The sequence below is a fragment of the Musca domestica genome, unplaced genomic scaffold (assembly GCF_030504385.1).
Source record: "Musca domestica strain aabys unplaced genomic scaffold, Musca_domestica.polishedcontigs.V.1.1 167, whole genome shotgun sequence".
In the NCBI taxonomy this organism is placed as follows: Eukaryota; Metazoa; Arthropoda; class Insecta; order Diptera; family Muscidae; genus Musca; species Musca domestica.
The window spans coordinates 299,317-364,044 of NW_026712229.1; the positions used below are offsets into that span (position 1 = coordinate 299,317).

At 35.2% G+C, this 64,728-nt stretch overlaps 2 protein-coding genes across 2 annotated transcripts in view; both read right to left on the reverse strand.

The window, feature by feature from the left end:
• LOC131801554 (uncharacterized) overlaps positions 1–2,882 on the reverse strand; it is a 19,865-nt gene extending 16,983 nt beyond the window's left edge. Inside the window, exons 1-2 of the mRNA XM_059120324.1 lie at positions 2,773–2,882; positions 2,559–2,717 (exon numbers count right to left, since the gene is read on the reverse strand). Coding sequence (XP_058976307.1) covers positions 2,559–2,717; positions 2,773–2,826 — 213 coding nt within the window. The 5' untranslated portion in view covers positions 2,827–2,882. The remainder of the gene's footprint in view (positions 1–2,558; positions 2,718–2,772) is intronic.
• Positions 2,883–10,313: 7,431 nt separating this feature from the next.
• Positions 10,314–37,670, reverse strand: LOC131801537 (protein Skeletor, isoforms B/C-like). Its single transcript, XM_059120306.1, has 9 exons — positions 36,866–37,670; positions 18,909–18,988; positions 18,692–18,840; positions 18,269–18,616; positions 17,655–18,208; positions 17,366–17,588; positions 17,234–17,301; positions 11,156–11,244; positions 10,314–11,095 (listed from the first exon to the last, which is right to left on the reverse strand). The coding sequence occupies exons 1-9, from the start codon at positions 36,984–36,986 to the stop codon at positions 10,616–10,618; spliced, it is 2,112 nt and encodes a 703-aa protein (XP_058976289.1). The 5' UTR covers positions 36,987–37,670; the 3' UTR covers positions 10,314–10,615.
• Positions 37,671–64,728: the final 27,058 nt, after the last annotated feature.

The window sequence follows — 64,728 nt, forward strand, 5'->3', positions numbered from 1 at the left end:
AATCACCTGAATTTTCGTACATAAGACCGAATTCAGTCTAGAAGCTAATACGTAAAATTTGGAGAAACCCGGTTCAGAGATAGCTATAGAATTAGATAGAATTAGATAGATTTTGATTTTGTACCAAATATCTCATAGAGCTCTGAAATGCCCTGTATAAACCTTTTTACGAGAGCTCTACTAAATATGCATAGTGGTGTAGGGTATCATACAGTCGGCCCCGCCCGACTTTTGAGCTTTCCTTACTGGTTTTTGTATACCCTCATCCATTTGGCTAGAGAGGGTATATATTACTTGATACGGCCAAATCGGTCTCATCGAAATAACAGTTTTAGACCCTAGGTCTATTTGAACCAAATCCGTTTCAGGACATTTGGAGTCGATCTAGCGATGTCCGTTCGTCTGTCTGGTTTGATGGTGCGAACGATAACTCTCAAAGGGAGTATCCGTTATCAGAGATGGGCATAATGCACTGTATTTTTAGTGCACTAATAATTTCACTATCACTGTTCATTTAGTGGTAGTGCAATTTTTAATTCCACTACCACTAAAAGGTTAGTGGTAGTGAAAAATAAATTGCACTACCACTAACCCTTTAGTGATATTTAAAAAAAAATTGCACTACCACTAAATTTTAGTGGTAGTGAAATTTCAATAGCACTACCACTAAATTTAGTGGTATTTGAAAAAACTTGCACTAAATTAGTGGTATTTCATAAAAAATAGCACTAAATTAGTGCTATTTAGAAAAGTAATCAAATTTTATGAATATGTACTATATATTCTGGATTGTTGTTCCCTACTCACTTCAATAAACTTCATTATAGGTGGTATAATATTTATATACATAGTGCTTTTTTTGGCTTCGCCAAATTTAGTGGTAGTGCAAATTTTTTTGAAAAATCACTAAATTTAGTGGTAGTGCTATTAAAATTTCACTACCACTAAAATTTAGTGGTAGTGCAATTTTTTTTTTAAATATCACTAAACGGTTAGTGGTAGTGCAATTTATTTTTCACTACCACTAACCCTTTAGTGGTAGTGGAATTATAAATTGCACTACCACTAATTATTTGATTCTTAGTGCACTAAAAATTTAGTGCAATATGCCCAACCCTGTCCGTTATGGTGCAAACTTAGTATGCACTGTATTTTTAGTGCACTAATAATTGCACTATCACTGTGGTATTTTAAAAAAATTGCACTATCACTAAATTTTTAGTGGTAGTGAAATTTCAATAGCACTACCACTAAATTAAATGCTGCAACTTTTATTGAAAAATCACTAAATTTAGTGGTAGTGCTATTAAAATTTTTTTTTAATATCACTGAATGGTTAGTGGTAGTGCAATTTAAATGTTCATTATTTAATTCTTAGTGCACGTAATATTAATATTGTAATATTGTTATTAAACTTAGATCAACATCGCTCTACTCCTTCTGGTACCTCCCCACAAAAGGTCGAATTTTTCACAAAAATATTGCATCAGTACTAGGTCAGGTGCGAACATGGACAATATCGGTCCACTCAATCAAGTAACTCCCCCACAAAGGGTCAACATTTTGGATAATTGTAACATTTATAAAATGTAATGTAAGAGTCCGATTGTCTTCACATCTCAATATTATTATTACTAGAAGGTTTGTTGTGAAGATGGAACATATCGGTCCACTCCTTCAAGTACCTCCCCACCAATGGTCAAAATTTTGAATATCTATGAAGGTCATAAAACACGAAATAACCACCCAATTCCTTTCAAAATAGCACATCACAATATCGCTATCAATATCAAATTCATTTATAAAGATGATAGAGATCGGACCTTTCCCTGTGGTAATCCCGCACAAAGGGTCAAAATTTTCAATGACCTAAACATTCAGACTTATCGCATCTCTATATTTCCATCATCACAAGATCTTTTATAAAGATTGTAGAGATCGGACCATTTCTTCCGGAACGTTTCCCACATCGGGTTCAAGATTTTTGAAAAACAAATCGCTCAAAGAAATCGAAATAAGCATCCAACCCTCTTCAAATTTCACACATACAAACATTTTTGCTAACATAGGATCGGTTGTGAAGATGATATATATCTGTGAACCCCTTCTGGTACCTCACCCACATAGGGTCACAATTTTCAATACTTTTATCTGTCATAACTTGCGAAACCAGTCAGCGATTTTTTACTACTTGCTATATCTAAATATTTCTCATCGACTGATACTTTTTAACTTATTTTCGATATCATAAAGGAAAAATCGGCTATCGTAGCACAAAATTTTACATTATTTCAGTTCTGAAAGAGAGCAATGATTACATAACATTACCTTCTTAATTCTACCATGATCTAAAAATGTATGTTGTTAAATTCCAACAATACTGTTTTAATCGGTAATAACTCCTCTCCCTACCCGTCTTTATTCTCATGGTTTTAAATATAGGTACACAATAATTAAACAAATTGTATACTGTCATTGCTAAACAAACAAAGAAGGCAATATTTGGCCAGGCATTTCACACATTTTTATAGCAAACAAACATATTAACAAACACTTACCGATGAGTTCCTTAATTGAGTCTTTATCCAACAGTCCATCAAAATGAAAGTTTTGTAACGATTAACCGGTTTCAGGGCACACGAATGATTGTGAATAAAGCTCGGATGTGTTTCGCACACAATTTTGGTAATCTTCAAATAACTTTCGCCACATGTGGCCTAAAACAGGGACAACTTTAATATGCATGGGAATATTTATTCGATTGTAACTTACTGCTACACAAAAACCAATAAATAGAAAAATACGCAAAACCATGACCATAATCATTGAATAGCTTCTGACATCGACAACTCGAAAGTGTTTTAAAACTATTCAATGAGATCCAATCCATTTGCTACTGCAGTCAGTCAGACATGTGTTTTTCCATAATTACCTGATTCCATTAAAAATGAATTTTAATTGAAATTTTATTTATTATTTTATAATTGATGGAAAATAGTCATATAATTACATTGCACAGTGTAAAATAAAAAATAATTACGCGGAAAATCCAGCACTATATAAAAGTAGAGCTAAACAAGTAAAAAAAACATTAAGTTCGGCCGGGCCAAACTTTTAATACCCTCCACCTTGAGGTAAAGGAAACATTAGAAGAAATGTGGCAAAAACCATTAAAATGCCGAATATCGGGAGGTACCGTTATATGGGGGCTATACCAAATCGTGGACCTACACATGCATTGTTTCGCCAAAGGAGCTAGAACCCATTATTACCTACAAATACCAATTTTCAGACAAATCCGTGAAGAAATGTGGCAAAAATCATCAAATTACCGAATATCGGGAGGTATCGTTATATGGGGGCTATACCAAAACGTGGACCTATAATTACAATGACTCGCCACACGAACTGGGACCCATTATGATCTACAACTACCAACATTCAGAGAAATTCTTGAAAAAATGTGTCAAGAATCATCAAAATACCGAATATTGGGGGGTACCGTTATATGGGGACTATATCAAAACGTGGACCTATACATACAATGTTTCGCCACACGAACTAGGACCCATTATGACCCACAAATACCAATTTTTAGACAAATCAGTGAAAAAATGCGGCAAAAACCATCAAAATACCGAATATCGGGAGGTAACGTTATATGGGGGCTATACCAAATCATGGACCCATACATGCAATGTTTCGCCACCGGAGCTGGAACCCATTATGACCAAAAAATACCAATTTTTACACAAAACCGTGAAAAAAAGTGGGAAAAAAATTAAAATACCGAATATCGGGAGGTACCTTTATAAGGGGGCTATACCAACACTTGGACCTATACATGCAATATTTTGCCACATCACAGGGACACGTTATGACCTACAAATACCAATTTTCAGACAAATCCGTGAAAAAATGTGGCATAAATCATCAAAATACCGCATATCGGGAGGTACCGTTATATGGGGACTATACCAGAACGTGGACCGATATATCTCATTTTTGATACCAACCATCCTAGATACAACACAAATTGCTCTGCTAAATTTTGGCGCTCTACGTCAAATAATGTGGGCTGTATCGTAATTTCAACAGACAGACAGACGGAAATCGTTAAATCGACTTAGAATTTTATGCTGATTATGAATATATATACTTTATGGGGTCTAAAACGAATATTTAAGGATGTTACAAATGGAATGACAAAGTTAATATACCCCCCTTTCCAAAGTGGAGGGTATAAAAAGAGAACACGTGTATTGGCCAGAGTAGGGGGAAATTTCCACACTTTTGGAAATTTTATGATAAAGATTCCTCAGAATTCGCGCACTTTATGTATGAGATAAAAAAAAACTGCAACAAAGTCAAAGGCCATAATTATACCCTCCACCTTGGAAAGGAGGGTATATTAACTTTGTCATTCCGTTTGTAACATCCTTAAATATTCGTCGTAGACCCCATAAAGTGTATATTCATAATCAGCGTAAAATTCTAAGTCGACTTAACGATGTCCGTCTGTCTGTTGAAATCACGATGCAGCCCACATTATTTGACGTAGAGCGCTAAAATTTAGCAGAGCAATTTTTATTGTGTCTAGGATGGTTGGTATTGAAAATGAGATATATCGGTCCACGTTCTGGTATAGTCCCCACATAACGGTACCTCCCTACATATTTTTTATTTTGGTGATTTTTGACACATTGCATGTGTAGGTCCACGATTTGGTATAGCCCCCATATAACGGCACCTCCCGATAATCGGCATTTTAATGGTTTTTGCCACATTTCTTCTAATGTTTCCTTTACCCTAAGGTGGAGGGTATTAAAAGTTTGACCTGGCCGAACTTAATGTTTTTACTTGTTTTTACACTTTTTTTTCTTAAATTTTATTGAATGAAAGCAAAAAATGTCGGAAATAGCATCAAATTTTGGAATAAGTTTAGATTTGTTCGAATTGGTCACCTTTGGTACGAATTATGACTTTCAAACGGCCAATGATACGGTCACACGCTGTCCCAATATTGCTCTGCGGTATTTTGGCCCATTCCCGGCGAAGCGCTTACTTGAGGTGATCGACACTTTTGTATTTTTTAGTGCCAACCTTGCTTTCCAAAATACTTCAGACACAATAGTCCAACGGATTGGTATCCGGAGATTTTGGTGGCCATTGAGCACTGGAAATGAAGCGAAGAACCTCATTTTGTAACTATTCTTGGATGGCACGTGCTGAGTGCGATGGTGCTGAGTCCTGAATATCCAAGGTCTGCGACCAAAATGTTTGCGTGCCCAAGACTTTAATACACCCTCCAAAATATTTTCGCCATAATATTCAGCATTTATTCTGATGGCACGGTAGATTAATATGAGCGGAGAGCGACCATCGGCTGTTTAGCGGCCAACACCATCACCATGGCCGGCGCTTTAGTTCTGGTGGCCAACCAAAGGTGCACATTTTCAGCTGACATGACCTCTTTGGCAAGTAAACGCGATCATTTTGTTTGTTTAAAAACAACTGAACAACGAGTGTTTTCTCATCGGAGAAAACCAAATTCGGCAGTTCACAACTTTCGGCCAAGCGAAGCAACTCTTTAGCTCTTTTGAGTCTATTTTCTTTCTGTTGTCCTTTCACTTTTTGGAAAATCAATGGCTTTACCTCGAGCTCATTTTTCAATATTTGCCGAATGGAATATTGCGATATGTTCAGCTCACGAGCCATTTTTCGGACACTGCGACGCGGGTTTCGATTAAGTAACTTCTTTACTTTTCGAACCATTTCTGCTGATGTTGCTGTTTTCTTCCGTCCACTTCCTTGACGTTGGGCTACTTTACCAGTATCACGATAACGAGCGATGGTACGAGACACAAAATATGTATTCACATTTAAATGCTGGAGTGCTCTAACGATAGCCAGCCAAATACAAAGAAATCCCACTATCACGCTTGAATTCCATCACGAACAAACTTTTCTTCTGGAAAATTCTCACCAAAATGCTTTTGTACGCTTGTAAACATTATAATGAGTTGCCACTAGAATAATTTTAACAGCTGTCGGACGAGTAACTTAGACAGCAGTCTGAAGTTTGTTGCAGTTTTTCATCTCACCCTGTATATGAATTCCTAGCATTTAGGCAAGATTTAGGCTCTTGACGTCTTTCGAGACCAACAGTAGAATTTTATGACAAATAATGTGGAAGAATATTTTGATTTCCTACGATGCCGTTTTTAGTTTTTAATCATATTTAAAAAAGGAGCAAAAATACCCTCTTCTTGGCCCAACTAAAATGCTCTTCTCCTCCGCTACAAAATCCCCTTCCTCCTTTTTTTCTGCAATTTTGTTGAAGACACTACCTACTTAAAATGGACGGATTACTAAGAATATTTATCCATCCGAAAATTTCCAAAAGTGTGGAGAGGGGAGAACGTACCCCCTCTATTTTGGTTACTTTTCGATGTCAACTTTCAAAATGCCTATACATGGGTCTTCTGTTTTTAGCTATACTTTCATAATCTACTGGATTTCCCGTAACTATTGAAAAAATTGAATTTTGTCGCACAGTGTTATTTGAAAAAGTAAACAAAAACAATTATCTAGAAACGATGTTTCTTATTTTGATGGCATGGATTGTGATTTTAAACATTAAAACAACAAACCCCAATTTGTTTGAAAATATTGAAAATATTTGCGAAAATAAGTAGCACAGTTAAACTAGGATATACCCTCAGCCAATGTCTGTTTTTTTCCATATACAGTGTGAGATAAAACCAGTAAAGAAAGTCTTAAAATCAGGCGGGGCCGACTTTATGATACCCTACACCACTTTGCTAATTTATTAGAGCTCCGCATGACAATTAAAATTTTTAATGGGAGAATTCAATCATACACGCTATGATTATAATTATAATTTGAAGTTCAAAGGACTAAATATGCCTTTAAATTCGGACTTGTATTGCCCATTTGGTGCACAATTAATTTGAAATCGGATAAAGATATATATGGGAGCTATATCCAAATCGGAACCGATCTCGATAAAATTTGGCAAAGATATTTCTGAGCTGTATTTAATATATTTCCCTGAATATCGTTGTTACGGGGTGCATATTACGGCTGTGGGTAACAAATATATCAAATCGGATAAAGAGTATATATGGGAGCTATAGCTATATCTGAACCGATCTTCACCAAATTTGATATACTAGCTTCTAAACTCAATTAGGTCGTAAGTGCCAAATTCCATCCCATTTGGACAAATATTAGACGTTGGGTGCACAATAAATGGTAAATCGGACGAAGCTATATATGGGAGTTATATCCAAATCTGAACCGATCTCTATAAAATTTAGCAAATGTATTTCTGAGCTGTACTTGATATATTTCCCCAAATATTGTTGTTACAGAGTGCATATTACAGCTGCGGAGGACAAAAATAACAAATCGGATGAACAATATATATGGGAGATATAGCTATATCTGAACCGATTTCGATCAAATTTGGCATACTTATTTTCACGTTGTATGTGCAAAATTCCATACTATTTGACAATTAAAATTTTTAATGGGAGAATTCAATCATACACGCTATGATTATAATTATAATTTGAAGTTCAAAGGACTAAATATGCCTTTAAATTCGGACTTGTATTGCCCATTTGGTGCACAATTAATTTGAAATCGGATAAAGATATATATGGGAGCTATATCCAAATCGGAACCGATCTCGATAAAATTTGGCAAAGATATTTCTGAGCTGTATTTAATATATTTCCCTGAATATCGTTGTTACGGGGTGCATATTACGGCTGTGGGTAACAAATATATCAAATCGGATAAAGAGTATATATGGGAGCTATAGCTATATCTGAACCGATCTTCACCAAATTTGATATACTAGCTTCTAAACTCAATTAGGTCGTAAGTGCCAAATTCCATCCCATTTGGACAAATATTAGACGTTGGGTGCACAATAAATGGTAAATCGGACGAAGCTATATATGGGAGTTATATCCAAATCTGAACCGATCTCTATAAAATTTAGCAAATGTATTTCTGAGCTGTACTTGATATATTTCCCCAAATATTGTTGTTACAGAGTGCATATTACAGCTGCGGAGGACAAAAATAACAAATCGGATGAACAATATATATGGGAGATATAGCTATATCTGAACCGATTTCGATCAAATTTGGCATACTTATTTTCACGTTGTATGTGCAAAATTCCATACTATTTGGGTGGATATTACACGTTTGGTGCACAATAAAAAGCAAATCGGACGAAGATATATATGGAAGCTATATCTAAATTTTGACCGATTATCTTCAATTTCAATAGGGTTCGTCCTTGGGTATCAGAAAGAAAGGACCGATATCTAAAAAAAGAGAGAGCCGATAAATTCCACATTCATGTCAGATGTCGGTTTGAGAGAAATATTTTGTTATAACAATTTTGGTGGAGGTACCAGACCGATATGTCCCATACCACCTGTTGTGGTGATAGAAATATTGGGTGTGTGAAATTGGATGACAATCGGATGCTTTTTTCACATTTTATGAGACATATAATTATTCTAAAACTTTTCCCCTTTGTGGGGAAGGTTCCAGAAGAAATGGTCCTATATACTCCATCTTCACATCAGGTATTGTTTAAGTAGAAATATTGGGATGTGTGAACTCTTAAGAGAGTTGGATACTACTTTCGCATTCTTTGTTCGCTTTGGTTATTTTAACCACCTTCACAGCAGATCTTGTGTCGAAAAAAATATTGGGATGTGTGAAATTCGAAGACAATTGGACTCTTATTTCTCATTTGATAAGAGTAATTATTATACAAAATATTGACCCTCTGTAGAGATGGGACTTAATGGAGTGGGCCGATATTGTCCATTGTCGCAGCTAATCTACCACTGACAAGAATATAGGGATTTTCAAAGTTTGCACAAAATCAAATGATCCTTCCTCTTCGTATGAGGCAATTTTTTCTTGGAAAATATTGACATTTTGTGAGGGAGGTACCAGAAGGAGTGGACCGATGTTGCCCACCTCCGAACTCCATCTAAGTTTGATAAAAATATTACAATGTACCAAATTGGGATCAAATCGGGAACACCCTTCGAAGCACGTTTTGACCGTATCAAATGATATATATACCATCTGTAGCCATATGACTGAAGGTACAATTAAAACAAGTAAAAAAGCTGTAAGTTCGGCCGGGCCGAACTTTTAATACCCCCCACCATTTGGTACAAATTTGGCAATTTTCAAAAAAAAAAAAAAAATTTTAAAAAAAAATCCGTTAAAAATTCTGTTAAAATCTTAGAAATACCGAATGTCTATACGACGACGTAGACCTGCATAGGCAACTTTTGTCATAAGTTATTACAATATTTAAATCCGAAACTTGTAGAAAAATCTGTTTATAATAATATTATTTTTATTATATTATAATCATCAAAATACCGAATATAGGGGATACCGTTATATGGGGGCTATACGAAGACGTGGACCTGCACAGACAATTTTCTGGCATGGGCTGAAGTATCCATTACGAACTTCAAATGCGAAATTTGAAACAATCCTGGTAAATAATGTCGCTAAAATCATCAAAATACCGAATATCGGGAGGTACTGTTATATGGGGGCTATATGATAACTTGGACCTATATGGCCCATTTTCTGTTTTCTGCTGCAGTATCTATTACGAACTTCAAATACTAAATTTGAAACCTATTGCGGTAAATAATGTCGCTAAAATCATCAAAATACCGAATATCGGAGGGTACTGTTATATAGGGGCTATACGAAGGCGTGGACCTGCACAGATAATTTTCTGCCTTAGGCTGTAGTATCCATTACGAACTTCAAATGCCAAATTTGAAACAATTCCGGTGAATAATGTCGCTAAAATCATCAAAATACCGAATATCGGGAGGTACTGTTATATGGGGGCTATATGATAACATAGACCTACATAGCCCATTTACGAACTCTATCTGCCTACTGACAAAATATACATGTGTGCAAAATTTTAGCCTTCTATCTCAATTTGTTCGAAAGATAGCGTGATTACAACAAACAGACAGACAGACGGACATGGCTAAATCGTCTTAGAATTTTACGCTGATCAAGAATATGTATACTTTGTTGGGTCTGACATAAATATTTCGAGGAGTTACAAACGGAATGACAAAGTTAATATACCCTCCATAGTATGGTGGAGGGTATAAAAATATATGTCAAAACTGGTAAAAATACTCATTTGCTGACCTTCAAAAAGAAAAAAACTTATATTTAATTTTAATTTAATTTATTGACTAAAATCTTACACATGTATGTACATAAGCTGACGCATACATATATTTTTTGACTTATCAAAAGACATTTAGGAAAAAAATCGAAACAAGGCTATGAGAGCGAGAATAATGGACATTTGTTAAATTAAGAAAAAGGAAATATTAAATGATCATTTGTTTTGTTTTACATACATATCGCTACATACTGTATGTATGTATAAATACACAGACATGTACACATTTATATAATTATCTAACAAATAATAATAATAACATCAATCAGTCAATGAATGTACGTACGAACATGCATTTTTTTTTTCGAATTTTCATAGTCTCAGCACAGAAACCACAACAGCAGCAAGTGCTACGAAAACATGCAGCTGTTGCATGGATTCTCCCGAATTCCTGACATTATTATAATTATCGATAATATTGATTTTCCAACCCATATTGGCATGGGTGAAACTATTATAGTACACCACATCGGGCCACGTTATGTTCGGTGTGATTTCCAAATAGGCCGGTTCTTCGGGCGGACAATCGGTTATTAGGGAACGATTGAATTTCTTAAAACTAGGGAAGTTATCATCCAATCGCCGATCATAGCCAGGCGGATAACGTGAAATGCACAGGGGACCGGCAGCAGTAGGTTTAGGCCGACCACGCCTTGTAAATTCAACACCGGCCAAGACACGAATTTCACTCTGTTTGGCATCGCTGAGACGATCATAGCCGCCGCGTGGTTCGTCCGTTATTACCAGCGGATGGTAGTTGTCGGGTGAATGGGGATTATTGCCACCACGGACCTATTAAATGAAAATAGAGATTTTAAATATATTAATCTAAAAATCTTTTCAAATAGTTACCTTGAAAACATATGTCAATCCACGTTTCATAAAAAGTTCCGGAATCATATAACCATTTATGTACCAAGCCAAGCCACTGGATACGTGTCCTGAAAAATAATGAAGACAATTTTTTTAAAAATGAAATTGATTAAGTGTAAATTCTGAAATGGTTATAGTCTGAAATGTTATAGGAGTTATATGTCCTGAGTTCACTTCTAAGCCTGACATATTATTTGGCCTTGTACTTAAACATTATTTTCATATTAAGACCAGTCAAATATATAAATGTGAAATTAGGGACAACAGACTATTGCCAGGGTCCAGGAAAAAACCATTGGGGCTGGAAATTTAAAATGTAGGTGGAACATAAGGTGGGGTTTTTGGAAATTCGCAGCAAAAGGTACCAACAATTATCAAAAAATGGGTGCACTTTATCGTTAATGATTCTACACCCTCAGCCATATGAATACAGATGGTATATATCATACGGCCCAAACCTGCCTAATCGCAATAACGGGTTTAGACCCTAGGTCTCGTTGGACCCGTTTCAAAAGGGGAGTCCGTCTGTCTGTTCGCCCGTCTGTCTGGCTGGCTGATGCGCAAGATAACTCTCGAAGGGAGTATCCGACCGCCAAACCAAATCAAACCACCAAACCAAATCGGACCACCCAACTTGGTACATCGTAATATTATTATAAAGTTTATCGGTCCAGTTATTACGAACTTCAAATACCAAGTTTGAGATAATTCTCTTAAAAAATGCCGCTAAAATCATTAAAATACCGAATAATGAGCGGTACTGTTATATGGGGGATGTTCGAAGACGTGAATTTTCACTGCACCACCAATTTTCTGCAATAGGAAGGTAGTACCCATTGCGAAGTCCAATTTAAAAATAGTTCCGGTGATAATTGTAGCTAAAATCATCAAAACACCGAAATCGAAATTCCAAATTTGATACGATTTCGGTGAAAATGTGACACAAATCAACAAAATGTCAAATATCGGGATGGTATAGTTATATGAGGACTAAACCTAAACATGGATCTATATGGACAGTTCTTGCAAAGACGTTCATTAGCTATATAGTAAATTCTGTTGAAAAGCATGATTAAAACAGACAAGATTACTTAAATCTGGTGATACAATGGAGGTTACATCAAAATGTGGACCTCAAAAGGTTAACATTTTCAGAGAAAAATTTTTGTTGCAGAGAAAGAATGATTTTGGATGGATTTTTTTCCAAATCTTAATATTTGCATCAGTGCTATATCAGGGGCGAAAATGGATAATGTCGGTCCACTCAATTAGGTATCTACACGCAAATTTTGAATAGTTATAACTCTTAAAAATATGATGTAAGAGTCCGATTGTCTTCAAATTACGCACACAATGTTTTTTATTAACCCAAGGTCTGGTGTGATGATGATTGAATATGTCGATCCACTCCTTCTGGTACCACCCCCACAAAGGGTCAACATTTTGAAATCAAAAACCATTATAAAATCCTAAATAAGCATCCGGTTTTCTTCATATTTCACACATTCCATTATTTCTACTGTTGTGAAGATGAGATATGTCGGTCCACTCCTTCTGGTACCTCCCCACAAAGAATCAGAATTTGGAAAACGAGTAGTCGTTAAACTAGAAAAAAGGATCTGATTCTCTTCAAATTTCACATATCTCAATACTTCTACTAACAATAGATCTGTTTTAAATATGGGATATTTCGTTCCACTCCTTCTGGTACCTCCCCCACAAAGGGTCAACATTTTGAATATCCATTAAGCTCATAAAATCTAAATATTTCTCTGAACCAGAAAACTGAGATGGATGTGGACTTTATGATTTCGCATAAAAATGGATATAAATGTTCGATTTTCTTGTAAGTTTGCCTATACCCATGTCTTGTTCTGTATTAGATGAAGTATGAAAATGGAATACTTCAGTCGACTATATGTGGCACCTCACACACATTTTAATATTTTCTAAAAATTATCATATATCTCATACAAAGTGAAGGAAGTAGTCGATAAATTCCAAACCGCAATATTCATATCATATTTATTTATGTCCGATACGAAATTGACAATATTGCCCCATTCCTTGGGGACCTACACTATAGAGGGTCAATTGTTTGAATAATCATAACAGAAGTTAAAATATATTTAAATAATCGAACATTCGCGACAATATATATATGTCGGCAGAACCGACTGATACTTCTTAACTTGTTTAATTTCATTTTTTTGAAGGAAAATTTCAAACAATTTAACAAAAAAAAAATTAAGTTAAAATTATTAAAATACCGAACACCATACCAACAGTTATCTGCAAGAATATTTCCTATGTCCTGGGAACAGAAACTCCCAATTTACAGCAATTTCGGTTGGAATTTTTGACTATCTTAAATTTGCCGGTACATTTATATGAAGTCTATACCAAAACATGGACCTCTATTTCAATACTAAAAGTCCTGCAGACCTAAACATATGTGAGTAAAATTGTATTTACCTACTTCATGTCTTTCTGACGGACATCATTAAATCGAAATAAAATCTAATGATGATCAAGAATATAACCCCTTTGAGGGGTCTGAAATGCTAATTTCAAGAAGTTACGAACGAAATGACAAAACTTAATAAACCCTCCGTATTAATTTATTAATTGCCCTGTACGTGTACGATAATTATGGAAAAAAGGAAGTGTAAGTTGACTCGGCGGTACCGGTAAATGCGAGCAGTACCACAACTTGGACCTACAGGGTGAGATGAAAAAACTGCAACGAATTTCTAAGCATTTAAATGTGAATAAATCTTTTGTGTCTCGTACCATCGCTCGTTACAAGGAAGTGGACGGAAGAAAACAGCAACATCAGTAGAAATGGTTCGAAAAGTATAGAAGCGACTTGATCGAGACCCGCGTCGCAGTGGCCGAGAAATTGCTCGTGAGCTGAACATATCGCAATATTGCATTCGGCACATTGGACAACATTCGTTGTCCAGCAGTTTGTAAACAAAAACAAGTAAAAAAGCTGTAAATTCGGCCGGGCCGAACTTTTAATACCCTCCACCATTTGGTATAAATTTGGCAATTTCCAAAAAAAAATAAAATAAATAAATAAATAAATAAAATAAAAAAAATCCTTTAAAAATTCTGTTAAAATCTTAAAAATACCGAATGTCTATACGACGACGTATACCTGCATAGGCAACATTTGTCATAAGTTATTAGAACATTTAAATGCGAAACTTGAAGAAAAATTTGTTTATAATGTAGCTAAAATCATCAAAATACCGAATATATGGGGGCTATACGAAGACGTGGACCTGCACAGACAATTTTCTGGCATGGGCTGAAGTATCCATTACGAACTTCAAATGCGAAATTTAAAACAATCCCGGTAAATAATGTCGCTAAAATCATTAAAATACCGAATATCGGGGGGATACGAAGACGTGGACCTACATGGTCCATTTTCTGTTTACTGCTGCAGTGTCTATTACGAACTTCAAATACCAAATTTGGAACGGTTCCGTTAAATAATGTCGCTAAAATCATCAAAATACCGAATATCGGGGGGTACGCTATATGGGGGCTATACGAAGACGTGGACCTGCACAGATAATTTTCTGTCTTAGGCTATAGTATCCATTACGAACTTCAAATGCCAAATTTGAAACAATTCCGGTGAATAATGTCGCTAAAATCATCAAAATACCGAATATCGGGAGGTACTGTTATATGGGGTCTATATGATAACTTGGACCTACATGGCAAAATATACATGTGTGCAAAATTTTAGCCTTCTATCTCAATTTGTTCGAAAGATAGCGTGATTACAACAGACAGACAGACAGACAGACAGACGGACAGACAGACAGACACACAGACAGACAGACGGACATGGCTAAATCGTCTTAGAATTTTACGCTGATCAAGAATATATATACTTTGTTGGGTCTGACGTGAGTATGTCGAGGAGTTACAAACGGAATGACAAAAATAATATACCCTCCATAGTATGGTGGAGGGTATAAAAATGATCGTGTTTACTTGCCACCTTCGGTTGGCCACCAGAACTCAAGCGCCGGCCATGGTGATGGTGTGGGCCGGCATAACAGCCGACGGTCGCTCTCCGCTCGTATTAATTGACAGTGGCATCAGAATAAACGCCGAATATTATCGCGAAAATTTTCTGGAGGACGTATTAAAGCCTTGGGCACGCAAACATTTTGGTCGCAAGACCTTGGACATTCCAACAGGACTCTGCACCATCGCACTCAGCGCGCGCCACCACGAATGGTTACAAAATGAGGTTTCTCGCTTCATTTCCAGTGCACAATGGCCACCAAAATCTCCGGACACCAATCCGTTGGACTATTGTTTCTGGAGTATTTTGGAAAGCAAGGTTGGCACTAAAAAATACCAAAGTGTCGATCACCTCAAGCAAGCGCTTCGCCGGGAATGGGCCAAAATATCGCAGAACAACATTCGGGTAGCGTATGACGGTTTCATTGGCCGTTTGAAGGCCATTATTCGTGTCAAAGGTGACCAATTCGAAAAAATTTAAACTTATTCTAAAATTTGATGCTATTTCCGACATTTTTTGCTTTCATTCAATAAAATTTTAAAATTATGGCGTTTTTTTTTATCTCACCCTGTATATGACCCATTTCCCATGTCAATAATTCGAAGTATTTAAAATGCTTTTCCGCAAAAATGTATGAACATATTTTAATCCGGTAGGAAGATAGAGCTATTTATACAAATGCACAGACTGACGGAGGGACATTGCGGAATCGACATAAACTTGTAGCAAAAAGTAACTTTTCCTATTCCATTTAAAAATATATCATTCTATCATCCAATGACTCAATCGTTCACTTGCCTAATACCAATAAGACGATGATTTGTAACATTTTGTTATTATACCCTCCACCATACTATGGAGGGTGTATTAATTTTGTCATTCCGTTTGTAATTCCTCGAAATACTCATGTCAGACCCAACAAAGTATATATATTCTTGATCAGCGTAAAATTCTAAGACGATTTAGCCATGTCCGTCTGTTCGAACAAATTGAGATAGAAGGCTAAAATTTTGCACACATGTATATTTTGCCAGTAGGCAGGTTAAGTTCGTAAATGGGCCATGTAGGTCCAAGTTCTCATATAGCCCCCATATAACGGTACCTCCCGATATTCGGTATTTTGATTATTTTACCGACATTATTCACCGGAATTGTTTCAAATTTGGCATTTGAACTTCGTAATAGATACTAAAACCTAAGACAGAAAATTATCTGTGCAGGTCCACGCCTTCGTGTAGCCCCCATATAACGGTACCCCCCGATATTCGGTATTTTGATGATTTTAGCGACATTGTTTACCGGAATCATTTCAAATTTGGTATTTGATGTTCGTAACGGATATTACATCCTAAGTCAAAAAATGAGCCATGTAGGTCCACGTCTTCATATAGCCCCCATATAACAATACCCCCCGATATTCGGTATTTTGATGATTTTAGCGACATTATTTAACGGAATCGTTCCAAATTTGGTATTTGAAGTTCGTAATAGATACTGCAGCATAAAACAGAAAATAGGCCATGTAGGTCCACGTCTTCGTATAGCCCCCATATACCGTACCCCCCGATATTCGGTATTTTGATGATTTTAGCGACATTATTTACCGGGATTGTTTCAAATTTCGCATGTGAAGTTCGTATTGGATACTTCAGCCCATGCCAGAAAATTGTCTGTGCAGGTCCACGTCTTCGTATAGCCCCCATATAACGGTACCCCACATATTCGGCATTTTGATGATTTTAGCTACATTATAAACAGATTTTTCTTCAAGTTTCGCATTTAAATATTGTAATAATTTATGACAAAAGTTGCCTATGCAGGTCCACGTCGTCGTATAAGCATTCGGTATTTTTAAAATTTTAGCAGAATTGTTAACGGATTTTATTATTTTTTTTGGAAATTGCCAAATTTGTACCAAATGGTGGAGGGTATTAAAAGTTCGGCCCGGCCGAACTTACTGCTTTTTTACTTGTTAAATATTAGGTCATTTCAACATTACTTACCCGTCCAGCCCTGATAGGCTTTTTGGCCACCCGATGGACCCAAATAGGCATTGAATGTACGAACAGTTCTGGAAAATTTAAAAGTTGCATTTCATAATTCACCAATATAAAAATAATATTTCCGGCACATACGGATCTAAAATTTTAACCCTCTCCCATGTCTGGATGGGATTATCGACATGTTTGGTAAAACTGAAGCAGTCATTCACCGGTTCCGTTGTATTGAAATCGATTAGAACATCACTCTTGGGATAGTAGGTGTGGAAGGCCGGTTCATAGTTGGTGTCCAATTGGCCCAAGGCCCAAATAATATAGTTGCTACGATCCAAACGTATTTCTTTGTCACCAGGATCAGCTAAAGAAACACAAACCACAAATTAATTCCACGTAATAGAATGCAATTCGAGTTATACCAACTTACATGATATCAGCGTTCTGCGGAAAGTCAAAGTATTTATACCATCCTTGCGGCTGTAGGTATTCAATTGGAAACTATCCAAACCACCGACAACATCATCACGACACACACCCTTATTTTGGCCCAACACCTGGACACAGGGTGCCAAAGAGGTAATGTTATAATCCACCGAATAGCCACGTATATCATCGATATAGGCCACAACCACATCACCACCTATCATCTGCGATGAAGTGTCCGAGCCAGATAAGCCAAATGACATATAGTCATCCTTTTCCACTTGGCCTGATAATTGGAAAGTTATCTGCGGGCCAAATACCTCCCAGGAAACCTGGAGATTTTTGTGCAACTGCCGGCAATTGGGTAGGGCAAATTCATAGGGGGTAATTTTCACCAATGAGGGTGGGACATTTAGATTGTCCGCTATCAAGACGTGGCCATAATTTTCATTATCCGCCAAATCATAGATGCTTATCCAATCAATATCAAAAATGGTTTTATCTCCTGGCAATTCTAAGGTAATCGTCTCCTTTTTATACTCCCGAATGGGGTCCAAACTTGAAAAATAAAAATATCATTAGACTCAATTGGATTGGAGTTTCCACAATTCAACTTACTATCCCATTTCATCGGGTATTTTGCCGCCACGACTAGATGGCTGTGCCCCTACCCCAGTCCAAAAGAATGTCCTCTTCCCCTTACCATCATACGTGAAATCGGGTATGCGAATTGTCTTGGAATCCAATATTTCAATAGCACCGCTGCTAACATTATGACTACGTTTCGAGAATGTCCCACCCAACTGGGGCTGTGGCGGTTCAAATTCATCGGGTATATAGACATCACCGAAATTATTCTGATTATTCAAATCGTAAACAGCCAACCATTTGACTTCGGTGATTTTCTTGCGATCCGGCAACTGTAGAGTAAAGTCCTTATTGTGATAACGATCTAGGATATTTGTTCTGAAATTGAAGAGCAAAAAATATATAAAATTTCTTATCAGAAATTCAAAAAGGATTCACTTTTCTCACACTTACTTGCCATATTCATCTGGTACAATGAAACCCTGGGGTCCTGGCCGATTGGAGGTACCCGCCCAGAAAAATGTATCAGCACCGTTACCATCATAATTAAAGCCCACAAAAAGGAAGGTGAATTCATTCACAGCATAGACATCGCCAGATACCTGGGGAAAGATATTTTTTTTTTTAAAAACTTTAAGAATCTTAAAAAAGTTAATTTTGAAATGCTTACCTGGTGATGGTAGGAATTTATTTTGCCTAAATATTTGCCTTGGTAGGGACCATCTTCATCATCTAAACTGCCAGCCGATTCTGCAAATAAAAGCGAAAAGTAAGAAATTAAATAATATTTTTTTCGTTTAAAGCTTTAACACGAAATAAATTGAAACAAATACAAGTAAAAAAGTATCAATCGGTTTTGCAGACAGATGTATACTCTTAGCCAATGTTCGATTATTTGAATATATTTTGACTTCTGTTAGGATTATTCAAATTGTTGACCTATGGGTAGGCTCCGACGGAATGGGGCAATATATTCATTTCGTATCGGACCAAAATAAATATGATATAAATATTGTGACGTTCCAGGTTTGGACTATATAGACTACTTCACTTAAAATGTGTGTGAGGTACCAGATTTAGTCGACCGAAGTATTCCATTTTCGTACTTCATCTAATACAGATAAAAATATTGGTATGGGCAAAATTGCAAGAAAATCCAACATTTATATCTAATAGGTGGTACCAGAAGGAATGGTCTGATCTCCACCATCTTTATAAAATATCTTGTGGTTATGGAAATATTGAGATGTGCTAAGTCTGAATGGAATAAAATTGACCCTTTGTGGGGGAGGTACCAGAAGGAGTGGACCAATATACAGGGTGAGATGAAAAAACTGCAACAAACTTCCACTCGTCCGACAGCTGTTAAAATTATTCCAGGGACAGCTCATTATATTGTTTATAAGTGTACAAAAGCATTTTGGTGAGAATTTACCTGAAAAAAAGTTATTCGTGATTGAATTTAAGCGTGATAGTGTGATTTCTTTATATTTGGCTGGAAAACCACAAGCACTCCAGCATTTAAATGTGAATAAATCTCTTGTGTCTCGTACCATCGCTCGTTACCGTGATACTGGCAGCGTAGTCCGACGTCAAGGAAGTGGACGGAAGCAATCAGTAACATTAGCAGAAATGGTTCGAACAGTAAAGAAGCGACTTGATCGAAGCCCGCGTCGCAGTGTCCGTAAAATGGCTCGTGAGCTGAACATATCGCAATATTCCATTCGGCACATATTGAAATGATTACCCAATCAATATTTGCCGAATTTGAAATTCCGAAAAGTGCAAGAACTTACACCGCAACAGAAAGAAAATAGACTAAAAAGAGCTAAGGAGTTGCTTCGCTTGGCCGAAAGTGGTGAACTGCCGATTTTGGTTTTCTCCGATGAGAAAACACTCGATGTTCAGTTGTTTGTAAACAAACAAAATGATAGTGTTTACTTGCCAAAGAGGTCAGCTGAAAGTGTGCTCCTTTGGTTGGCCATCAGAACTCAAGCGCCGGCCATGGTGATGGTATGGGACGCCATAACAGCCGATGGTTGCTCCCCTCTCGTATTAATCGACCGTGACCTTGGGCACGCAAACATTTTGGCCGCAGACCTTGCTTGTTTATCACCTCAGGCAAGCGCTTCGCCGGGAATGAGCAAAAATACCGCAGAGCAATATTCAGGCATCGCGTGACGATTTCATTGGCCGTTTGAAGGCCATAGTTCGTGCCAAAGGTGACCAATTCGAACAAATCTAAATTAAAACTTCTAAAATGTGATGCTATTTCTGACATTTTTTCCTTTCATTCAATAAAATTAAAAAAAGTCTTAAAATCGGGCGCAGCCGGCTTTATGATACCCTACACCACTTTGCTGATTTAGTAGAGCTCCACATAGCAGTTAAAAGTGTTTATGGGAGAATTCAATCATACACGCTATGATTATAATTATAATTTTAAGTTCAAAAGACTAAATATGTCGAAGCTTGACTCGGTCTTGTATTGCCCATTTGATATATATATGGGTGCAATATCCAAATCTAAACCGATCTTGATAAAATTTAGTAAAAATATTTCTGAGCTGTATTTCGGATGAATAATATATATGGAAGCTATAGCTATATCTGAACCGATCTTCAAATTTGACATACTAACTTCTAGACTCAATTCGGTCTTAAGTGAGAAATTTCATCCAATTTGGACAAATATTAGACGTTTGGTGCACAATCAAAGGTAAATCGCACGAAGTTATATATGGGAGCTATATCCAAATCGGAACCGATCTCCTTAAAAAAAAGCAAAGCTATTTCTGAGCTGTATTTGATATATTTCCTCAAATATTGTTGTTACAGAGTGCATATTACGGTTGCGGAGGACTAAGATATACAAAGCGGATGAACAATATATATTAGAGCTATAGCTATATCTGAACCGATTTGATCAAATTTGGCATACTTATTTTCAGACCTAATTTGGTTGTATGTGCAAAATTCCATACTACTCGGGTTGATATTACACGTTTGGTGCGCAATAAATGGCAAATCGGACGAAGATATATGGGAGCTATATCTAAATTTTTACCGATTGTCTCCAATTTCAATAGGGTTCGTCCTTGGGCCAAACAAATGATTTGTGCAAAATTTCATCTGGATAGGGTAATAAATGCGAAGTGTACTTTGTTCACAAAAATACATGGACAGACGGACGGACGAATATGCATAAATCGACTCAGAATGTGATTCTATGCAGATCATCAAAAGGAACTATAGATAGACCATCTCGTTTCCTTTTGCCTGTTACAAACAATCGCACAAAGACACCTGACCACCTTGTGGTATAGGGTATAAATATGTAAAAATGATGGCGTTTAACTTTGTTGCAGTTTTTTATCTCACCCTGTAATGTAGCTGAAATCTTCAAAATACCGAATATCGGGAGGTACCCTTGAGTGGAGGCTATACGTTACGAACTTCAATTACCAAATTTTAAACATTTCCGGTGCATAATGTCGCTAAAATCATCAAAATAGCGAATATAGGGAGGTACCGTGATATGAGGGCTATACGAAACCGTGAACCTGCACAGACAATCACCAAAATACCGAAAATAGGGAGGTATTTCGAGGTGTTGCAACGAATCTAAAATATTAAGGTGTACTTTTCGCTGACGAAGCAGCGGGCTCTTGCTAGAATCATATAAAGTTCGATTGTATCTTTGAAATGTGAATTATAGCAGAAATTTATGATAAATAATATTTGTAGAATTTTTCGAATTTTTGCGACCCAGATTAACATTCTTTTTTAAAAATGGTCTAAAGAAATCATTCCGTGACTCGCTTGAGACTCAAAAAATTTCGACCAAAATAATCCGCCCTTTGGTGACAGTAAATTTGCCAAAGACCTTACTGGCCTAAAATGTAGGAATTTTAAGAAATTCTAAAACGATATTTTCCAAAAATGTGAAAGAGGAGGGATGTCACAAAACGTCGCCACACTCATCTTCTATTTTTGACTAACTTTTATGCCCAGTATATTATAAAAGTAAAGTGAAATTCGGAAAAAAAAAAAATAAATTTTTACCCAAAGTGTTACAAAAACCTTTTATTTATTGAGAATATAACTATATGACTAATCAACCTAATTAACACAAATATGGTATCGGACCTGGAAAAAATCTTTTTTAACTTTAAATCCATTTTGACCATTGCACTTTCCAAATACAAAAACCATTACTCAAATATATGATTATTTGCAAAATGCTTTGTTTTGTTTTGTTTTGATGCAGATGTATGATGGTATCATCATTTTCTTTGTCTCCCTTTTGAGTTCATATATATTATCAGCACAATTGGTTATGGATCATTATCGACATTTACTCTACCCCCCAACAATTATCCAATTATTAGATTGATCTTGACTTCATTTCTGCACTGAACACATTATTTTCACCGCCATCGCAGATGATGACGATGATGACGACAACAAAATGATGATGGTGATGAATGGAGTGAAATATTACATTAGCTACAAATGATTGGATCATTCCCTTTCAATGAGTGACCTTCATTAAAATTTAACCAATACTCATCATGCCAAACGAACACCCACTATTTGAGTAAAACTTTTCTGTCGACGAGGCATAACAAAATAACAACTACAACAACACCAACAATGAGCCTAATTAAAGACAAAGAAATCAGTTTTACAAGACATTACACGTAACCATATCTCCTTCAAATAAACAATGAAAGAATGAATGTGAATGTGAGTGAGGTGGGTAGGTACCACCAGCACCATGAGCACAATGGTACATACATACCACAATACGTACCAGTGACCAATAACAAAAACCTCGCCAACGACTTGAGTTTCTTGTTTTGTTTTGTAAATAAAATTTCAAATTAAATTGCAATAACTTTTTTCTTTCAAAGTAAAATAAACCAACAACAACAATCGACTTTACGGAATCGATATGGATAAACAAAATTTTAAACCCCATTCCATGTCTGATTTGTTGGGGCTGTGTATAATGGTTTAACAATTTGGTATAAATTCACAATTATAACATGTTTTGCTTGAAGGTATTTCTTATAATTCCTTCAGCCGATAACAGTTGTGAGCTACATAGCCAGTACTCCATCTATAATTTCGTTTTGAACATTAGGGTTATTCGAATTGAATATTAAATGATAAGGTGTTATATTTAGTAGCTTTTACTACCACTTTCAGAACCAAACTTCCATATGTGCTATTAAGCATTATTGATAATACAATATTTAAAAAAAATCAATTTTTTCTACATTTTTATACCCTCCAACTTGGAAAGGAGGGTATATTAACTTCGTCATTCCGTTTGTAACATCCCTAAATATTCATAGTATACCCAATAAAGTATATATATATATATATATATTCATAATCAGCATAAAATTCTAAGTCGATTTAACGATGTCCGTCTGTTGAAATCACAATACAGTCCACATTATTTGACGTAGAGCGTCAAAATTTAGCAGAACAATTTATCTTTCGATATTCGGTATTTTAATGATATTTGCAATATTTTTTCACGGATTTGTCTAAAAATTGGAATTTGTTGGGCATAATAGGTTCTAGCTTGTGTGGCGACACATTGTAGGTATAGGTCCACGTTTTGGTATAGCCCCCATACAAGGTTACCTCCCGATATTCAGTATTTTGATGATATTTGTCACATTTCCACGTTTCGGTATAGCCCCCATACAAGGGGCCTCCCGATATTCGGTATTTTGATGACTTTTGCCACATTTTCCCATGAATTTGTTTAAAATTGGTATTTCAAATAATGTGGGTCATAATGGGTTCTAGCTCCAATGGCGAAAAATTATATGTATGGGTCCACGTTTTGGTATAGCCCCCATATAACAACACCTGCTGATATTCGATATTTTATAAAAATTGGTATTTTTAGTTCATAATGGGTTCTAGCCCGGTGGCAAACATTGAATATTTAGTTCCACATTTTCCTATAGCGTACATGTAACGATACCCACCGATATTCGGTATAGTCACATTTACCCACATAATTGTTCCAAATTTGGTATTTTAGAAGATTTGATAAATGGCAATCCTTGAAGTATACATATTGTCTACAGAGATTTCCGTTTTGGGTATGTCTCCATATATTTTATCTTTTGATAAGGTGCAGAAAGTCTTACTCTAGCTCCTCAAGCACATTTCAAAATTTTTAAAAAATTATCACAAATCTCAAATTAATTGAAGAAAGTAGTCGAGTATTTATATCAGAAGAATGGAGAATATTTTCCCACTCCTTCGGAACTCCCCCATGAAAGGCCAACATTTTCAATAATCACCGACATATACTTATTAACTTGTTTAATTCTTACTGAGTAGATCGATCCTAGCGAGTAGAACGATCCTTGCAAAATTTACTTAATGTTGTCCCATATAACGGTGTCCTCCGATTACGGACTTTTGTATGGCTCTAAAAATTTTTTGGATAATAATTTAGAATATTGACTGAACTTTATGAAATTCGTTCTATAAGTGTTCAACATTTTCCCATTGACAGAAAACTCGCTCTCCAAAAATATGTCCTATCCCTTGCAAAGGAGAGTATTTATCAAAATAATATCATACAGTAAAATAATTATTTTTTTTGAAATTTTAAAGATTTTACAATAAAATTTAATTTTGAAACCACTTTTAAGTATTCAAAAGGAACGAAATGAGTTCACTCTTCCATTCAATTTCGACAATGGGATATTGCCACGAGTATACTTTTGGAAAAATTGTTAGCATATCATACATTCAATCAAAGAATGGAATTAAAGCAAATAAAAAAGCAGTAAGCTCGGCCGGGCTGAACTTTGAATACCCTCCACTATTTGGAAGGAATTTACAAATTCCGTTCAAAAATACTGCTAAAATTATATATATATATATATATATTATATATATATATATTATACTGTATATGCAATTTTTGTCATAGTCCATTACGATATTTAAATACCAAACAATTCCGGTGAATAATGTCGCTAAAATCATAAAAATACCGAATATAAGGAATTGTCGTTATATGTGGGCTATACGATGATGTTTACCTATATCAGGAATATTCTGTAATAGAAACTTAAAATTCTATATTTGAAATATTTCCGGTGAAAAGTGTGACACAATCATCAAAATGCAGAATATCTGGAGGCACAGTTATATGGGGTTTATACCAAAACTTAGACCTACATTGGCAGTTCTATGCAAGAATATTTCTTATATTCGGGTTAAAATTGTGACTGTGATTGTGAACACGAAAAACCCTTTAATCTGCCGGTACAGTCATATGGGTGGTATGTCAATACGTAGACACATTTTCTGAGTAAAATTTTACCAACCTACTTCATTTCATTCGGAAACTAGAATGATTTCCCCAGATGTACAGACAAATGGACGGACAGAATATAATTTTATTCTGATCAAGAATATATATACTTTGCGGGATCTAATATGTATTTTCCGTGGTGTTGCAAACGAAATGCAAATTTCATATTCTATGGTGGAGGGTGCAAAAATGGGCTTTTGTGGTACAATTCTCAATTTTTTGCACAATAATTCAATTCAATTTACATATTTATTGAATAGATATACCGGACCGAGTTTCACCAAATGGTAAAATTCGGCTGAATATGAAAAAATCTATTCAATTTGGCGATATTACATATATGGCGAGGAATAATAATAAAATCGGATGAAGACGTATATCGAAGCTACATAAAAATCTGAACCGATCACAATAAAATATGACAGAGGTATTTTCGAGCAGTATCTGATGCCCGGCATCAAATACCACTGTTGTGGAGTGCATATTACGTAAGTGAAACATATACAGGGTGAGATCAAAAACTGCAATAACGCCATAAATTTTACTTTTTTTTATGTTATTGAATGAAAGCAAAATATGTGGGAAATAGCATCGAATTATAGAATAAACTAGCTGAACCCGGTGCGCTTCGCTACCCCTCTTGATTTTATATGCATGCAAAATTTTATTTACGAATATATGTTGGTTAAAAAAAAAAAAACAAATTTAAAAATTAAAAAAAAATTATTGCACTACTTTAATGCGTAAATAACCAGAACCATTAGAAAAGCAGTAACATGACATACATACACGAAGGGTTTGTCCTTCGGATTTTTTTGTTTCATAGCAAATACCAAGCGTGCAGTAAACTACAATCTTTTAAAGTTGAGTGGCATTTCTATTGCAATTAGTGAATTCGGGATAGCAACATACTTCGCCGTAATAAGCGTATTTCAAATAAATTGTTGTGTTGTTTTTTAGTGTTAGCCTAAGGCGTTGTGGGTCAATGGTTCTTATTAAAATCATATTCCAATCTGATCCGATTTAAATATAATTTTAAAAAAATTACTTTTACACCAAACTCCGCCACACCTTTCATATTTCATTGAAATTGGTGCGTCAAATATGTGAAATCGGCCGAGAATATATATATATATATGGGAGCTGTATCCAAATCTTAAATAATTTCCAATTAATTTATCACATTTATTATTGTAACCAAATTCCGCCACACATTCTGAATTTTATTGGTACTGGTCATTTATATCATGTTTGGTGCATAACATGTATGAAATCGGCCGAAATATATATGTTAGCTATATCCAAACCTCAACTGATTTCAATATAATTTGGCAATTTTTTCTGGTGGCAGATTTTGTCTCTCTCGCTTTGGGTGCATCAAATATGTGAAATCGGCTGAGTATATATATGGGAGCTACAATCAAATCTGAGCGTATTTGAATATAATTTGTCAAATTTATTTTTGTACCAAATTTAGCCACTCATGCCGAATTTCATTGGAATCGGATATACCTATCGTGTTTTGTGCATCAAATATGTGAAATCGGCGGCAAATATATATGGGAACTATATCCAAATCTGAACCGATTTTAATATAATTTGACTAATTTATTTTCTAATCAAAATCCCGAAACATATTCCAAATTTCTTTGGAATCCAACATACATATCGTGTATGGTGCATAAAATACATGAAATCGGTCGAAAATATATATGAGAGCTATATCCAAATCGGAACCGATTTTAATGTAATTTGACAAATGTATATTTGTTTTAATTTCCGCTACACATTCCAAATTTCATTGAAATTAGAGATACATAGCGTGTTTGGTGCATCAAATACATGAAATCGGTCGAAAATATATATGGGAGCTATATCCAAATCTGAACCGATTTCAATTTAGTTTGACAAATTCATTTTGGCTCCCAATTCCGTTACTTATTTTAAATTTCATTACAATTGGAAATACATGTCGTGTTTGGTCCACCGAATACATTAAATCGGCCGAAAATGTATATGGGAGCTATATCCAAATCTGAACCGATTTCAATATAATTTGGGAAATCAATTTTTTAGATAAAATCTATCACACGTTTCAAATTTTATTGAAATTGGGGATACATAGCGTGTTTGGTGCATCAAATGCTTGAAATCGGCCGAAAATATATATGGGAGCTATATCCAAATCTGAACCGATTTCAATATAATTTGACAAATTTATTTTCGGATTAAATCCCGTCACACATTCCAAATTTCATTGGAATCGAACATTCATATTGTGTTTGAGACATCAAATGAACGAAATCGGTCGAAAATATATATGGGAGCTATATCCAAATCTGAACCGATTACAATATAATTTGGCAAACTTGTTTTTGTTCCAAATTCCGTTACGCATTCCAAATTTGGAGACTGTATCTTCAACCAATCAATAGATATGTGCATATAAAATCTAAATTTTTGGGAGGTACCTCCGATTCTGATGCTATATCTCCAGTTCCAAGTGGAAATTCAAAAATGTATATAGCCTATGTTACTTTCAGGCGATGTTGCAGTATATATGGAAATTTTCAGGAAAATCTATTCAGCGGTTTTCGAGTCCATAAATTACAAACAAACAAACAAACAAACAAACAAACATACAAACATTTTCCTCTTTTATAGATATAGACTCAGATTTTTTCGAATTGGTCACATTTGGCACGAATTATGGCCTTCAAACGGTCACACGCTGCCCGAATATTGTTCTGCGGTATTTTGGACCATTCCCGGCGAAGCGCTTGCTGGCGGTGATCGACACTTTGGTATTTTTTAGTGCCAACCTTGCTTTCCAAAATACTCCAGAAACAATAGTCCAACGGATTGGTGTCCGGAGATTTTGGTGGCCATTGTGCACTGGAAATGAAGCGACGCACCTCATTTTGTAACCATTCTTGGGGGGCGCGTGCTGAGTGCGATGGTGCTGAGTCGTGTTGGTCAAAATGTTTGAGTGCCCAAGGCTTTAAGACACCCTCCAGAATATTTTCGCGATAATATTCGGCATTTATTCTGATGCCACGGTCGATTAATACGAGCGGAGAGCGACCATCGGCTGTTATGGCGGCCCACGCCATCGCCATGGGCGGCCCTTGAGTTCTAGTGGCCATCCGAATGTGCACATATTCAGCTGACCTCTTTGGCAAGTAAACACGATCATTTTGTTTGTTTACAAACTGCTGGACAACGAATGTTTTCTTATCGGCCAAGCGAAGCAATTTTGAGTCTATTTTCTTTCTGTTGCGGTGTAAGTTCTTGCACTTTTAGGAATTTCAATGGCTTTGCCTCGAGCTCACTTTTCAATATTTGCCGAATGGAATATTGCAATATTTTCAGCTCACGAAACATTTACTTCTGAGCTGTATCTGATATCTGGTACCATATTAGGCATTTGAGGGAGTTAAATCCCCAAATCAGATGAAATATAACTATATCAGAACCGACTTTACCAAATTTGAAGAACTTATTTCTAGGATGAATTTACTCGGAATTGCCAAAAATTCGGTTTATTTGGACTGATATTAACCATTTGGTGCACAATAAATCTGATATCGGATAAAGATATATATGGTAGCTATATTCTTATCTGAAGCGATCTCGATAAAATTTGACAGAGGTATTTTTGAGCTTCACAATTTATCTGGTACCAAATTTTTCAAAGTTTGGTAAAAAAATTGCGGAGTGAATACTTTGCAGCAAATCTATTACTTCCATCAGGAGCTATGACTTTATCAAATAATATGATATACGATTTGATATAAGATTTGAGACATAGAATTTCTAGATGAAATTCAGCAACGGTTTTATATTGAATATGTTGTCTACAATTGAACTATTCTGGTTAAATCCTTTTTGATTAGGCTTAATAAATATGTATGTGTATGTATGTGTATATAGTCTGGAAGTTTTTAAAATGTTTACAACTAGTAGAGGCCAAGGCTATCTCAGAGTATTCAAACATAAATTAAAAGTACTTATCGGAAGCCTCACATAATAGATCTACATTTGTGACTGATTCCCTTTGCATATCGAAAGTTAAAGGGTATTTCAAAAAAGATTACTCATAATGGACATAGTTCATCATTCTGGAAAAACATAATCAAAAATACTCTCATTTTATTGGAATTAAGAAACCAACCACAGAGTAAGTAATGACTCAACAACGCCGATTTTAATCACAACAAAAACAAAGAAATTCGCAAAGAATTTTTGGCGGCCATTGCCGTACCTTTATTTCATTTCTTTCCAATTAAACTTCAATGGTGACTAAATGTGGGTATTTCTTTGTTCGCCAACTGCGTCCGAACTTGTCTTCGGCATAACCAGTATTCATGACCTATTAATCTGCAAATCGTGGTTTGAGGAAACAAACAACAATGCAATGGCGAGCGGAAAGTTGGTGATGCTAAGCAAAACTATGTGAATATTATTATTATTTTTTATTTTTGAATTAATTTATGTTTTTGCGAAATAAAGAAAAAAAACAACGACAACGTCGACATCGACAAGAAGTAACATCGGTCGCTTGATGTGAGAGCCAAGCAAGACAATCAGTAGTCAAGGGGCTGGCTATCCAGCAAACAGACAGTTGTTGTCCGCCGCACAATGGCCAGCCATTAGACCAGTTTCTCTAGTTTTGTACGAAAGTGAATTTCTTCGATGTGAGATTTTTTTTAGTTCAGTTGAGCACAGCTGCTTAGCTTAGTTTATTACTCTTTGGCGTGCATGCTATCATTTTCTTTATTTTTCAGTATTCTGTGATTCGTACTCCAATAAACTTGAAAGGGAAACTTGAAAACAAAGAAAACCCAAAGCTGGTTTGTTGTACGCTCGCTTACAGCTTTGGGCGGGTTTATTAGAATATCCGCATTTCATAAACAATTGGACAAGATAGAGGCATTTTCTATATATCTATGTTAATAAAAGAGTAAAGTAATTGACTGACTGAACGGTACGAAGAGTACTAAAAGGTACTAAATATGGTATCTGACTGAACGGTACGAAGAGTACTAAAAGCTACTAAATATGGTATCCTTCCTATTTGAGGAACCAGTAGAGCTAAAACTTTCAAATTTGGAATGAGGTCACAAATAGAGTGTATGATGAATGACCAAAGGATTTTTGAAAATTTGCTCTATAAATGTACGAAAAGTACTAAAATGTACTATATTTGGTACCACTTCGTATCATGTGAACGGTTAGAGCTAAAAACTTAAAATTTGGAATGGAAATCAAGGTTTAGGAGTGGGGTCACTGTAACTAAGTTTTTTTATACCCTCCACGATAGTATGAAGGGTGTATTAAGATTGTCATTCCATTTGTAACACCTCGAAATATACATTTAGACCCCACAAGGTATATATATTCTTGATCTGCATTAAATTCTATGTCGATTTAGCGATGTCCGTCCATCTGTCTGTTGTAATCGCGCTATCTTTCGAACGAATTGAAATAGGAGGCAACATTTTTGTTCACATGTTTAATTTGGCAGTAGGCAGATTAAGTTCGTAAATGGACCATGTAGATCCACGTTTTCATATATCACCCATATAACGGTACCTCTCTATATTCTATATTTTGATGATTTTAGCGACATTATTCACCGGAATTCTTTCAAATGTTGTATTTGAAGTTCATAATGGATACTACAGCCAATGACATAAAATTGTCTGTGCAGGTCCACGTCTTCATATAGCCCCCATATAACGTCACCTCCCGATATTCGATACTTTGATAATTTTAGTGTCACTATTCACCGGAGTAGTTTCAAATTACGTATTTATAGTTCGTAATGGGAACTACAGTCTGTGACAGAAAATTGTCTATGCAGGTCCAGGTCTTCGTATAGGCCCCATATATCCATATTTTTGGTACTTTTAAGATTTTAACAGAATTTTTAAAGGACTTTATTTTTTTAAAAATTTCCAAATTCGCTCCAAATCGTGGAGGGTATTCCGGCGAACTTACTGCTTTTTAACTTTTTTTTTTTTTTTGAAAGTGTTTACGACACGTACTAAACGGTACTAAATTTGGTAAAATACACAATTGGAGGAAATGATCGAGCTGGAATAATGAAATTAACATTACTAACGAGGAGAGTAGGAATGGGATATGGAGACAGTTTTCAAAATTTGTACTTATCTGCACGAAAAGCTCTAAATTGTACTAATTTTGATACAATTTCGATTTGGATGAACCGATAGAGCTGGTGTTGAATTTTGGAAATAAGGCAAGTAAGCAAAGGCTATAGTCGTGTTTTGCCGACCATGTGATCCCCCATAACACTACAATATGTTAGAAGCCCCCTTTATGTTCAAAACCATTTTGGAAGATTTCGCTTTTGAAATTATGTCACGGAGCACTGCCCAGATATTATCCTTAGCATTTTGACCAGGGACATTTACCCAATATTTACGCACTCAGTTGTGCTGTTAGTTTTTGTGGTCTATTTTACAGCTAAATATAATCCAATGGTCATACAAAAAGCTAGAATTTTTCCCTGTCCTTTACTCTCTTACCAGGCGTGTCGATTGACTTCAATTGTGTGATGAGGAAATTTTTTGCTGATTTTATGGTTAATTATATGCGATCATCTCCAAAAGCAAGAGGCCCCTCTGTATCTCCAAATTTAGACTCATCAATATGATTTGTTTGTCTACGATATTTGGCTATATTCGTCAACGAAATCAGCATAAAAAAGGAGAAGTTCGCCTTTTGTGTATTGTGTCGTGTCCTTTGGTTTCTATTTGTGACCTTTATTACAGCTGCAAAATCAGGAACATTTTTCGTTGTTGGTCCATTTCAACCCCTAAATATATTGCGGACATCTTTAAAAACAATAGGCCTAGCCCTTCTGAGCCTTACCCTACCTTTGTGAAAAATTTTGTGAGGATCGGACGATAATTGCAATCTGTATGTAATAATCCCAACCTGAATTTGACAACCAATATTTATCAAAAGCGCTCCAGCCATTCTGGAGATATATGCATTCTAGCTAACATCCCCTTCCTTTGTATATACACATTGTATATATTTCGCTATATTTATCCAATATTTTTACTATCGGCTTCTACGTAACGGTCAGAATTGACCTCTTCGTCTTTTTGTGATTTCGCCGGCATTAAAAATATTCGCGGTTTAATGGAAAATTTGACTTTTATTTATCACAAATGTTATGGTCTATTTGACCCACTAAATATTACCCGATGAACATCAAAATTGGAAGGCTTCTGCCCAGCCCAAAGATCTAACCCCATGCTAACTTCCGCTTTGATTGGTCTATAATTATGACCTGTAGAGCAACTGCAAAATCAGGAAATTTTTCAGTTTTTGGTCCATTTCAAACCCTAAATATTATCCGAACATCTCCAAAAGAAATAGGGTTCTATTCTGATCTAAGCCCCACCTACACTCTATCGGGCCATAATTGAAGATCGGGCCATAATTGCGACCTGTAAAGTGATTAAAAATTAACATAGACAGCCGGACGGACGGACATACACAGCTAGATCGACTCAGCTCGGCGAGATAGGAAGATCCATATATACTTTCCTATGTGGGAAACCAATATTTCGAGGTGTTACATAATTTTTGGACCAATCAAACTTATAATATCCCCCCAACAGATAGTGTTGTAGGGTATAATTACTGTTGCGTTATAAATTGGGGTATGTGGGAAGTTTTGGAAATTTGTGTACCAAATTTGGTAGAATTTTCAATTTTGAGAGAACCGGTAGAGTTTGAATCCTGAAATTTTTCGGAGTGTAGGATTCGGATATAGAGGTAGTTTTGGAAATTTTTACTTATATGTACAAAAATGTAAAAAAGTTGGTTCAATTTGGATTTGGCGAACCGATAGAGCTGCAATCCGGAAATATGGAATTACGATTACTGTTCTGATTTGAGTATGTAGGAAGCTTTGGAAATTCGTACCTATTTGTACTACATGGTACTAAATTTGTTACAACTTGGATTTGGGTGAACAAATAGAGCTGGTATTCTGAAATTTGAAGAAAATATTTATATGGGTTTTTATGATTGAGGTATGGTAGTAGTTTTGGAATTTTGGAATGAGAGTCACTGATACTCGTACTAAATTGGAGAGCAGGATAGATGTACAAAGGGCTTTTTGGAAATTCGAACTTAAAGGTTACGAAAAGTTCTAAAATGTTACTAAACTTCTAAATTTGTTTCATTTGGTATTACGTGAACGGATAGAACTGAAATATTCGTAAATTCGGTATGAAAATCAAGTTGGAAAGTAAGTTTGACATATTGAGGTGGTTTTGAAATTGTACTAAATGGTACTAAATTTGTAACAGTTTGCTTAAGGGCGAACGGATGAAGCTTGAATTTTAATTTTTTTTTTTGGTTTTGGAAATGTATACTATAAATGTACGAAAAATACTAAATGATACTACATTTGATACTTGGTGAAGGGATATGACTGGAATCCTCAAATATGACATTGAGATCTCTGTTACTACCTGGAACTGAGATATGGAACTGGTCTTGGAAATGTATACTATAATTGTACGAAAAGTACTAAATGGTACGAAATTAGGCATTGAGTGGAGGAATAAAGCTGAAATCTTCAAATTGGATTTTGAGATCTCCGTCGGTATCTCTATATGGTTTCAGAAATGTATAGTATAATTGTACAAAAAGTACTAATTGGTACTAAATTGGTTATTAAGTGAAGGGATAGGGCTAGAATTTTCAAATTTGATATTGAGTTCTTTGTTAGTATCCGGAATTGAGATATGGAGGTGGTTTTGGAAATGTGTACTTTAGTTGTACAAAAATAAGACATATTGTATTGGTTGAAAGAATATATCTGAAATTCGATATAGATATCACCGTTGATGTCTCCGGTTAGGACATGTTGAGATATGGTGTTGGTTTATCAAATGCGTGCTATGATTGTTCTAAAAGTACTAAATGATACTAATTTTGGATCTCTGTTGGTGTCTGGGATGGAGAAATGTAGATTGTTTTGGATATGTTACTAAATTTGGTATTGGGTGAAGGGATGAAGCAGAAATTCTAGATTTGGATTTTGTGGTCTTTGTTTCTATGGTTTACATATATGGAGACGTTAAGATAGGACTTTTCAGGCAAATGTAAAAGGAGTCCATGATTACGATCAAACTTGACACATCGTAATATTTGTATATTTATAGGATACAAAGGGTACAAATCTCCCAGTAAATTTCGCGATATCATAGCTCTTTCAATTATCTTCCAAAAATAAAGTTAAGGCTATAAAAATCCTATAGACATAGCTTAGTTGTCATTTTGAGTTAATTTGGAATTTAATTCCTTCACGTTCTAAATTCCATAACTACTTAGTACATAATGGTACTAAATTTGGTACAATTTCTATTTGAGTGAACCGACAGAGTTAGAATCCTGAAATTTGGAAATCAGATTTATTTGCATTGTAGGATTAGGGTATATGGAAAATTTTGAAAACTCGTACTCATGTGTACTAAATGGTACTAATTTTTGGTACAAATAAAATTTTGGGAGAATTAGTAGAGTTGGATTCCTGAAATATAATTTCTATTGGATTGTATGATATAGGTTGTTTTGGAAATTCGTACTTATGTGTACTACATTAGTACGTTATAATTTTTATACCCTACACCACAAGGTGGTCAGGGTATTATGTCTTTGTGCATTTGTTTGTAACAGGCAAAGCAAACGAGATAGACCCATAGTTCCTTTTGATGATCTGCATAGAATCACTTTCTGAGTTGATTTATGAATGTCAGTCCGGCTGTCAGTCCGTCCGTCCGTCCGTCCGTCTGTCCATGTATTTTTGTGAACAAAATGCAGGTCGCATTTATTATCAGATTGAGATGAAATTTTCCAAACAACATTTGTTTGGCCCAAGGACGAACCCTATTGAAATTGGAGATATTCGGTAAAAATTTAGATATAGCTCCCATATATATCTTCGTCCGACTTGCCATTTATTGTGCACCAAACGTGTAATAGTATGGAATTTTGCACATGCAACCAAATTAGGCCTAAAAATAAGCATGCCAAATTTGATGGAAATCGGTTCAGATATATCTATAGCTCCCATATATATTGTTCATCCGATTTGTTATTTTTGTCCTCCGCAGCCGTAATATGCACTCTGTAACAACAATATTTAGGGAAATATATCAAATGCAGCTCAGAAATACCTTTGCTACATTTTATCGAGATCGGTTCAGATTTGGATATAGCTCCCATATATAACTTCGTCCGATTTACCTTTTTTTGTTCACCAAACGTCTAATATTTGCCCAAATGGGATGGAATTTGGCACATACGACCGAACTGAGTCTAGAAGGTAGTATGCCAAATTTGGTGAAGATCGGTTCAGATATAGCTATAGCTCCCATATATATTGTTCATCCGATTTGTTGTATTTGTTACCCACAGCCGTAATATGCACTCCGTAACAACGATATTCAGGGAAATATATCAAATACAGCTCAGAAATACCTTTGCTAAATTTTATCGAGATCGGTTCAGATTTGGATATAGCTCCCATATATAACTTCGTCCGATTTACCTTTTCTTGTGCACCAAACGTCTAATATTTTCCCAAATGGGATGGAATTTGGCACATACGACTGAGTCTAGAAGGTAGTATGCCAAATTTGGTGAAGATCGGTTCAGATATAGCTATAGCTCCCATATATATTGTTCATCCGATTTGTTGTATTTGTTACCCACAGCCGTATTATGCACTCCGTAACAACGATATTCAGGGAAATATATCAAATACAGCAGAGATATATATTTGACAAATTTTACCGAAATCGGTTCAGATTTGGATATAGCTCTCATATATATCTTTATCTGATTTCAAATTAATTTTGCACCAAATGGTCAATACAAGTCCGAATTTAAAAGATACAAATGCTTCGGCATATTTAGTCCTTTGAACTTTAAATTATAATTATAATCCTAGGGTGTATGATTGAATTCTCCCATAAAAACTTTTAATTGTTATGTGGAGCTCTACTAAATTAGCAAAGTGGTGTAGGGTACCATAAAGTCGACCCCGGCCGACTTTAGGACTTTCTTTACTGGTTAACCATAATTTAATAAACTGAATATGTTACGTCTGGTAACATAATTCATTGATCGCACACTGTTGCAAACTAAAGAAAAGTTGTTTTTATTTATTTACTTATTTATTTATTTTTTAAATATAAATATATTACCTGTGTGTAGAGGAAAGAGTAAACATATAATAGCTAGGGTGGTGCATAATCTCCATATTGTATTTAAGTTGAATAATTGAACACAACTTCCGTCAATTGAATACCGTGAATTCAATGTCATTTTTGGTAACAGAGACAAATTTTGATTTGATTACTTTTTTCGTGATTACTTCAGGCTACGTGGATGGATGTTGATGATTAATTGTAATTATGTTAGATTTCGATTTGAGTATTATTTGACAATTATTTTCAAAACATAATTTCCTTAGTTATAATTTAATTTTGTAATTGGGGTTTACTGGTTTTTTATTTTTATCTATTTTTTTCTAATTCATTTCATTTCACTTTATTCCATTGTTTCGTTTCTTTTCTCTTATTAAGAAATTTCATTGCATATTAAAACGCACGCACACAAATAAACACTCGCACCGTAGCATACCGTTCCGACCGTCAGTCACTCACTCACTCTGCGTCATCACTTTTTGTCGTATCATGCGAAATTCAAGCCGAAAAACACACACAAAGAGGAAACTGGCTAACTGACTGACTAACAAACCAACTGACAAAACCCCACAATACAGCAAACGCTAACGTTAAAACTTGTTTCACTTTTCGTTTTCGTTTTGATTTTATTTTTCGTTGTTGTTGCTTCTCAGTGATACACTGTATGTTTGGTATGCGCGCATGCGTTACCGCCTTTCCGCTCTATACCGTTCGCCAATGCTTTGTAGCGTTTCCTTCAGACTCGATTTTTTTGACGCGTCACTTCGTTTTGTGCCATGAACTGAGGCTTGTGTACCGTAGCGTGGTTCTTCTTAAACTAAACTTAAGATAGCTATTTTAGCCAGCTCCAAACTAGCCAACAGTGGGACTTGGTTGATCGACATGCAGTGGTATTAGGGATGACAAATGAGAAATTTTATGGTTTTTGTGATTTTTTTTTTTTGACAATTTTTTTTAATCAAAATTTCATACATCGTTATAAATTTTCAGACCAGCAAGGTTTCCTTTTACGAAAGGAATAATAGGAAAATCTTTACCTTTTACACCAAAAAGTTTTCAAAATTTTACATTTTTAAGTTTACCGGGAAAAATATTAATAAAACCATTGCACAATGAACCCATATCCAATTTTTCTGTACCAAACTATTTCCAGGTCTCTATATATAAAATCTAGCCTGCAATGGTTTACCCATCTCACCCAATACAAACGTAGACATTTTCAAAATAATCTACTTTCATCAATCTGTGATGCCAAAAGTGACCTAAATATACAATTTTAGGATTTCAGCTTTTTAATTTGCCCCATTATCATATTTAGTACCATTTAGTACAATTATAGCACTCATATCGGAGACCAACACCTTCGTTGCACCACGAAGTCCAAGAGTTACATCCAATTCAAATTTCAAGATTTCAGTACTTTTCCTTCACCTACTGCCAATTTAGTACTTTTCGTACAATTATTTAAACCACCTCCAGATACCAACAGAGACCTCTTTTAAACTTTTCGTACATCTCTAGTACATATTTCCAAAACCATCTCCATATTTCGATTCCAGATATCAACAGGGACCTGAATAGTAAATTTTATAATTCCAGCTTTATACCTTCATCCAATACCAAATTTCGCACTATTTAGTACTTTTCGTACAATTATTAAAACCAGATACCAACAGACACCTCAATATCAAATTTCAGGATTCCAATTCTATCCCTTCATTCAATGCCATATTTAGTACCATTTAGTACTTTTCTTACAAATATAGGACACATTTTCAAACCACCTCTATATCATAATTCCAGATACCAACAGAGACCTCAATATCAAATTTCTAGACTGCAACTTTATTCCTTAACCCAATATTCAATTTACTACCACTTAGTACTTTTCGAAAAATGAATTTGAGGAGTCCATCCCAAATATCAAACACAAATACCATCAGCTATCTAAATATCAAATCTCAGAATATAATCTCTATCCCTCCGACCAATGCCAAATATAGAACTATTAAGTACCTTTCGTACAATTATAGTACACATTTTCGAAATCCATTCTATATGTCCAGGCTGCACAGCGACCCCAGTACCAAATTTCAAGCCAAATATTCATATTATTAATATTAATATTGTACTATTTTAACTTTTCTTGCAATTGTAGTACAAATATCTAAAATTACCGGCTGAATACAAAATTTCAAAATTCCAGCTACATTCGGTTAACCTAAACCAAACTCTTACCATTTAGAACAATTCGAACACTTTGTAGACATTTCCAACCGATGTTTATATATCAAACTTTCTTTCCAACCTTGATTCTCATACCGTTCACATAATGCCAAACGGTGTTATTTATTACCTCTTTTAGAACTCAAAGTCCGAATTTCCAAAAACCTTTTAATACATCCTCAGTGACTCTCGTTCCAAATGACAGAGTTCTACTTCACTCTGCTTGTCCAATAAAAAATTTTCAATGTTTAGTACTTTTCGTACCCTTTTAGTACGAATTGACCCCAGTGCAAAATGTCAAGATTCAGCCGTTTCGCCTGGGCGTTGATTCTAGATCAGTCAGTTAGTAATTTCACTACTCTTTTCTGTTTTCCTTAAAATAATTTCAATATAATTTTCTGATTTGTGAAAAATGTCATCGATAATTTTTATTTTCATTTAAAATGTTTGGGAACTATATCTATATGTATATATCTTTATCCAAAACCATACGCGACTTAACACTTTTTGCACGTCATTTCAAGGTTCCAATTCCGGGACTTATTAAATAATCTCGTTTTTTCACAAAAATTACTTAATTTAATTTCAATGAATTATTTATTTTGTATTTCAATTATTTATCTATCTTGTATTTATTCAATAATTTATTTACTTTTTTTCTTTAAAATCCCCTATTTCCACTTCATCGACATCCCATCTCCATCGACATCTCTAATTCCACATTCAAGTTTGTGGTCAATGCGCTCAAAATGCAAACGGAGAATGAGGATAAGAGAAAAGAGTATTTTGAATTGTTGTTATCTGTTTATGGTGTTGAATGTTAATAACTTTTCTTTTCTAACTGTAATTTCAGTTTACTTAAGCATGTATGTGTGTCTTGTTTGTGTTTGAATTGTTAACACCAAAATGAGATACATTGCCGGTCTCAAATTTAAACACTCTCTTTAAGTTGCTCTCTAAAACAAAAGACTTAAGACACGAACGTCGTTTGGGGTTGGTAATCTACGATAAAGAAGTACATTATGGAGTAATTAAATAGCACAACATAAATGTTCGAGATGGCAAAACATCACACTTTACAATATGCTATATAGAAATTGGAAGCAGCAAAAATTTTCAAATCCAAAACCTGTGAAATATATTACAACCATAGAAGTGATACATTGAAGATCTGCGAGAGATCTTCTATATATACAAAGCTGATACGTTCAAAAAACCTTTGAGGATCTTTTATCGAAGACATAAGGGGTGATTTTATAGCTGTTATCTGGATTATAAAGCATACACACGATTCATGTTTTGTTTAACATCCAAACAACACCAGGAACCATCTTTCAAAGAACAACACTTACAACACATTTAATTTTATTGTCAAAATGTTAATATAAACATTTAGACTATTTTTGTGGGGTTATATTACAGCTCGTGTTTATACTACGTTGAAGCATATTAGCGGATGGTCCATTTGAGGCGCAGTCGCGCCAACATTGGAATTATATTCAAATATTAGATCATTGGGACCGTACTATCCTATAAAGATTTCATGCATTCCATCCTTTATATAACTTGTAAAAATCAAAGAAGACCCTCAAAGGTATCATATCTTTAAAAAAAACTGTAAATAGAGAAATAGAAATAAAATATATGTTATTTTTAGAAGAAATATTAAAAGGTTTTCTCTCTAAGAAAGACATACGAAAGACCTGTAAAATGCATTCCATATAGACGACCTACAGAAGGTCCTGTTGCATAGAACTTAAAAAAATGTCCAGTGGACATTTGTCTAACCGTAGTAGACTCGTAAGAGTAATTCAACAGAAGACCTGTTAAAGAGCTTCCATTTTTAAATTTTTTTTTTTTAATTTTTTTGAATGAAAGCAAAACATGTTGAAAATAGCATCAAATTTTAGAATATGTTTAGATTTGTTCGAATTGGTCACTTTTGGCCCGAATTATGGACTTCAAATGTCCAATGAAACTGTCACACGCTGCCCGAATTTTGCTCTGCGGTATTTTGGCCCATTCCGGGCGAAGCGCTTGCTTGAGGTGATCGACACTTTGGTATTTTTTACTGCCAACCTTGCTTTCCAAAATACTCCAGACATAATAGTCCATCGGATTGGTATCCGGAGATTTTGGTGGACATTGTGCGCTGGAAATTAAGCGAGGAATCTCATTTTGTAACCATTCTTGGGTGGTACGTGCTGAGTCTTGTTGGAATGTCCTTTGTCTGCGGCCAAAATGTTTGCGTGCCCAAGGCTTTAATACACCCTCCGGAATATTTTCGCGATTATATATATATGGAAGCTATATCTTAATTTGAACCGATTCTCACCAATTTCAATGGGGTTCGTCCATACCCAAACAAATATTGTTTGGAAAATTTTATCTCAATCGGATAATAAATGCAACCTGCAGATATGCATATGCAGACGGACTGATATGCATAAATCGGCACAGAAAGTAATTCTATGAAGATCCTGAAAAGTAACTATTGGTCTATCTCGCTTCCTTCTCCATGTTACAAACAAAAGAACAAAGACATAATACATAATGTAGGGTATAAAACTGAAAGCTTTTGTCGTTTGCCGCAAATGACAGTTTGTTTTACGATGAGAGTTTGTTTTTAAATCACTTACAGCCCTCCGATTAACAGAGCCTTTAGCTGGGCGGTAATGCCTTTACACACAAGCTTCGGTTTGTTGTTCTACAGGATACATTGTTCCACAGGAGTCTTTTACTCGTTGTACCAAAAAAATATTGTATCAAATGTTGTATGTGGGTTAGAGGTAGCCATAAAATGCAGTGGTGCCTATACAACAAAAGCAGCTAACACGGAACATACTCACCACGAGCTGTCGATTCGCAAACGAAGCATTCCACCAGAGCACAAATTTGAATTCGGGAGCAAAACTTGTTCGCGAGCAGGATTGCTCGAAGAGTGGGAGTTGGAAATGAGGGGGTTGAATGAATGGGCTGGAAATAAGGCGAACTGTACTAAATGGTACTAAATTTGAAATAATTTGTTTTGGCGAGCAGGATTGCTCGAAGAGTGGGAGTTTTCCACGGAGTCTACTTTTCACTCTTTTGTCTAGTGTGTGAAAATGAATGGAAACAAATATTTTGATTTTGTGTGCGTGTGTGTGTAACAGCAAACAAGTTTTGGTGAATATGGGAGATCGGGAGAGGATTAGATGATCTTAAACAGAAAAATACACACACACACATAAAAAACAACAACGATATGAAAAAGCTAAAAGAGAGCTCGGCAAGAGTAGAAACTACTGGATCTTAAACAAGAGACATCGAAAAATAAAGTTTGACAGTTTTTTTCCTGCTGCCAGAAACGCACTAGCTCGAATTCGAGTAAGTCTCACTTTTGTACAATTTCGAGTTTTTCGGAGGCCGACGAGAAATCCACGTTATAAATGTCATCTCTCCAAAACATGGATATGAACGGAATTTTATTCTGCACATAGACGTCATCGTAAAGAATAATTATATTTATAAAGCCTCTGAAATGTCCTTTGTAGAAGGTCGTTATGTATTTGGTGTGTAAAAGACCTCGAAAGTTTCAGTTCGTGCTCCGACAGATATATACCCACAGCATTTGACCACTAAAAACCACAACAAATTGGTCCTGCATATACCAGCTTCACAATATATCTAAAGTTAGCGTATGATTTTTGGAAATTCTTACTAAGAGGTTAAGAAAATTACTAAAATGAATTACTAAAAAATTGAATACTTTGTATTGGATAAACGGAATGAACTCGAATTCTTAAATCTCTTATGGAGTCAAGATATGTGAATAAATGGTATCTGGAAATTCGAACTTTAAGGTTACGAAAAGTTCTAAAATAAACGGATAGAGCTAAACTTTGAATTTGGTATGAGATCAAGGTTGGAAATGAGGCGAACTGTACTAAATGGTGCTAAATTTCAAATAGTTTGGTCTAGCGTGAGTACTACATTTGTTGCGAAAAGTACTAAATGATACTACAATTTGGTATTGGGTTAAGGGATAGGACTTGAATCCTAAAATTTGATGTTGAGATCTCTATTGATAACTGAGATTGAGGTATGCAGGTGGTTTTGAAAATGTGTGCTATAATTGTACGAAAAGTACTAAGTGGTACTTGGTCGGACTTGGGTGACATTTGTTATTGAGTTCTTTGTTGTTAATGGAACTGAGATATCGAGGTGTTTTTGTAAATGTATACTACAGTGGCTCGAAAAATACTAAATTGAACTAAATTTGTTATTGGATGAAGATATAGGGCTGAAACCGCGAAAGTTTATATTGTGGTAATTGTTGATGTCTAGGATTGAGATATGGAACGGTTTTGCAAATTAGTACTATAATTATGGGAAAAGTAGTAAATGGTACAAAATTATGTATTGGGTGAAGGCATAGGACTGGAATTCTCAAATGTTATATTAAGATCTATGTCGGTATTTTAGGTTGAAATATGTAGATTGTCTTGAAAATGGGTACATTAACTGTACGAAAAGTACTAAAATGTACTGCTTTTGTTATTAGGGTCGGTGTTCTTGTGAGGTCTGGACATATGGAGTAGGCTTCAGAATGGTACTATACGGGTGAGATGAAAAAACTGCAACCAACTTCAGACTGCTGTCATTTCTAAGGCACTAGTCCGACAGCTGTTCAAATTAATCCAGTGACAGCACATTATATTGTTTACAAACGTACAAAAGAATTTTGGTGAGCATTTTCTAGAAAAAAAGTTATTCGTGATGGAATTCAAGCGTGATAGTGTGATTTCTTTATATTTAGCTGGAAAACCACAAGTGGCTATCATTAGAGCACTCCAGCATTTAAATGCGAATAAATCTTTTGTTTCTCGTAACATCGCTCGTTACCGTGATACTGGTAGCGTAGCCCGACGTTAAGGAAGTGGACAGAAGAAAACAGCAACATCAGCAGAAATGGTTTGAAAAGTAAAGAAGCGAGAAGAAAATAGACTCAAAAGAGTTGCTTCGCTTGGCCGAAAGTGGTGAACGGCCGAATTTGGTTTTCTCCGATGAGAAAACATTAGTTGTCCAGCAGTTTGTAAACAAAGAAAATGAACACGATCATTGCCAAAGAGGTCAGCTGAAAATGTGCACCTTCGGTTGGCCATCAGAACACAAGCGCCGGTCATGTTGATGGTGTAGGCCGCCATAACAGCCGATGATCGCTCTCCGCTCGTATTAATCGACCGTGGCATCAGAATAAATGCCGAATATTATAACGAAAATATTCTGGAGGATGTATTAAAGCCTTGGGCACGCAAACATTTTAGCCGCAGACCTTGGACATTCCAAAATGACTCAGCACCATCGCACTCAGCACGCACCACCCAAGAATGGTTACAAAATGAGGTTCCTCGCTTCATTTCAAGCGCACAATGGCCACCAAAATTTTCGGATACCTATCGGTCTGGACTATTTTGGAAAGCATGGTTGGCACTAAAAATACCAAAGTGTCGATCACCTCAAGTAAGCGCTTCGCCGGGATGGGCCGAAATACCGCAGAGCAACATTCGGGCAGCGTGTGACGGTTTCATTGGCCGTTTGAAGGCCATAATTCGTGCCAAATTTAACGTATTCTAAAATTTTATGTTATTTCCGACATTTTTTGCTTTCATCCACTAATAAACAAACGTTGTTTTTATAAAAACAACAATAAAGGGATAAGCCTGACCATTTTGCAACAACAATATAAAAATTGTGGCGTTTGGCTTTGTTGCAGTTTTTTCATCTCACCCTGTACATTATACACCTAGGGTGTAAGGATTTCAACAAATCGTAAACCAAAAATCTCTGAAAATATAGAAGTAAGGGGTACTTGCCATTACTTGGACTACTTGCGATGTAAACTTTCAAAGCGCCAATACACGTGACCTTTATCTTAAGCTCTACTTTCATATTATACTGAGTCTACTACTACTACTGAGTCTACTTTTGTTATGAAACTGTTTCTTATAAATATTTATAAATTGCACATAACAGTGAGTATTACTCTTCCCCTACTTCTTCAAAGGACATCCATTGCCTCCGTTGAATTTAAAATTCCCACCAACTGATTAGAATAACGGAACCTTTTTCTTAATATTCTTATTCGATTACTGAATGAATTCAACGCCTCGAATGCTTTTAAATACTTAAGTGGTAACAAAAAAGCTTTAAAAGCTTCAGTCGAAATATTTTCTGTGAAGGTGTGTGTACGTAAAAGCACCATTAAGTGGACCAGTCCAATTGTCTGATGCTGGCCACGCACAGAAGGTTGCCATAAGTTGCCTGTTTCATTCGGAAGTGTACAGACGTGTAGTTTTTGTAAACGGTACTTTTATGGTGAATATTTGTATACCGCAAAAAAATAAAAAAAATAATATTTCAAGTGGATATGAAAAGCAATGTGTAGATTACTGTAATTTTAAAGAAAAAATTACATAAATTTATAAAAATACAAAAAGTTTACCAAAACCGAAGTTGTAAAAAAATATAAAATATTTTGAATGTTTTAAAGTTTTCACAAATACCTTTATATCACAGTTAAATTTACTGGCTATAAATATTATACTATAAGGTAAAATTGTTAATATAACAGTGCACACATTTTTTAAATCTCAATATATTTCATAATCTCGAACAGAAAAAATCAGAATACCAATATCGGAATACAACTTCATTGGAAAATATGGTAAAAACACCTTAAAATGCAAAATGAATAAAAACTTCAACGGTACCCTTGTGTGGGAACTTAAAGAAAGAAAGTGAAACGTCTCATTTCGTTCAAACTTGGTGCATCGTAATATTTTAGGTTAAAATATATTTTGGTTAAAATATGAATAATATAATATTAAATGGGAAATGATTTTCCGGTACTCTTCATTCTATTTACATTAAAATATTTTGGTCAGCTTAAATTAGAAGATATATGCGGTGGCGTTCTAAAAATTGGCATCGAATAGAAACTCAAATAGATAGGGCAAGTTTTCTGCAAAAATTTCGAAAATTTTTGGATTAATATTTTGGGCCAGGATTATTACAGTTTTTAAGCAAATAAATATGGAATAAAACTCCATATATCTCAGAATACATCTAAACTAAAAGTCTTACAAAAACGTCAGATTTTATAAATATTCAAACGAATTTTGAGAGATAAACGTCGTAATTTATATAAGCTTGTTGAAAGTTTTCCTAAAAATCACGATTCTAGAAGTATGACGACAGAGACAATATATTCATCAACAATTTTTTCTGTAAATCACAAAGAAATTAAATTTTTATTCCAATTATATATCCAGAAAATATTTGTATCCATTTTAATAAATAACAAATAAAATAAGTAAGCAAAGGCTATAGTGGTGCCGGGCCGACCATGTGACACCCTCTAACACTACAATATGTTAGATGCCTTTGTCCAAATCCATTTTAGCACCGGATATTAAACTTAGCTTTTTGATCAAGGATATTTGCCCAATATTTACGCACTCCGTAGTGCTGTTAGTTACAGCTTAATATAATCCAATGGTCATCCAAAATGCTAGACTTTATCGCTGCCCTTAAATCTCTTCTCAGGCAAAATTCTGCGTCGATTGGTTTCTATTGTGTGATCAGGAAAATTTTTCTGATTTGGTTATTTTGGTTATTTTTGCGATCATCTCCAAATGCAAGAAGCCCCTCTGTATCTCCAAATTTAGACCGATCTGTATGATTCGCTTGTCTACGATATTCGTCTACCATTCGTCAACGAAATCAGCATAAATAAGTTAAAAAGCAGTAAGTTCGGGCGGGCTGAACTTTGAATACCCTCCATCCTTTGGAACGAATTTGAAAATTTTCAAAAAATAAAATCCTTAAAAAATTCTGTTAAAATTTTAAAAATACCGAATATAGCCTTTATATTGGGGTCTACACGACGTGGACCTACATAGGCATTGTTTTGCCATAAGCCATTACCATATTCAAATTCGAAACTTGAAATAAACGGTGAATAATGTAGCTAAAATCAAAAAAAAATAAAATCAAAATATCGTATATAGGGAGGTACCGTTATATCGGAGCTGTGCGAAAGCCTGGACCAGCATAGACAATTTTCTCTCGTAGGCTGTAGCACCCATTAAGAACTTCAAATACGACATCTCAAACAATTTCGGTGGATATTGTAACTAAACTCGTCACAATGCTGAATATAGGGAGGCACTGATATATGGAGCCTATACGAAGATCTGGAGCTGCATAGACAATTTTCTGTCACAGGCTATAGTTCCCATTACGAATTCTAAATACGTATTTAGAAACAATTCAGGTAAATAATGACGCTAAAAACATAAAAATGTCGAATATTGGAAGGTACCGTTATATGGGGGCTTTACGAAGACGTGAACCTGCACAGACAATTTTCTGTCATAGACTGTAGTATCCATTACGAACTTCAAATACCAAATGTGAAACAACTCCGTTGAATAATGTCGCTAAAATTATCAAAATACCGAATATCGGGAGGTACCGTTTTATGGGGACTATATGAAAACGTGGACCTACATGGCCCATTTACGAACTTAACCTGCCTACTGGAAAAAAAAATGTGTTCTTTCTCATTTCTATCGAAAGATAGCGTGATTACAAGAGACAGACAGACAGACAGATGGGCATCGCTAGATCGACTTAGAATTTTACGCTGATCAAGAATATATATACTTTGTTGGGTCTGACATGAGGATTTCGAGGAGTTACAAACGGAATGACAAGTTAATATACCCTCCATAGTATGGTGGAGGGTATAAAAAACCAGAACTTCGCCATTAGTGTATTTTGGATTTCGCGTGTAAGTTATTTTCAGCGTTTGGGTAGAATGGAAATGTTGGTATTTTTTCACAGAAAAGTAGTGGTGCATTCTACTCGTTGTCCTAAACTCTAACTTAATGCGAGATTTTGTGTCCTTTGGTTTCTATTTGTGATCTTTGCAAAATCTGAAACATTTTTAGTTGTTGGTCCATTTCAACCCCTAAATATGTTGCCTACATTTTTAAAAACAATAGGCCTAGCCCTTCTGAGCCTAACCTTACCCTAATGAAAATTTTAGTGAGGATCGGACAATAATTGCAATCTGTATATAAATCTGTATTATAAGGTGATAAAACAAAATGTACACTTCAAAATTAAAAAATTGCATGCGATAAAAAAATATAAAAAAAAATAAAAAACATATCACAAAATCCTACAAAATATATAAATATAACATCATTATTGGCATCTTTACATGCAATTTTTTAGATTTCATTTTTTTATGCCAAGAGAGAATTCTAAATTGACAAAATTTGTCAAAATCGGTCCAGCCATTCTTGAGATATAAACATTCTAGCTAACATCCCTTCCTTTGTATATACACATTGTATATATTTCCAATATTTTTACTATATATACCCAATATTTTTACTATCGGCATCTACGTAACGGTCAGAATTGACCTCTTCGTCTATTTGTGATTTCGTCGGGATTAAAAGTATTCGAGGTTCAATGGAAAATTCTACTTTTATTTATCACAAATGTTATGGTCTATTTCACCCACTAAATATTACCCGATGACCATCAAACTTGGAAGACTTCTGCCCAGCCCTAAGCTCTAGCCCCAGGCTAACTTCGATTGGTCTATAATTGTGACCTGTAGAGCAACTACAAAATCAGGAATATTTGTTGTTTTTTGGTCCATTTTAACCCCTAAATATTATGCTATCATCTCTAAAAGCAATAGGCTTCTATTCTGACCCTAAACCCACCTCCATTCAAAATTTCATGAAGATTGGGCCATAATTGCGACCTGTAGAGTGATTACAAATTAACATGGACAGTCGGAGAAACGGACATACATAGCTAGATCGACTCAGCTCGGCGAGACAGGTGTTACATAATTTTTGGCCCAATCGAACTTATAATACCCCCAACACATACTGTTGTAGGGTATAATAATGTGCGATGTATAGTGATTTCAACACTACACTGCAGATGGAAAAAACGACGAACATTGTTAAATCGACTTAGAATTTTTATGCCGATCATGAATTTATATCTTTCATTTGGTCTACGATGAATATTTAGAGGTGTTGCAAACGGAATGAGGAAAGTAATATAACATCCTATTCTCCGCGAAAAAATAATTTTAGACCTAACAAAGATCAGCGTAAAATTATAAGACGATTTAGCCCTGTCCGTACGTCTGATGCATTCAAGCTTGAGTTAAAACGAATAAAGATTTGAAGCTAAATATTTGCACAGATCGGTCTTTTGTCTGCAGGCAGGTCAAGTTAGAAGATCAGTTACATCAGTCCACGTTATCGTATATCCCCCATATAACGGTACTCACGATATTCGGTACTTTGATGCCAAATTTGTCAATGAAATTGTCTGAAATCCACAAAAGGAGTTCCTTGTGAGTTTTTTTTCCCCTGGGAGAATATTGTCTATATAGGTCCACGATATCATATATCCCCCACATAACGGTAACTCCATATATTCGTTAATTTGATGATTTCAGTTATATTTTTGATGACATTTTCTAAAAATTCATACTAGGAGTTCCTTCTAAACCCTTTACCCCTGGAAGAGAAATATGTATATATAGGTCCAGGATATAGTATAGCCTACATACAACGGTACCCCCCGATATTCGATATTTTGACGATTTTAAGGACATTACTCACCGGAGTTAGTAGTAGCTACATTATTTTATTTTTTTTTTTTTAATTTTCGTATTTGCTGGTCTTCGCATAGACTATATTGAGGATTTTTAACGGATTTTATTTTTTTAATGTCCAAATTAGTTTCAAAAGGTTGAAAGGTAATCCGGTCCGGCTGAACTTACTGCATATTTACTTGTTGCTGTTTTTAAGGTAAATTATTTTCTGTATTTGTAAGGTAAATTAGTTTTGTGAGTGAAGGAGTGGACCGAACTCCGAACACGAAATAAGTTTGGTAAAAATATTAAGATGTGCTAAATATTAAGATTTGAAACGGATGTTATTTAAAGATACCCAGGGGATAGAGTCATTACTCCGATGAGGCGGCACATTTTGGTCGAATCAAGTAATGTATACACTCTATATCCGTAAGGCTACCTTTAGAAGAGCTTAAAAAGGTCTGTATATATCGAATAAAAATACCTGAGGAAAATGCCTATCTTCTAACTTTAGAAGACCCGAAGAAGGTCTTCTGAAGTTATGTGGATTAGTTTTTAAGCCCTACACCACATAGTGGTAATTTACTTTACATCACATATTGATAAAGGTATTATGTCTTTGTGCATTTGTTGGAAACATAAAGAGGAAACAGAGATATGTTCCTAGTTACTTTTGAGGAAATTTTCCACACACCATTTGCCTAAGGACGAACCTTTTATACCCTACACCACAAGGTGGTCAGGGTATTATGTCTTTGTGCATTTGCTTGTAACAGGCAAAAGGAAACGAGATAGACCCATAGTTCCTTTTGATGATCTGCATAGAATCACTTTCTGAGTTGATTTATGCATGTCAGTCCGTCTGTATTCTTGTGAACAAAATGCAGGTCGCATTTATTATCCGATTGAGATGAAATTTTCCAAACAACATTTGTTTGACCCAAGGACGAACCCCATTGAAATTGGAGATAATCGGTAAAAATTAGATATATCTCCCATATATACCTTCGTCCGATTTGCCTTTTATTGTGCCCCAAACGTGTAATATCAGCCCGAATAGGAATTTTGCACCATACAACCAAATTATGCCTGAAAATAAGTATGGTAAATTTTATCGAAATCGGTTCAGATATAGCTATAGCTCCCATATATATTGTTCATCCGATTTGTTATTTTTGTCCTCCGCAGCCGTAATATGCACTCTGTAACAACAATATTTGGGGAAATATATCAAATGCAGCTCAGAAATACCTTTGCTAAATTTTATCGAGATCGGTTCAGATTTGGATATAGCTCCCATATAGAACTTCGTCCGATTTACCATTTATTGTGCACCAAACGTCTAATATTTGTCCAAATGGGATGGAATTTGGCACATACGACCAAATTTAGTTTAGAAGGTAGTATGCTAAATTTGGTGAAGATCGGTTCAGATATAGTTATAGCTCCCATATATATTGTTCATCCGATTTATTGTATTTGTTACCCACAGCCGTAATATGCACTCCGTAACAACGATATTCAGGGAAATATATCAAATACAGCTCAGAAATATCTTTGCCAAATTTTATCGAGATCGGTTCAGATTTGGATATAGTTCCCCATATATATTTTATCCGATTTCAAATTATTTTGCACCAAATGGGCAATACTAGTCCGAATTTAAAAGATACAAATGCTTCGGCATATTTAGTCCTTTGAATTTTAAATTATAATTATAATCATAGCGTGTATGATTGAATTCTCCCATAAAAACTTTTAATTATTAAGTGGAGCTCAACTAAATTAGCAAAAATGGTGTAGGGTATCATAAAATCGGCCCCGCCCGACTTTAGGACTTTCTTACTGGTTAAATTGCTGAGATTCGTCAAAATTTAGGTTTATGTGTAACAAATGATTAATGTAGTGAATTTTGGTACTTCTGACCATATTTAGCCTAGAAGCCAGTACTTCAAATTTGATGAAAATCGGTTTAGATATAGCTATAGGTCCCATATATATGTTTCATTCGATTTGGTGTTTAAGTCCCTCACATTCGTAATATCAGAAATGTCACTGCCAAAATTTATCGAGATTTGGATATAGCTCATCATCCGATATGCTATTGGATGGATTTTTCCGCATTCAACCTAATTTTTCCATTTGGTGAATCTCGGCTTCGATAAATATGTTTTTATACAGTTTTTCTTTAGTTGTTGCTCATGGAAAATATGAAAAAAAGACTTATATCTGTTTGTAGAAGATCTGAAAAAGGTATTCTTTCTATTAAAGGCCTGAAGGAAAGTCTTCCATCTACTGAAGAGCTGAAATGGGCCCAATTCTGTAATAAACAGCGCCGTATGGCAATTTAGCAATTTGTTTAGCATATTTGAAAACTGAAAGTCATCAATGGTTAATTAAAATATTAGTGTGTGGTTTTTTAAGAAATAAAATACAATTCACTAAAACCATCGACATCAAAATGTTATCATCAAAATTATGTTTCCGCAGAAAAGCAAAATATAACTTAAATTCCTTTGATTTTCTTTCTTTTTCTCTTTTGCCCAAATATTAAATACAAATGTAAGGAAGATAAAATAAACACGAATGGAATTTGGAAAATTCTTCCCCTCATTCAAGTGCTCGATTTGCTGTTGATGTTTGTTGTCGATGCTTTTTTCTGTTTGTTGTTTTGAAAAGCAATTAGTAGCGTTTTTTGTTTTTCTATTTTTGTTTATCATAGCTCTTTAATTGGCGTAACTGTGTGTGCGTGTGAGGGTGTGTGTGTGTGAATTTGAATTAATAATTGATTTTTGTACCGATCCAATTGTTTTTGGCTAGAGACGTCATTGAGAAGGTGTGCAATAAATCCACATTAGACAAAGTTCCTCACGAATGTGGGGAAATATACTTGTTGTTTGCAGTTAAGGAAAGTAATATTTTCATATAACATGGAACAAATTGGCTGGAGAACTCAAATATGTTACGAAATTGTATTAATTATTTTGTAAATGTCATCTTTATAAATATTAAATTGTGAATGATGAATTGCCACATCAACGGAAAAATGATTAGAAACATGAATTTAGCATGTAGGTAGATGTTGGTGAGTAGGGATGAGATAAGGCAGGATTTTGGAAAATTCGTACTACAACGTTGTTAAATGTTGTTGTGGCATTAAATTCGATACATTTAAGTCAAATTCTCCAAAGTGTGTAGATTACTATTTTACAAGGCATCAGATAAAGTGGTGTTTTTTTTTTTTTGAAAATTGGAACTAAAACTTGTACTAAATAAGACACTCATGAAATTTCGTTTGGAGGTCATCAATTAAGCTGCCGTTTTTATAAGACATTTGTACTAAGGAGGTACTAAATGGAGATAGTGGTGATAGTGTTCTAAAATCTCCATATATAAAATAGTATTGAAATAATTGATGGACTGACTGAGAATCAACGAATACTTTGTATTGGACAAACGGAATGACCTAGAAATTTGGAATGAATGTCACTGATGGAATGCAGGATAGATATACCAAATGTACCAAACTGTACTAAATGGTAGTACACTTGGAACAGTTTGGTTTACGGTGAACGGATGAAGCTATTAGTCGCAGGTTTGGGATTAAGAGGTTGTTTTGGAAATGGGTTGTAGTATTACGAAAAGTACTAAGAAGTACCATATTAGGTACAATTTGGTATTGTAATTGTACGAAAAGTAGTGGATGGTACTATACTAGGTATTAGATGAAAGAGATAAAATGTGGTACGCAGAATTATGATGGCAGTGGTTTGGAAATGCGTCCTATACAGGGTGAGATATAAAAACTGCAACAAAGTCAAACGCCATAATTTTTACATTTTATTGAATGAAAGCAAAACTAGTTAAAAAAATATTAAGTTCGGCCGGGCCAAACTTTTAATACCCTCCACCTTAGGGTAAAGGAAACATTAGAAGAAATGTGGCAAAAACCATCAAAATACCGAATATCGGGTGGTACCGTTATATGGAGGCTATAGCAAATCATGGATCTATACATACAATGTTTTGCCAACGGAGCTAGAACCCATTATGACTACAAATGCCAATTTTCAGACAAATCCGTGAAAAAATATGGCAAAAATCATCAAAATACCAAATATTGGGAGATACCGTTATATGGGGACTAAACCTGGACCTATACATACATTGTTCCGCCACACCAACTGGGACCCATTATGATCTAAAACTACCAATTTTCAGAGTAATTCTTGAAAAAAATGTGTCAAAAAATCATCAAAATACCGAATATTGGGAGGTACCGTTATATGGGGACTATATCAAAACGTGGACCTATACATACATTGTTCCGCCACACGAACTAGAACCCATTATGACCCACAAATACCAATTTTTAGACAAATCAGTGAGAAAATGTGGCAAAAACCATCAAGATACCGAATATTGGGAGGTACCGTTATATGGGGGCTATACCAAATCATGGACCCATACATGCAATGTTTCGCCACCGGAGCTGGAACCCATTATGACCAACAAATACCAATTTTTAGACAAATCCGTGAAAAAATGTGGAAAAAAATTAAAATACCGAATATCGGGAGGTACCTTTATATTGGGCTATACCAAAACGTGGACCCATACATGCAATGTTTTGCCACACGCCCAGGGACCCGTTATGACCTACAAGTACCAATTTTCAGACAAATCCGTGAAAAAATGTGGCATAAATAATCAAAATACCGAATATCGGAAGGTACCGTTATATGGGGACTATACCAGAACGTGGACCGATATATCTCATTTTCAATACTAAACATCCTAGACCTCATTTCCAAGGTGGAGGGTATAAAAAAGTCGGATATAGCATAAAATTCTAGAATAAGTTTAGATTTGTTCGAATTGGTCACCGTTTACCCGAATGTTGGTCTGCGGTATTTTGGCCCATTCCGGCGAAGCGCTTGCTTGAGGTGATCGACATTTTGGTATTTTTTAGTGACAACCTTGCTTTCCAAAATACTCCAGACACAATAGTCCATCGGATTGGTATCTGGAGATTTTTGTGGCCATTGTGCGCTGGAAATGAAGCGAGGAACTTCATGTTGTAACCATTCTTGGGTGGTGCGTACTCAGCGCGTTGGTGAGTCTTGTTGGAATGTCCAAGATCTGAGGCCAAAATGTGTGCGTGCCCAAGGCATTAATACACCCTCCAGAATATTTTCGCAATAATATTTGGTATTTATTCTGATGCAACGGTCAATTAATATGAGCGGAGAGCGACCATCGGCTGTTATGGCGGCTCACACCATCACCATGACCGGCGCCTGAGTTCTGGTGGCCAACCGAAGGTGCACATTTTCAGCTGACCTCTTTGGCAAGTAAACACGATCATTTTGTTTGTTTACAAACTGTTGGACAACGAATGTTTTCTCATCGGAGGAAAACCAAATTCGACAGTTCACAACTTTCGGCCAAGCGAAGTAAAACTTTAGCTCTTTTGAGTCTATTTTCTTTCTGTTGCGATGTAAGTTCTTTCACTTTTTTGCAATTTTAATGGCTTTATCCCGAGCTCATTTTTCAATATTTGCCGAATGGAACATTGCGATATGTTCAGCTCACGAGCCATTTTTCGGCAACTGCGACATGGGTTGCGATCAAGTCGCTGATGTTGCTGTTTTCTGTTGATGTTGCTGTTTTCTTCCGTCCACTTCCTTGACGTCGGGCTACTCTACCAGTATCACGGTAAGGCCATCGCTCGTTACGAAACACAAAAGATTTATTCACATTTAAATGCTGGAGTGCTCTAACTATAGCCACTTGTGGTTTTCCAGCCAAATATAAAGAAATCACACTATCACGCTAGAATTCCATCACGAATAACTTTTTTTTCTGGAAAATTCTCACCAAAATGCTTGTGTACGCTTGAAAACAATATAATGAGCTGTCACTGGAATAATTTTAACACCTGTCGGACGAGTAGCTTAGAAAATGACAGCAGTCTGAAGTTGGTTGCATTTTTTCATCTCACCCTGTAAACATTCTTTAAATTATTTAAAGCAGATCTCGGCCAAAATTTAAGGATTTGAAAAACGTAAGTGAAAAAATATAAAAATTTGGAATAAAATTACATTTTTCAAATTAAATACCGTTGAAAGCAACGTTGCTCCATTTTTTTTTCGATACTTGTAAACATTTTAAGCCTTCCATGCCAAACACTAATGAGAAGATCACGTTTTGTTAAATATTTAATACCGCCATTTAGGCCATTCTTATTATACAGATATGTGATATCATGCCTCTCGAATCTTTTCTTAGAAATATCGAATTATGGGTTAAACAATCCGTTTATCTATAACTGAGTTGCAGAATAAACTCTATTTTGAGCGTCCTTTCATAATACTTAACACCTGTGGCGCTTCCTCGCATACCATACAACCCAAGTAGCATGTGCCAATTTTGAAACAACCCTGTAGGTAATCACTACAGACATTGGCTTTGTCATCATTGCTACTAACCAACTGTAGATAAGAAGTAACTTTTATCAGTAATTAATGAAAAAAATTCCACTGACTGGCCAGTTTCAGTGTCTCCGCATGACCCCTCATAAACTTCTGACTCACTAATGCCAATACTTAGTATGGCCCCGAAAGAACTAAGGACAATATCACTAGTGAATTCAGAATAAAAATAGCATACCAAATGTCTATAGGACGAAATCATTACATTTTTTCACTTAATCAGTAGTGCTGGTGATAAATTCAACAGTAAGTTGATTACTACTGACATTTTTATACCCTACACCACAAGGTGGTCAGGGTATTATGTCTTTGTGCATTTGTTTGTAACAGGCAGAAGGAAACGAGATAGACCCATAGTTCCTTTTGATGATCTGCATAGAATCACATTCTGAATCGATTTATGCATGTCCGTCCGTCCGTCTGTGCGTCCGTCCGTCTGTGCGTCCGTCCGTCTGTGCGTCCGTCCGTCTGTCCGTCCGTCCGTCCGTCTGTCCGTCCGTCCCTCCGTCCGTCCGTCTGTCCATGTATTTTTGTAAACAAAGTACAGGTCGCATTTATTGCCCGATCCAGATGAAATTTTGCAAAGATCTTTTGTTTGGCCCAAGGACGAACCCTATTGAAATTGGAGATAATTGGTCAAAATTTAGATATAGCTCCCATATATCTTCGTCCCATTTGCCTTTTATTGTGCACCAAACGTGTAATATCAGCCCGAATTGCATGGAATTTTGCATATACACCCAAATTAGACCTGAAAATATGTATGCCAAATTTGATCGAAATCGGTTTAGATATAGCTATAGCTCCCATATATTTTTCATCCGATTTGTTATTTTTGTCCATCGCCGCCGTAATATGCACTATGCAACAACAATATTTGGGGAAATATATCAAATACAGCTCAGAAATACATTTGCTAAATTTTATCGAGATCGGTTTCAGATTTGGATATAGCTCCCATATATAACTTCGTCCGATTTACTTTTTATTGTGCACCAAACGTCTAATATTTTTCCAAATGGGATGGAATTTGGCACATACGACCGAATTGAGTCTAGAAGCTAGTATGTCATATTTGGTGAAGATCGGTTCAGATATAGCTATAGCTTCCATATATATTATTCATCCGATTTGTTATATTTGTTACCCACAACCGTAATATGCACTCCGTAACAACGATATTCAGGGAAATATATCAAATACAGCTCAGAAATATCGTTGCCAAATTTTATCGAGATCGGTTCAGATTTGGATATAGCTCCCATATATCTTTATCCGATTTCAAGATAATTGTGCACCAAATGGGCAATACAATTCCGAATTTAAAAGATTTAAATTTAAAAGAACTTTAAATTATAATTATAATCATAGCGTGTATGATTGAATTCTCCCATAAAAACTTTTAATTGTTATGTGGAGCTCAACTTAATTAGCAAAGTGGTGTAGGGTATCATAAAATCGGTCCCGCCCGACTTTAAGACTTTCTTTACTGGTTTTTAATTTATTTAGTTGCCAACATCTCATTGTCAAAATGTATATTTATAAATCCATTATAAACAGAGATGAGTACCTGTTTTTCATGCAGGCAAATTTGACAAGGTAGTTAAAAGAAAATGCATAGATGAATAGATTATTTGACATGACTTTACCTTTTTGATTTTTCCATGCTACTGACTATTGACAATTCCTACCGGGGAGACAACGAAGCATCAGACGCCTGAGAATGTGCGAATATGTTTGTTTTTCTTACGTACACTGTACGTGCAAAAGAAGAAGTTAATCCAAAAGAAAACGCAGGGGGCGGACACAATAAAATATTCTATCCTAAATACCTACATAGTATTGTTTTTATTAATTAACAGGTGCTGAGTAGATACCGTATTGCTAATGATGTGCGTTCATATTATTTGATTAGCTCTTGCATATTGTGATGTCCAGAATAGGATCGTCTGTGGATAAGAGCCTTCGATGTACGGCAATTTTTATTTCTTTAAATTCCGGGTTTCGTTTATTGATATTCTCCATAAGTGGTTATGCCAATTCGATTGGAATTGGTTTACAAATAATGTGAAATTCGCTTGTGAAATGCAGCTATGTTACAGAAACGAATTCCGATAGAAAGTTGGCTTCTTTATACAACGACAACTTTCTTGGAATGAAACCACGCTTCCAAATGGAATTGGGTTTTTAGGGACATTGTAACATTAAATACTTTTTAAAAATATTAAAATAATAAAAATTATGTTTTAATGACATATTTGCATATTTACATGTGCATCATATCTTTTTATTTAAAACTATTTAAGTTCATTGAAGAACGTGATAATCATATTTAGCCACAGCCACAGGCTGTAACTTAATCTACCCAAACAATTGTATGTCAGCGGTTTATCTGAATTATTATACTCCCTACCATCCTATGGAGGGTATATTAACTTTGTCATTCCGTTTGTAACTCCTAGAAATATTTATAATAGACCCAACAAAGTACATGTATTCTGAATCATCTAAGTCATCGTATAGCCCCCAAATGACGGTACCCCCCCAATACTCTGTATTTTTATGATTTGTGTGACATTATTCACCGGAATTGTAACAAATTTTGTATTCAAAGTAGTAATGGCCTATGACAAAAAAATCGTATGTAGGTTCACATTTTCGTATATCTCCCATGTAACGGTACATTCCGATATTCGGTATTTTGATGATTTTAGCGACATTATTCACCGGAATTGTTTCAAATTTGGTATTTGAAGTTCATAATGGGTGCTACAGCCTATGACAAAAAAATTCGTAAGCAGCTCCACGTCTTCGTATAGTCTCCATATAACAGTTTCATATAAGTGGTAGTTTCCGGAAGTCATTTGAAATTTTTCAAGTTTCTTCCAAATGGTGGAGGATATTAAATGTTCGGCCCCGTCGAACTTAACTTCTTTTTAGATTTGGATATAGTTCCTATAGATTTTCGTGTATTTGATGCAGCAAGCACGCTAGGCATGACATATTTCATGAAGTTTGGAAAGGGTGACAGAATTTGGCGTCATATATACTTCATTTTCTATACTTAAATTTAATATTCTGCCATAGATAAAGGGGCGGCATTTATACTTCAAGTTAAATATATATTTTTTTGTGGCATTTTATTTAGGCCTCTAATATTAATAATATCGAGAGAATAGATATTCAACTATAAATCAATTTAAGCTATCAGAAAAAGGGTGGATATTTCTGTTCCTCCAAAGAGTAGAGTACAAAACTCAATGTGGATTTTAATATGCTGCCTGAAGGTTGTTATCGGGGCCTTAGTTGTCAAATAAATGTTTTTTTTTTCTGAAATATGTCACAGAAAGATATTCCATTTTATGACGGGCGCCATCTATACGTCATACATTTAAATATTAAATATATAAAAGCCATACCCTCAAAGTTATGAGCCGAGCTCATTTTTTCAATATTTGCCGAATGGAATATTGCGATATGTTCAGCTCACGAGCCATTTTTCGGCCACTGCAACGCGGGTTTCGATCAAGTTGCTTCCTTACTTTTCGAACCATTTCTGCTGATGTTGCTGTTTTCTTTCTTGACGCCGGTCTACGCTACCAGCATCACGGTAGGGAGCGATGGTACGAGACACTAAATGTTTTTTCACATTTAAATGCTGGAGTGCTCTATAGATAGCCACTTGTGTTTTCCAGTCAAATATAAAGAAATCACACTTCCACGCTTGAATTCCATCACGAATGACTTTTTCTGGAAAAATTGTCACCAAAATGCTTTTGTGCGTTTGTAGGCAATATAACAAGCTGTCTCTGGAATAATTTTAACAGCTGTCGGACGAGTGGCTTAGAAATGACAGCAATCTGAAGTTGGTTGCAGTTTTTTCATCTCAACCTGGATATCTTAATCTGAATCGTTTTTCCAATTATTTAAGAAAGATATTTTTACGTTGTAGGAACCTCTCGTAGCAAATGCCATTGCTTTAGAGGGTATGTTATGAATTTGAGAAGACTTAGATATAAAATCGCATGAAACATATACATGAGAGCTATATCTATAAAGGAATTGATTTGATTCAAATATGGCAGACTTTAATTTTGTGATCCAAGAAACAACCTAATTAGACAAAAATAGCAGGGATGTATATGGAGTATTACACTATATCCACATTCTTGCCTATTCGAAAGAAATTTAGCAGATGTTGTTGATACACCTGATTCCCATAAGGGAAAAATGTTCGAAAACAAGTAAAAAAACTGAGCCGAACTTTGATTACCTTTCACAATTGGAACGGATTTGGCAATTTTCAAAAAAAAAATCTGTTAAATTCTAAAAAATACCGAATGTAGCCACTATATTAGGACAACGTGGACCTACATAGGCAACTTTTGTCATTACAATATTCAAATGGGACACTTGAAAAAAAATCGGTGAATAATGTAGCTAAAACATCAAATTCCGAATATCGGAAAGTACCATTATATGTGGACTATACTAAAACGTGGACCTGCACCGACAATTTTCTGCCATAGTTTGTAGTATCCATCACGAACTTCAAATACCAAATTTAAAACAATTCCGGTGAATAATGTCGCTGCAATCATCAAAATACCGAATATCGGAGATGCCGGTGGGGGCTATACGAAAGCGTGGACCTGCAATAATAATTTTCTGTCATAGGCTGTAATATCCATTACTAACCTCAAATACCAAATTTGAAACGTTTTCGGTATAATGTCGCTACAAGTAAAAGTAAAGCAATGTTAAGATGAGGGAAACATTCCACTTCTTTAGCTTACCACATAACATGCGTAACATCCATTTATGGGGAAGGGTAAAAAAATAGAATGGTTAATTGCCCGTCTCTCAAATCTTACTTAGCAATAATTTAGATCATTGCGTGTTCTTTTGTGATACTGTACACGCAATGTTCCAAAATATATGCCACGTTTACTGTTATTATGTGCCTCATCTATAGATGCCTCTTTAAAATATCCTCCGAAAACCCTAAACTTCAAATAAAAAATTTACAATTTTATAACAAAATCTTTGCAGTGTTTTTCCATTGCAAACGCCGGCAAAAGAAAGGAATATGAATCATCGCAGATCACACTGAGAACAAGTGTTTGAATAAACAATTTTGTTTATTTAGAAAAAAAAAATGTTTTGTTAAATTTCTATTTCTGCTCTTCTGGATGGCTTTACCATTTAGACTATTTATTTTAGATGGCCCATCAATCATTTGGATAAACTGTTAAATGTGGCGATTAATTGGTATTTCAATTTTTAGTGTGTTTATACAGAAAACAAAAGTTTTGAATTAATAAGCGCATGGTATTTGGAATTAAACTAAATTCATTTACAAAATTGTAATGGTTACAGAAGAACATTTGGGTTTTTTTTTTTTTTTGGTCCAAAAAAGAAAAAATCATCTAGCACTGGGCGCTTCTGATAAGAAACCTTCCACTAATCTTCTATATAAAGTAAATTTCTTAGGCATTTTATTCAAAAAAGCGTTTTTCATAGACCTTCTCTAGACGGAATGTCTCATCACGTTGTCCTTCTGTAGATAAAATAAAAACTTGTAGCAATCCCTTTAAATGTTTACCAATATTTTCTATGGAAAGATTCCCTTTAACTTTTTTTTATCGGGCTTTTTTGTTCGGATTATTTTAAAATGAAAATAAGATTTTATTTCATTTTTTGCTCGACGTTTCGTTGGTTTTTTTCCAACATTATCAAGAGCTTATTTATTTAAAATTCTGGTAACAAAATGAAAAAAAAATTATTTTATTTTCTAATTATTTTTATTATTATCTATTAATATGCATTAAAAACTGGACCCCACGGACATATAATTAATACAATAAATAATAATAAAATAAACAAGTAAGCAAAGGCTATAGTCGTGCGGGCCGACCATGTGATACCCTACAACACTACAATATGTTAGAAGCCCCCTTATGTCCAAATCCATTTGGAAGATTTCGCTTTTTGAAATTATGTGACGGAGCACTGCCCAGGTATTACCCTTAGTATTTTGACCAGACCCCAATATTTGACCAGATGCCCAATATTACGCACTCCGTATTATTTTGCGATCATATCTCCAAATTAGACTCTTTATACGATCTTCTTGTCTACGATATTTGGCTATATTCGTCAACGAAATCAGCAAAAAAAGGCAGAAGTTCGCATTTTGTGTATTTCGGCTATCGCCTGTAAGTAATGTTGGTATTTTTTAGACAAAAGTAGTGTTCCATTCCCGCTGTCCTAAACTCTAACTTCATGCGAGATTTCGTGTCCCTTGGTTTCTATTTATGACCTTTATAACGGCTGCAAAATCAGGAACATTTTTAGTTGTTGGTCCATTTCAACCCCTAAATATATTGCGAACATCTTTAAAAACAATAAGCCTAGCCCTTCTGAGCCTAACCCTACCCTTTTCGTGAGGACCGGACGATAATTGGAATCTGTATATAATATCCCAACCTGTGTTGTAAGGTGGAAAAATATTACAAAATGTACACCTTAATATTATAAGTCAAATTGAAAAATCGCATGCGATAAAATATATGAAAAAATAAAAAAATGTCACAAAATACAAAAAAAAAAACTATATTAGCATCATTATTGGCATCTTTACATGCGATTTTTTTAGATTCTATACTTTTATGTCAAGAGGGCATTCTGAATTGACAAAATTTGTCAAAATCGGTCCAGCCATTCTTGAGATATAAGCATTCCATCTAACATTCCTTTCCTTTGTATATACACATTGTTTATATTTCGCTGAATATATCCGATATATTTACTATCGGCATCTACGTAACGGACAGAATTGACCTGTTCGTCTATTTGTTATTTCGCCGGGATTAAAAATATTCGCGGTTTTATGGAAAATTTGACTTTTATCTAACACAAATGTTATGGCCTATTTCACCCACTAAATATTACCCGATGACCATCAAATCGGAAGGCTTCTGCCCAGCCCGAAGCTTTAGCCCCATGCTAATTTCCGCGTCGATTGGTCCATAATTGCGACCTGTAGAGCAACTGCAAAATCAGGATTTTTTTCAGTTTTTGGTCCATTTCGACCCCACAATGTTGTGCGATCATCTCCAAAAGAATAGGGTTCTATTCTGACCTTATCCCCACCTCCATTGTAAATTTCGTGAAGATCGGGCTATGATTGCGACCTGTAGAGTGATTACAAATTAACATGGACAGACGGACAGACGGACGGACGGACATACATAGCTAGATCGACTCAACTCGGCGAGATAGGAAGATCCATATATACTTTCCTATGTGGGAAATCAATATTTCGAGGTGTTACATAATTTTTGGCCCAATCAAACTTATAATACCCACAACACAAAGTGTTGTAGGCTATAAAAATCACAGTTAGACTTAAGCTAATTTTATCACAGAACTGTTTCTACATTATCGCAATTGAATACTGAAGCTTAGTATTATCTTTGTCCTCTTTTGTGTTTATCGATTTTGATATTCTCTGTTGTATTCGTAGGCTTTCTAATGTGTATCTTTGTTTCTTTCTTCTTCTCTTTATCTAGGATTTTGACGTTAGCCAAATCAGCTGTGTGTTTATTTCTATTATGTGTTGTGATAGTGCTGTTTTTTCCCGTTCCTTTAACATTTATTCTTAAATTTATTCTTCCAAATATTTTTATACCCTACAACCCTATATGTTGGGAGTATTATAAGTTTGATGGGCCAAAAATTATGTAACTCCTCGAAATATTGGTCCACGATATAGAAAACTAATATAAATCTTCCTATCTCGCCGAGCTGAGTTGATCTAGCTATGTATATCGTCCATCCGTCTGTCCATGATAGTTTGTTATCACCCTAAAGGTCGCAATTATGGACCGATCCTCACGACATTGAAAATGGAAATGATCGCTAAATATTTGGGGTTGAAAGGAACCTAGAACAGAAAAAATTCCTGATTTTGCTGTTGCTCTACAGGCCATAATATAAACCAATTGACCAGGAATTTGCATGGAGTTAGAGTTTAGGGATCTTGTGTTCATATAAATAATTTATATCTTGTGTTCGAGAAATAATGGGATGTATGAAATATGAAGAGAACTGGATGCTTATTTCGGATTTTTGATAGTTTATTCAAAACTTTGACCCTTTGTGGGGGAGGTACCATAATGAATGTTCCGCTTTCTACCATCTTTATAACAGATCTTGTGTTTATGGAAATATTGAGATGTGCCAAGTCTGAATGGAAAAGAGTTATATGACCTTCAGGGATATAAAAATTTTATGGGGGAGGTACCGAAAGGAGTGTACCGATACTTTCCAGATCTTGTGTTAGTAGAAATAATGAGATGTGTGAAATATGAAGAGAACCGAATGTTTTTTTTTTCGGATTTTATGAACGTTTTGGTTATTCAAAATGTTGACCCTTTGTGGGGGAGGTAGCA

Excerpts from the sequence above, each read along its gene's own strand:
- LOC131801537 (XM_059120306.1), bottom strand. The coding sequence starts at position 36,986 with ATGACATTGAATTCACGGTATTCAATTGACGGAAGTTGTGTTCAATTA. Across the intron at positions 18,209-18,268 it reads ATACCCGATGAAATGGGATA|TTTGGACCCCATTCGGGAGT; the intron begins GTAAGTTGAATT and ends TTATTTTTCAAG. Across the intron at positions 11,096-11,155 it reads GATTGACATATGTTTTCAAG|GTCCGTGGTGGCAATAATCC; the intron begins GTAACTATTTGA and ends TTCATTTAATAG.